Source organism: Phaethon lepturus, unplaced genomic scaffold (genome assembly GCF_000687285.1).
Source record: "Phaethon lepturus isolate BGI_N335 unplaced genomic scaffold, ASM68728v1 scaffold29108, whole genome shotgun sequence".
In the NCBI taxonomy this organism is placed as follows: Eukaryota; Metazoa; Chordata; class Aves; order Phaethontiformes; family Phaethontidae; genus Phaethon; species Phaethon lepturus.
This window is the reverse complement of record NW_010556004.1, coordinates 1-55,568: the sequence shown is the minus strand read 5'-3', so window position 1 is coordinate 55,568 and position 55,568 is coordinate 1. Positions and strand designations below refer to the sequence as shown.

Below are 55,568 nucleotides of genomic sequence, written 5' to 3'. Positions count from 1 at the left end.
CCTCAGCCCATCAATCCAGCCTGGCAGAGCCCTCCTGCCCTCGAGCAGATCAAGACTCCCGCCCAACTTGGTGTCATCTGCAAACTTACTGAGGGAGCACTGGATCCCCTCATCCAGGTCATCAATAAAGATAATGAACAAGACCGGTATGATTTTGAGCATTTTTTTCGTCCCTGTTCTTACACAGCATTTGGGCATCTGTCAGTCGAAAATGTTGTGCAAGCGTTTGGCAACGCTGTGTTAACCGTCCTCTCATGCAGTAAGAGCTATTGGCATCCTCTGTTGTAGACTTTGTTTGTTTAACGTAGTGATCAAAAGGCACATTGTATTGCCACCAAACCCTGAGTCACCCTCCCCAAGGAATAATCACCCTTTCTTTCCATCTGGGTGGAGATGGTACACTTCTTACTAAGGGAGTGGTGATCTCAGTCCAAAATTTCTTGATAATATTTGTTAAGCTGAAGTGGGCTATTTTGTACTGAGGAGACGGGGAAAAGGCGGCTTATTGCAGACATGCCGGCAAGCTTTTGTCATCGCGCTGCTAAGATCACAGCAGCAGCCGAGCGTCTCTTTTCCCTCGCGCAGAGGCACAGGGGAGGGGGCAGGAGCGTGGGCAGAGGTGGTGCTGTGAACTTCGCAAAAACATCTGGCGGATCCTGGCTGTGGCAAAGGGACAGAAACACCTCTCCGTCTTTTCCAGGCACGCTGCCTGTGCAGTGCCTCACTTTCTAACGGGGACGTTCTTCTGCAGAACCTCTGGCTTTGGCTTTTTTACAGTTAGATAAAGAAACAGCAACATCAGGGCACAGCAACAGCCGCCCTGACGGTGACTTTCCCTGCTGTGGGCGGCAGCACACCGTGGCGGAGGGAAATGGTGGGAGGTGGAGGGTGAGGAAGCTGCAGGGCAGGGTTCAGAGCCAGGGTTGCGCCAAAACCCACCGGGGGTGAGCTCCCCGTTTCTCTCCCATCAGCTGGGACAATCCTTCCAGCAGCCTGGGCAGGCGGAGGGGGGAAGAGAAGAGCAACAGAAGGAAAGCACGGGGGCCGGAGGGTGGCATATTAGAAATTTTCTGGAATTGGTATGTTGGGCTGGAATGGGATGGGGCTCTGGAGAGTTACTCATAATACAAAGTTTCGAAATATGTACAACTCACGCTCAAAAAATGGCTTGTGTCTGAGGGTGGGGAATGTTTTCCTCAGCCCCTGCTTGCAAGACAAATAGGAAAACAGGGGGGGGAATTACTACAGTAAACTGTTTAAAGGAAGATAATTGCACTGAAGTTTCCTCAGGTAGTACTTATTCTTGCTTCCTAGAGCCCGTCCAGGGCAGGCTCCCGATAGCACAGCTGGGTCCTAGTGGGGCACGGAAGTGGAAAAGGAGTGTGCCTGGAAGCTTGAGTCTGGGCTCAGGAAAGCCTTTGGGGATTTTAAGTAGGCTTTGTTATGAATCAGGAAAAGTGATACTGAGTGCCTAGGTTTTTTAAAAGACTGTCTGCAATCAGAAAGATTATTTCTTTTAGCTGCATGGAGACAGTAGCTGGTAGCTGACAGCTGCCTTTAGCATATTCTTTTTTTTTTTTTAATGGGAGTTTTTGCTCTTGCTTCCCATATGTATAAGAGTATGAATCTCCTTATACACGGCCACACTTCTGTATTCTCTATGGCAAAAAATCATTACTCAGCTCAATGGCAGTAAATTCTTCTGATGTGTGGTATCAAATTTCTTTTAAAAAATTGTTGAATCTTATGGCTGGTCCAAATTTCTGCCCAGGCTAAATTGAAACTGGGTACCTGGTGTCAGCGCTTTACCATCACCGACCTGGAGTGATCCTCTCCAAGGCCCCGAGCACTGCAAATAATTCAACTGTGACAGCCCTTGAGCTTGTGGTAATTGTGGTGTGACTGACAGCGACCAGGTACCTGGGTTTCTCATAGTTGTGGGAGACAAGTGACAGAACCATGTGTGAGTCTGACAGGAGGAAAGACTTCTTTCCAGCCTGTCTGACTTCAAAAAGATCTTTGCTTGCCTCAGCCGTGTATCAAGTCACTCTGACCTGCTACAGTTAGATTTCCATAAATACAATCTACAAAAGGAAATACTTGCTCTAGCTAATGCTGCGGGAAATTACAGGTCAATTCATTTATCACGCTCATCAGAATAATATACCACTCAGTGCACACACTATGCCCTTGATTATTCAGAGCATTGCTCTAAATCACTTAGCGCTCTGGACGTGTTCCTGCCGACGGCAAGAACCAGCAAGTTCGGGCTAAACCGGGGAGTCATAATTTACAACTAGGTGGGAGCCTGCGCTGTGGTGCAACGGGCTGTTGTAGTAGTGCTCTCATCGGTGTAAAACTAACTGTCGGGTAATGTCCAGGTTAGATGTACGCCGGGAGCCAGTGAAGACTAATCTCATCTGAAGTGGGGATGCAAACTGGTGGGTGTTTCCCCCACTTTGTCTCTGCCTCTCCCCCTTCCATTTCCTTCTGTCTTCATCTGAAACCGCTGATAAGGTATGTGGTACCTGTCTTGCCTTTTCTGTAGGTGCCACTCTGGGGAGACGGGGACAAGAAGCAGTCATAAACTAGCAATACATATGAGGAGTTTGCCTACATAGTAGAGTGACAATATTGCTCTTTGCTTTGAGGCTCTTTTGATTTGGGGGATTGCAAAGCACTTCACGCCAGGGTGAAATGGAACAACTGGGACAACTGGGGCCCAGAGATCTACTGGAACAGGTTCTAAGTTACCCAGTGAGACACGGAGGACTTCTGAGCCAGGACTCAGCGCACCTGACACTCCAAAGAACGCTTGTTTTTTCTATTAATTAAAATAACATGGGGTGGGTAACTCAAGCCTCGAGATACATTCAAGGAAGCAAACGTAGTCTTTGCAAGGGTCACATATGCAGTAGGAAGGACTCTGTATGAGCTGGCATCTCCTTCCAAGCTCCGTTAGAGTCTCTCCCAGTATTTCTGCCTGTTGCACTCTCTTCCTGCAGATGAAACATATTTTCAAAAATTCCAGATGAGTGCCTTCATGATGGATGCTCAGCAGTTCTTTAATGAGCCTCAAAGCTCATTCTGAAAGTCTGTTTCAGACCTGAAATTCTATGTTGGAATAAGGGCCTGTCACAACCAAAGACATCTATCCCCATGGGAGCATATGCCAGACTGATCCAGTGTGGGCTAACACTCAGATTACCTTTGTGCTAAGCATTCCTATGAATCTGCTCCTCCAGAAGCAGAAGAAGCCTCTAAGTGTCACTTGAAGGTATTGGGAGTTGTTGGAAAAACAGCAGGTTCCCTTAAGTGGCTCGTTCCACGATGCTGGTGTTCCCTTCTCCCCAAAGTACTTCCAAGTATTTTCATTTGTTTTGTGTTTTAGAGTCAAAGACACTGTTGAATAATAGCATAGCCAGACACATCTTTAAACACTTTTTTGTGTTTGCGGAGGTTTACAGAGTGAACATATTGGTGGAGAGAAGAAGTTTGCAGTGTTTTTAAAATGTTTCACTGCAGAGCTTTACAGGTTTCCTTACAATATAAGCACTGGGTGAGGTAAAAAAAATAGTAGGTTTCACTTATTTGCCAGTGAAAATCAGTTTTTGTTTCTCACACTGAGGCCTCAGAGAGTTGTAGTCCTTGTCACATGCTCTTTATGACAGGGAAATGATGTTCCATAACCAAAAGTCTTCAGAACAAAGATCCTGGCAGTGCAGTCATGCTGTGTATTTACTTAGATCAGCTATTTTTTAGCAAATTAGACCAATTTTATCAGCAAGGTGTTTAGATTTGAGGGCATACCAAATTGCAAGAGAGAAAATTCAACTGTTCAACTGGTCAATTAAATGCATATATATTTACTGAAGTAAGCATACATTGGAGAAGGCTGGTAAAACAATATTTCTATGCATAAGTGAAATTTGGTTTATAAATCCTCCACACTTTCAAAATTTCAGTGTGCTGCAAAACTAGGTTGAAAACATATGACAATATTGCAGAAATATCAAAAGGAGATAAGAGCTGGAATGAGGACAGCTGCTTACTTAAGCAGCTATGAAAGAATGAGAAGCAGCGTGGGATGGGTATGATAAACAAGTTAGTTGGTTTTTCTTCCTAAAATCCACCGATATTTCATTTTCATCACAAGGCAGTAACACTCGTATACCCGCTAAGGTGAGCAGAGTACCTTAGTGTGCTTTTTTTCAGGTAGTAAATACTGCTACATCAGCTTGTGTTCAGGTTTCCTTGCAATCAGTGGCTGGAAGCTAACTTTTTAATAAACGAAGGCTAATTTCTGAACAGATTTTACACTGAGGGTGAATGCCGTATTGCGGGATCACAGAAGTCAAGCAGCGTGCACAGGTCTGACACAAGAAGCCTGGTTGATTCCTCTCCTGGCTTTTTGGGAATTACAGCCTTCCCCTTGGGAAAGGTGAGCACAGTGTCTGGGAGGAGAGATGGGTCACCAGAGCAGCAGACCCCGGCACAGTGTCCGGCCATCGGTGGCACAAGCTACCACAGGGAAAGCAGTTCTTCTCACCCCTCCGCTGGCAGCATCCTTATTTATAGGGTGTCTTCAGAGCCTCTTAGGAGAGACATTTTAGATGTGCAGAGCCTTTCTGGGCCTGCCTTGGGAGCTCAGCCTGTGTCCCCAGCTCCTGCTGTAGTCCCAAGTACGGTTACTCTGTTTTAGGACTTTTCTCCAGACTTGGGGTGTTGTCAGCAACCTGCACTCACTAGAGAAGGCACAACACTGCGGTTCTTTGCTAACATAGCTCCAGTCAATCCCCCATGCAATGTAAGCTGTGCCAGACAAAAAAGACACTTTTTTACTATTACTTCAGCTGCATCGAGAGTTTTGCAGCTGTAGTTACTGTGGTTTTCCCTCCTGCATTCCTAATTGAGACATGAAATAAATTTTTTGCGGAGGAAATCAAGTCTTGCCTTTAATCTCTCTTCCTTCTGCATCTTGTGGGGCTGTTCCCTGGAATCTGCAGTGTTCAGCTTTGTTCCCTTAGAGAAGTTCGGGAAAGTTCAGCTAGACTCTCAGTTAGAGCTGACCTAAAATGTGATGTCAGGTCCCATAGGCTGAAGTGTGTTAAAAATACAGCATGAATCATTAAGTAGCAAGTGACTGTGGTTCCAGGATTATGGTTCTAGCTGGAAAAAATGAGACCCAGTAAATTAAGGCCTCAACATGATACTTCAGCCTTGATGCATTTTCAGGGTACCTGGGGAGAAGAAAGAACTAAATGCATCAGCTGATTTCAGTATGAACAGGAGATACAGTATAGTTTATTGCTATTCATAAAATAGCAATAGTATCAATAGCAATATTACCAAGAGTTTATTTGCTTGTTGAATTTCTCAGAGTGAAAAACGTCTTTATTTGATGAGCTTTAATCTGTAAAAATACCTGTACACACTGGAGTGGAAGAGAGAAAGACAAATATGCTAGTTAAGGAGAAGATGAAGGACATCAGCTTGTTTAGTCTAGCAAAATAAGGACAAATTAGTGGAGTGGGGATACAGTTACTGTAAGTAAATACACTGGGACATAACACTGGGAAAGGAAGAGACTACTTAAGCTAAAGGACAACGTTTGCTTATTAAAAATAGGTGAGAACTGGTCAAGAATACATCTGTGCTGGAAATCAGGTTTCCAAACCCCAGAGGAATGAGAATTTGCAACAGTTGCCTTCTAGGGCCAAAATCCCTCTCTAGTTTTAAAAGGAAGCTGGATGTATTTGTGAAAACAATACCTGTGATGTCCATGGAATATGCCGGATCGCACAGGAGAGATTCTCTGCTCTGACATTTTTATTTTCAGCCCTTCCTTTTGCACGCAACACGAAAAAGTCTCGGAAAGTGTGCGGGTCAGACGTACACCTGGGGCTGTCGTTGCCGTACAATTGCAGGGCAGCAGCGAGCACCTCGCGCACAGCTGTCGGTGGGAGTAGGAGAACATGGCCTTACTCAAGTTCAGAGTCGTTATCAGTCGAACTACGCAAAACCAAATCTTCAACACGTGAAAAATGTTACTTGTTTCTCCCCACGTTGTATTTTAGTTACTTGTTTCTCTCCATGCTCTATTTTGTCCCCAAAAGAAAGAAGCCAGGAATGTACTCCCTTGGTAGGAGGGATGAAAGGGAGAAACTTTATCGCCTTGGAAATGACCTTGCTGAGCTCCTGCAAGACAGCATTGTTTTACATCTATCCGTTGCAAAGATTAAGTTATTAATACATGTTTATAGGAGCGTAAGCAATCCTCCCTAGTATGCCTAGGCAGCAACAAGAGAGGAAACAAAACACCTAATTTAATGGGAGCCGGTGACTCTGAAGGGCAGAAGAGTCAATGGGGAATCAGGCCTGCCAAATGTTCGCTACATCAGACCATTGAGGTAAAACGCCTCTTGTGTTTTTCTGCTGCCAGCACGATTCCTCAGGCATCAGCTCCGGTGAGATCATTAGCCTGAGCAAGGTATTCCTCTCAACAGAATTAAGTCACAATCTCCAAACATTCAGACATTATGACTCAGTCCTCTTAGAGGCACAAGATTTATCTTGAAAAGGCCTTAGATTTGTTAAGTACGTGTGTGTCTAATCTGATAAAATTTTAAATGCTGTTTTACTAGTCTTTGGCATAAAAGATCAGGATAGATTAGGATATGCCTAACCCTTAGTGTGAAATTCTGACAGTGCTGCAGGCAGTGGGAGTTCTGCTAGTGACTTCAATAGACCAGTTGCCTCTTTCGCTTTTATCTTGGCAACTCTTGCTACTGGTGATAAAAACCTCGTTTGTGAGGAAAAATAGTTCTCTTCCTTTCCAGTTGAAGAAATCGGTGACCAAAGGGTCAATCTGCAAGACATTGTTACCCTATACAAAAAAAAAAAAAGGGGGGGGGGGGGGCAGGGAATGCTGTTTTCTCAGCTGTTATTAGAATTAAATTAAATTACCTAAGACGTCATTTCTTAGATCCTGTGGAAGGAGTGTACATTTGGAGCTTATTACAGACAAGCAAACAAGCAATCCAGGAGATGTTTCTTTGATAAATAAGATGATATTGTGACTCATTTTTTATACATCTATTGGACTACCTCTCTATGTAATTCGTTGGCCAGTGGGCTGCCTCTCCCATGAAAGCTCTGGTAATTAATGCAAGCTCACCAAAAGCCTTAGATCTTTTCTGTGGTGAAGCTTGGTGCTGACGTGAACATTCATATCCCAAAACAGAGCTCCTTCACTGCTTCTTCGATGCTGCAAAGAAGCCAGGAGCAAAGAAACAGCCCAGTGCAGCAGGATCCCGAGAGAAGGATCTCTAGGTTGAAAAGGATGGGAAACCAACAGCTGGAGATAAGGATCAGGTGATATAAATAGCTGAGCACCTACATCCATTCATTAGTTGTAGTATGGGGCATTTCTGAAGATCTGCATAAGAGGAAGACATAGCCTTTAAAGTAACTGGATGGTGTATCTCTCATACTTATACTTGTATTTTTAGTTCAGAGGAACAATCACTTCTACAGGGCAGAAAGGCTGCAATGCTTTTATTTTTGGTGGTAAATCAGTGCCACAAATTCTTTATGATCTGGAGATGGAAAACCAATGGCAGAAAAAGCAGCTTTTGAAGCTTATGCTAAGGCCTAAACTCTTGAGGTATATGGTCTTCCTGTGAGCCACCAGAACGTTAGAGAGTCCAAGGGCTCACATGGAAATGATGTCTGGGATGCAGAGTTAAACATCCTGGCTGTTGAAGCCAAAACATGCTCCAAAGACCAGTATCTGTTACTGTAAAGACTGATGCAGTTTCAAAAGAGGATGGGGAATGCAGACTATTTGCACTAGGTACTGGTAGGACCTGGTGAAGTTCTGGTCACATCTGTCTCAGACACAAATTTTGGTGGCAAGATGATGGGACAGGTTGGAGAATCCAGTGCTACTGCAGTCAGGTGTTGATAGATCAGGTAGTTTCAAGGTAAATGCTTGTACTGTAGTTAAGTCAGTGTGGACCTAAGCAGGACAAAGACATCCTCCCAGAGAAAAAAAAAAACAAGTTGATTTAGTGCCGGGGCAGGATCCAAAGGCACCTTTGAGCTTCTCTCTCTCTTTGGCTCAGGGTGATACAGCGCCACAATGGCAGCTTCTGCTGGCAAAGGCCAAAGTGGAAAAGCTCCTCATGAACATCTTGCTGCCCCTGTGGTGTTGGGATTGTTCAGTTGTTTGTGAGCTTTTGAGGTAAACCGTGGTTGCAAAAAGCAGAAGCAGAGGAAAAAGCTGGAGGGGAAGTCCACCGTAAGTGTGGAGGCTGAAGACTGATGAAAACGAGTTGCAGAAAAGCATACTAGGAGCTGCCCGAGAGAAATTGAGGAATGGAGAGTTTGCACTACCCTTCCCGTCTAAGGAAGGGGTAAGGAGGATATAGCACCAATGGCACTGCTATTCAGGTTTTCGTAAGGCAGAACGTCTGAGCTTGGCTCATGGTATGCACATATATCCACAATAATGTGCACATTGACAGTGTCTCAAAGAATAATCCAGGTTTTCTAATTGCTGTTTTAAGCCATGAATAAAATAAGTTATTTTGGTAGCTGTGTTATATACAGCTAAAGAGTACAAATAGCATCACAAGTTTTGAATTAGAGCTGCCATTTGAACATTTCTTCTCCAGGAAAACAATTGCTGTTCCTTGTTTAGGCTATTTGTGTTACTGATGGAGGTGTCCCTTGCTAGTTCTTATTGACGTATAAATTGAGGGAAGAGAACATATCGGTAGTTTCATATTTATTTCTGATACATGGAATTTTAAAAATAAAAAAGAATGATAGTGACTAACAGTGGCTTATTCAGCATTTGCTACCTAACCATTGCAAGCAATTTGATATTAACAAGCTTTCCTGTGAGTCTTTTCATAGTGTATTTCATCAGGAACTTGATTCTGTTGTTTTTTATAGCTAGGGCTGATATGAAAGATCCCTCCACAATTTGCAAGACAGGAATAGGTGAGCTTGAACCCTGAAACTGTGGTCTAGATTTTCAGAAGTGTTGGTGTGTTGAGTCGATTTATCCAGTAATCTGCTGCCAAGCTTAAGTGTCCACATATTTTCAAGTGAATAAAAAGACGTTTTCCCAAAGACGTTGTCCCAAACGTCTACATACTGTCGAGCAGCCACTGCACCCCAGCCCGAAGGTGGCTTTGCAGCAAGTTTCAGAGCAATGTTTCAAGCCTATACTATGCTCAAGCACTGTGTGATCCTTCAGGATGAAAAGTGCCATCTGCGATTACCAGCTTGCTCTCACATCATGGCAGCCATCCAAGTTGTTTTTTTAGACCACTTTTGTTCCCATTCCCCGAGTTTGCAAACCAGCCAGAGTGCATTATACCTAGAATTGAAGGAAAGAAACACTATGAGCAGCAACTGGTGGAGCCACTTTTCGTTTTCTAAACTGGCTTGTTCATGAATAACCTGAAATCAGATTTTAAAGTGACAGATTTTTCCCTTGCAAACATCTGGACAGAGTGAGGGGAAGAGGTTGCCGTGCCCTTTCTCACCAGAACATTGGTGCTAGAGGAGCTGTAGGAAGCTGCTCACGGAGCTTTCACGCAGGTTTGGTTCCCCACCTCAAGAGCATGGCCCCACCACTGACTGCATGTAGTCTCTGTGTACCCTTTCCTCCTGGCTGGTGATTTTGAATGGCTGAAATGATGGAGCTGTTGCCTGATGTGCTCCTGTATTTCTACAGGATGCCAGTAGAGGGCAAAGATGACTTTAGGCTTGATGTGAGAAATCACGCGGGTTGCCCTGCAGAGCAGGAAAATTGCGTGAGTTGGGGAAAAAGCGAAAATGAGTGGGTATTTGGGACCAAGAGGTGTCCCAGGACTGCTTTCTTTGTTCTTTCTCCTGTTTGGCGAGCACAAGTTTCCGTGCGACACAGCAAAGCTCCGTGAATCATGGCGGTGAGCCCCACGCTGCCATGAGAGCGCTGCAGGACCCAAGGGGCCCGTCTGTCCTCAGCGGACAGATGTGTCCCCGTCCGGCTGAGGTGCTGCCGGTCCCCGCCAGGCCTGGCTGCCGCATCTGTTGTGAACAGAGGCTGCTCTGGTCCCGACCCTCACTTCGTCGTCAGCTTTCCTTCCGTCTGTCCCGGACAGACAGCCTAACACGGGCTGCGGGGGACTTCCGTTGATATCATGTGGGACCTTGTGGCAGCTGAATGTTTCCCGTTTCTTCACCAGCGAAACTTAAATACAAGAGTAAATAAGGTTTTTGGTTCTAGTCTGAGGAAATGTAAATAGCTGTAATATAAACAATCTTTAAAGGCCTTGTTATCCAAATAGCCCAAGAAATTAAGACTCAGAAATGCAGATCTTACTTAGATCCTTTCCCTGGGCTGAAGATAACATGATTTACGTCAGTAAGTATTTCAGATGGTCTCTCACATAAATTAGTAGAGCAACTCTCTTTACTGCAATTTTGAGTCACATGTCCAATTGATTTATCAGTTCATTATAATATGCTTCTCCTATATACAAGCAAACCCTAGGTGTCAGAGAAGAATGTTTATTCCTCTACTCTAGAAAGGGAAATAGCTTAACGTTTTGTAAAATTGTAGGAGTCCGTGTCAGGAGCTTTCCTAAGGTTTCATAAAACCTTTCACATACAGACACACACAAAAAAACCCATCATGGAAAAAATTGGAAGTGAATTGTAAATAAGCTTCTTGTTCTTTTTCCTGAGAAAGTTGTTTTTATAAAACTTCCCAACAGTCAGAGGTTTTGCCAGTTCTCTCACCCATGAAGGGAATGACGTTCTTCTGAGGTACCAGTTGCTACTTTTCAGCTGTGGCTGTGCAAAGCATCTGTGCTACTCTGGAAGTCAAAGCCTTCCACAGTATTTCTCACCTCTTTTCCATCCCTTCTATTAAACAGTGGGGTAAATGAGCAGGGACCTGCTACACAGCAGTGAAAGGCCACCAAATTCAGAATCCAGTGGACTATAATCAAGAGACTTGCGTAACTTCAGAGGCATGATAACTGATGTACAGTAAAACCATTTCAGCCAAGTCACAAGAATCCATACATGTGGTTGAAAAGCAATGGAAGGTGAATAAGGAGTGGGAGGAAAAGCCAGGCAAGGAGGACATACTGTTCAAGGATAAGCTGCTTGAAAAGAAAAAAATCCTTGTTTCTTTTCAAGAAAAACAGCTGTAATACAGTGGCCTAGGCATAGCAAACTTTGTCTTAGCACTGCCATATCCAGCCATTGGCAAGGCGGGCTAGACAATGAACTAGAAAATCCCATACAACATCATTTTCCAATGGCCTCAACCACAAAGGAAGCTCAGGAAAAGAACTGTAACAATATGAAGTCTCCTCATCTTTTTGTTATTTGCATAATATTATTCTTTTTTAGAAGAATTAGCACATTTGAACCTAACAGGACAGCCAGTGAATCTTGGTAAATGGAAGAGAACAGTTTATTTCTAAGATGTGTATGAAATAGTGCATCTGATTTCTAGCTGACACTCAGTATGTAAGCAACCCTAATTATATAGTATAGGCATAACGTTATGGAGCAATAAAAATACATCAGACCTCTTAGAAACGGACACAAACCACAGAAATGTAAAGCTGAAAGGGACCTCAAGAGTTTACTGCATCTGCCCTTGTGTATTGAGGGACAGTAAATGTAGAAAGACCATCTCTGACAGCTGTTTGCCTAACTTGCTCTCAAAGCCTCCGGTAGTTTGAAGTCTATGTCCATCTAGGAGATTTTATTGCTCTTACAGTTGTAAAGCATTTTGTAGCATCAGGCTGTCTTGTTTATTGCAATGTGGACAGATTTCTTTTTTTTCTTCCTCGAGGGTCTACAGGAAACAGTCTAGCACTCCTTAGCACTCTTCAGTAGCCTCTGACCTGTCAGAAATCTTATGTGTACTAGCCGTTTTGTTTTATTTTCTAGTCTGAATGAACCAAATTTTTCAGCCTTTTCTAATAGTTTTCTCAAAAGTCATGCTTTCTTAAAACATTGTTCTTGTTGCGTGATACAGACTACTCTCAGGTTTTCTACATCTCCCTTAAAATCTGATGATCTCAGCCCACACTAGAGCCCATACTAGCCCCACTGTCCTAGAGAATGGAATAATACCTCCCATCTCTCACACATGCTACTTTTGCTCATACATTCCAGGATAACCCTCATCCTTTTGGAAGCCATCACACTTGTTTGGTGGGGGAGCTTTTATATCTCCCAGATCCTTTTATCAGTAGTAATTCTGACACTATTATAGATCTTTTATTTTATTTTATCTTTAAAGTGTTTGGGATGACTTTCTTGAGGTGGGAGGATGGGATTTTAAGAACTTCCTGATATGGGCTTTATACTGACGCATGCTGATTTTTTTCTAATGAATTCTGGTTTTAGTTTCTTCCTATTTTGCTGCCCAGAGGCCTCTGCCCTCAGGGCAGCCAAAAATAAGAATTAAGATGAGAACAGGAACTAATTATTTGTACTTGTTAATGAGAACAGGAAATGATCATGAAACTAAACTTCAGAGAGTTGCATATTACGCATAAGAATAATTATGCTACCTGAAAAAAAAAAAAATGTGCCAAGGGAGGTGGTGGAAACACCACCAGTAGATCTCACCAAGGCTACAACTAGCTGGCTACTCATTGTCAGCACACAGTTGTCTACTGCAAAGAATCATAAGTTAGGGAGGAAAGAGGTCTGCTCACACTCTTTAGCCTTCCAAGGCTGTAAACAGCTTTGAACAGCTGAGGGAAAACTAAGCTTGCGTTAAGGACTCTGTGAAGGAGACCTGCCTAGGTTCTGGTCTGATCCTGAGAGAACCAGTAGCATTGCCTCACCTGAGAGAAGATGGGTGAATGAAGAAGCAGCAAGAAGACGTGAGACACTTCAGAGTTTGGAGCAACAGGGAACGAGGATATCTCCTCAGTAATTGTCAGTTGCCATCCTGCAGAAAGTCTCCTCCACGAGAGGTTTTACACTTCTCATGAAGCACAGGGACATCAGTTTTTGTTTAAATTTCACATAGTGAAAACCTTCAGTATGAAGATGTAGGTTTAGCTCCTTTTAACCCTTGAAGATCATTGTGCTGACTCAGTGGAGGGGAAATGCCTCTCTAATGTTTGCTCCTTGTGAGTAGCCAAAGCAAAGGCCTGTTTAGCAGGACATGGGTATGTAGAAGAATCTTCTTCATCCATAGTTAAAAAGGCATCTTATTCCTCCTTGTGTAGAGCAACCCCCATGCACAGAGTGAGGGTCACCCCACTGTCCATCTCCGTCCCAAAGCTCTAGATGATGACTGTGCCCATCTTGCCCTGTTTCTCCTTCTCAGGGTTATATTTTTTTGTACAAATACAAATGCCATTGATGGTGCTAGGTATCCCTGGTACTTGAAAAAGACTCCTCTACCTCAGTTTGCATACCTCAGAGCTGGCTAGTCCCAAACTATGTGAATACCACCGATAGCTCCACCTGGGGCCAGTGGCACCTGCTATTCATGGTCTGTTCTCCTGTGTCTGTAATCAGCTGATTGTCCCTGTTTAAAATGTTCCCTTTACACTCCCTGGCACCACAATACATTTGAATTCAACTATGGCACAAGGTACCAGCTACACCCATGCTGTGAGGTTGTGCTCTCATGCATTACTAGCTTTCTATAGACTCCTTCGTAACACAGCCAGCAAATCTCTCTACAGGGGCTTCTGCATGGATGTGGTGTGAGACCCCATTCCCGCTCCCACCTTCTCACCAGCATTCTAGGGCCACTTGCATTTAAGTGTTATGAAATACACAAATGCTTCCTGATATCGATCTATGATATTTTTAAAGTCACAGTTGTGGCATTTATTGGGAATAGCTGTAATTGGAAAAGTAGCACATACGGATTTCTCTATTATTTAAAAAAATTCCACCGTGGGAGTTTTCTGTACCCTAAAGACTCAACACGTAGGCTGTCTAGGTTATATTGGTTGCCATCTGGCTCTCAGTCCCACTCTTTGTTTTCAGTCTCCAGCCCATTATGTCTTTAGTAAATAATCAAACATATTTTGTTCTATTCAATTTCTTTTCTTCTGTTGAATTGTTGATTAGGAGCCAAAGGTTTATTTAAACAGGTGATAACTGTGCTGCTTACTTGGTGCAACTGGAACATAGTTTTAGGTCACATCTACAAGACAAATGTAGTCATGTCAAGCAGTCTGAACACAGAGCAGCAAGCTAAAGTGTTTCTAAGGCATTGGAAACCTTACAGAGAGTTCCAGACTAAAAAAGAGCTAAGCTTTAATCCTTCCAGTTCAGGGGCTGGAGCGGTAGGGACAACTGTGGTCATAAAGAGGTATTGGCGAGTGTTGAAGTGGTGGTAAAAAAGGAAACTGGGGTCAGAAGAAGGTGAGGAGGAATATGGAGCAGGAAAGGGCACTCACAGTAGGCACAGTCTCTTTTAAAAACTATTTTGAACCCCAGCCTCACTAACAAGTCTCTACAAGTATTTAGATAGATTTGCCTAGTCCACCTCATGGCCCACTCGCGGCCCCGTAGTTCACCGTGTGAGGGCTCTACCCTTGCCCTTACTGAACCACACCCCTGCAAGACTAAATCCACAGCAGATATAAATAGCATGGCTGAAAATGTGCAAAAGCTTGAACTTTTTCACTGAAGGAAGCCATGACCACTCAGCTGGGTGCCTTGTTTGTTCAACCTCTGCCTCCTTTAGCTGAAGCAGTTCAGGTTGGCACTCTTTGAGCTTGTACTCTTTTGGGAAGCCAAATCTATCTTCTGGCTCTCAGCCTGAAATGCCAAGTGGCCGTTGTGTCCTGATGCAGGCAGCCGTGACGTTCCTAGGAGGCCACAGGAATTGTAACAGGACAGATGCAACACAGCAGAGGAAAGGCAAAATTAAGACATATAAGCAAGGAGAAAAGTGGTGGGAACCAGAAGAGACAGACAAAAGGGGTGGAAGCGGTATCCTTCCGTGAAAAATTGGTTGGGTCATTACTGTGTAGGTCTGAGTAAAATAGTGTTTGAAACCAGTCACTGCTCTCTTCATCCTGAATCTTGTTGTTATTGTTTTAAGGAATGGTCATTTTACAGTAAATAAACTGTGATAACGCCAAAGCTTTTTCCTCTCTCTTTGTGCCAGAGGAAGCTAAATTTATCCCAAGCATCTCCAAAACCACATAGCATTTGAAGGCACACTAATATATGGGGTCAGAAACTTTTAAATTAAAGCCAGTTGAGAGATTCGATCCATTTCCACCTTATTTTTATTTTGATTGCATTCTCCGAAAGAAGTCTGTCTCAAGCCTACACATTTTAACAGGCTGCCAATTCTTTTCTACAGATTTTTCAGCTTCTGCCTATTCATGCCCCCATAAGGTTACACTTTTTAGTTACTGATAAACATCATAGAATTAAACTCCCTCAGAAAAGTCAGTATCACTTGGCCAGACATCATCTTCAGAAAACTGCTTTGTATTATTTGCTAGAAAACTTATTTCCTAGTGTTTTAGAGCAAATGCCCCAACAAAGAACAGACTCCTCAGCTACTATAGTTTTGGGTCTGTGATTTCTTCCTGTCCTGGATACAAATTGTGTCTCTTGCCCTAAAAAAATTGGTCTCAATTCAACAACTCATCCCTTTAACTTTGCTTGAGTGACATGCTGGGGTTATCAGAGTGGGTGCTAAGTGGCAAGTTCTCTCCTCGATTTAAGCAGCTGTAAAGGATGGAGAGCTTGCACCACAGAACTACAGAGAACTTGGAGGTTAAAGTTTAAAAATAAGTATTCACTTTACCTTCTTGCCTTCATCTGATCTCTGTTGTACATCTCAGAGTGTAGGCTGATATTTTAAAGAGCTTCCGTTTCTAAAGAAATGCAGCACACAACAAAATCTTAAAACCTGGGCCTTCTTCCTTAAATAAAATCTTCCCTTGCAAGCCTTTCTCACTTTGAGTTAAGCCTCCAATTCTCTATCATTTATTAAAAAAATGACAGCCGCAAAACCAGCCAAAAAGGGCCGCATCCCCCTCAGATGTCCAAGGCATGTTGCTTATTCCTGCTCTTGTATTCATTTCCCATTCTAATCAGCAATTAAAAAGCAGGCCAATTAGCTTACTATTTTTCCTTCCTTTCCAGCCGTGCCAGAGATGGAGTTGGCAAAAGTCCCAGGCTGAGAGGAATAGAAAATATCAGAAGACATTGTCTGTGTCTCAAGTCTTGATTTGTTCCTTTGCTTTTCACCAACCGCCAATGTACGATAGATAAGCAGCAAACATGAAGGTTGTTGGAGAAGGACAACACAGCTTTATGAATAAACACTTATCCTCTAGCTTCAGAAGCTTATGACTTCTATTTCAACATGAACATAGATTTATTTCACATTCACTTGCACATATTTTGCAGTTCTGCCCAGCAACCAGGTGTACGTAAGAATGAGTGCTCCTCTGCACCGAGTTTATTTTGATAGTATGGATAGGGCCCAACCCACAAATAAGCACACGAGAGGTTTTTGTCTCTGATGTTGATGGCATTAGGAATTATGATACTTCCTTATACACCCAGAAACTATATAAGCAAAAACATGATCAACAAGTGCCCAAAGCCATAAGTCCACAGATCAGTGCAAAGCTGGTTTTGGTGCCTGAGTGGGACTATGGTCATCCATACTGTCTTCAGTCTCCTTACAGTCAAAAGGCATATCATGGTGCCACATGCTACTCTTATATTCAAACAAGATTAAAAGTGTGTCAAAGTACTTGTTTTTTTCCAGAATAAATAATGGATAGATCTAATTTGAAAACACAAGTACTTTCATCTGGCATATTTAGGAAAGTATCATTAAAAATATTTATATTAAAGGTTAGCATGGGAAATGTCAAAGAATGTCTATGGGAAGAATAGTTAATTTTGACTTCAGATATTCTGTGTTTTAAACCCCTTACCCCAGTTTCAGAATTCTTATTTTCAGGTTTTTTATTCTGCTTTCTCTTTCACTCACAGCCCCACCCTAGTAAAGAGGAAGGGGTGGGAGGGCACCCAGGGCGTATTTTCCACAACTTCCTCCATGTAGAAAACAACACAACCATCAAAATATGAAGAGTGAGTTATCACCATCTCTACTCTTTCCTATGAGCAACAAGGAGAAACAAGAGAGAGGCAACTTCTGGCACCTCAAAAAAAAAATCCTAAAAATAAAAAATTAAGATTCTCTTACAGTTGTTCCAGTTCAACTTAAAAATTCAAAGTGATTTTTAAAATATTTCCATCCGAATATTTGTCATATGTCAATATATTTCTCATATTTTATTTATTTTTTAGCCAGGAGTAGTTCTGGCTACAGGCTGTACTTGGAAACACAGCTGTCAGAGGAAGCCCTCTTCAACTAGAGCATGTTACCTGGCTTTCACAGAGCCTCTGTGCAAGATAACACCTCCAGCATCCTATTCCACCTCCACTCTCCCTTTCCAGCTAAGCTCTCTGATGTGAAATAGCAAATTTTCTTGGTCAGCAAGCTGAATCTTTGTGGGTGTTTCATTTATGGACCTCTGTGCACCTATCAGTCCCGGTACCACTCCCTGTGCTAGGGTAGCTGTGTAGTCCATGATAACCACTGCTTGAATTTGTTTTCACCTCAAGACACAAAACACCTCCTTGGACACCTATCTGTGCTTCCACAAAACATCACCCCCCAAAAAAACCCACCCCTTACGAGTCTGGTTTTCTTGGGAGCTGGGGTGGACATCAAGGCAGTAAAGGTCAGCAGGGCACCCCTTTTCCCTGAGGCTTTGCCCGTGTGCTGTGAGTCAGAAGGAGTCACGTTAGCTGCACTGCAGAAGAAGGTATCTGCCAACATGAAAGTGAAAAGCAATCCTTCAGCAAGCCCTTCAAGTATCCCAGGCTGCACAAGACCTGTCGGTGACGAGCAGACTTGAGCAGAGAGGTAAAGGCAGCAAGGTCCTGCCAGGAAAAGGCAATGCCGTGGATTTTCTCTCGGCGAGACGCCTGGCCCCTGGCAGGGCTAGGTTTGCTCCCACCCATCACTCTCCCTTGATTATGGGGCATAGAGTCAAAATCAAGCCACAGTCCACAATCACGCTGTGAAGCCAGGCAGGATGTGCGGAGGAGGCCCACGGTCTGCGTGCAGGTCAGGGGAGATCTGAGGGGTTTTTGGAACCAAAAGAAGCTCAAGTCTAATGGGTGCTGTGCTCAGCCTAATCTCTTATTCCCCGATATTACAGTATTAGTTATCTTACCAGGGGAAAGTTGAGGCTATAAATATTAAAAAAAAAAACAAACAAAAACACAGTGAAAACCACCCAACCCTTCCTGAAAGGCACAAGGTACAATAATGAATTTGAAAAGAAAACTCTTCCTGTTCAAACTGTAGAGCAAGAGCTCCCCTCCCCCACCTTCCCACAGGTCCTCGCATAGGAAGAGTTGAAAGAGAGATTTTTATGGGTTCTTCAGGACTTAAGCCCAGCTACAGGAAATTGCCCTGAAGGGACTGAAATAGCATTTTCCTGTGCAAAAATGGTCCTGAACAGCAACTCTACCTGCCATGTCACTGTCTTCATCTCCTGGTACTAAAGGTTTGAGTTCTTCATTTCCATGAACTGAAGGTCTCTGGTATCATGTTGCACCACACATTGTAAAGACCTATGATAAGCGTTCAGTGAAAAGATTTCAGTTTTTTAAGTGTCAGCTGGTCTGCGATATTATCTATTAAGCTATTGTGTTCAGAGAAACCCACAGCCAGGCATGGACCGTAAGAACAGGCACTTAACAGATACAGGTTTGTCCTGTTTTCCTACTTCTTGCTACCCTACCCCATACAAATTACTAACACTCTACTAAAATACTGGGGGCAGAAAGCGAACTACAGTCTGTGGGCTCCAACCTGCTGGGAGCAGATAGAAATGTTATCAAGTGCTTACCAGACTCATATCATGTCCTGACCTCAGCTCCATGAGGGGACCCCATCTCCCTCTTTGGCCGTTTTTGGCATCAGACACCCATCAGTCACCTCTTCTTCCTCCACTACTCCTCTGTTTTGGGGCTGGGGAAAAATGAAGAGACTGTCTACCCTTACTGAAACCACGACAGCATCCACCCTTCCCTCCTGGGCCTATGCATCTCCCCACTTTCCTAGCTCACACCTCAGCAATTTCCCTCAGTTGCCCATAAGGTTCAGTCTCTTCGCCCTCAAGCTGAGGTTGCCCCAATTTCTGCACATGGCTCTGTCTCTATCATGGCTATCCATTAAGGTAGGTAGGTACCTATTTTCCAAGGTGTTTTAAGGAAACTGCTGGAGTTGAAGTACTGCAAATACTTCGACTGCAAAATGGTGAGCACTGATGCCAGAAATGCTGTGAAAATTCATAAACGGCTACTCAGATATCTTAATAGCTGTGGCATAAGATTCCAATGGCAGTCATAAACACCCCTTTTTTTGTAGTACCGATCAATTCTAGCACTTCCTGTCTCAGTGCAACTTCTTTAAAAACAGCCCCCTGAAAAAACACAGCCCCTAGAATAAACTTTTGATTATCTTTCAATGGCTGTCCAAAATCCTTATTGAATAATACTTTGCTATGCTGTATCTAGCTGAAGACCAGATGCCGTTGAACTGAAGTCATCAATAGTCCATACAAGTACAGGCATCTGCTTGCATAAAACAACTTGCTTTATCAGCTCCTTACCTTCGAGCTCTTTGGACCAGGACCAGTCTCATCTGTGAGGTACATTGTAAGTGTAGCAGTTGTAAAAAAAAGAAATCTCATATCCTGATTGCCATTCTCCTCATGACAGAGAGGATAAATTGTAAAATTTTTATTGCAAAATATTAAAATAAATTACATTTTACAAAGACTTAGCAAATATTTACATACAGTGTGATTCCAGTGACAATCAGCAACAAAGAACAGACAGACAGGCATATTATGGAGTGGTAAGTCAGAACTGTACAAACTTCAAAAAGCCATATGAAAGACAAGCTAGTTTTTTTAAAAAGGTAAATCCATCACAAACGGAACAAATCCCACGAGGCACAAAAATTACAAGTCTACAACAGAATTCTTGGGGGTTTTTTTGTTTAGGTCAATAGACTTGTATATTGCTTTTTGCTCTCCTCATCAGTGACGCTTGTCTGTCTCTACCCATGCTCTCCCAGATCAACTGGAAAAAAAATAAATCTCAACATATACAACTGTGTCACCATGGACCTGTTATCAGTCTATGGTTTTTATTTCTGCATGTTTTGTGACATCCATTGCCAGCAACAGATTCACAAATCATTAGTTCAGAAAAATTCAACACATCACTTTTTGTTTTTCCTCAGTGATTTCGTACCAGTGTATCAGATGTGTTAGACTGCCTGCTGTGAGATATGTATCTGAAAATGATGCTCTTTTGGTCAAAATAGGTTTCAATAGCACAAGACAAAACTAAGAAGTGTCACAATGATGTCATGAAGGATGGGGTCACATAGTCTGTAGCACTTAAAAGGCCTTTTGTAGGAACAGACTTTTGTTGTCACATTTCAGGTTTTTTTTGTTGTTTTTTTTTTTTTTTTAATTTTTTAAAGTATTGGCTCATCTTGGCAAAATCAGTAAGTTTACATTGTAAAAGTGGACCCACGCTTCACATGATGTGACTGGAAATACAATCTACTTGTAGGTAATAGCTAGAAAGAAGAGTTTCCACTTCTATTCCATCCCTTATATGTGCTTTTAAGTTTTTCTTTTTTTAAAAACCTCCTTTTCTCTCTTTCCAGGAAGAGATCTGTCTCACCTATAACTAATTCCATAGCATTAAAAGAGCTATTAATATTATTGGTTAGCCAAATGAAACCTTACATGGCATCCAAAGAAAACTGGATTCCAGATTTCCAGATTGACCAGATAATTGAAATAACTACAAGACCTTACCAAGTAGCACTGGGGAATTCAATCAGAGGCACTTTTGGGGCTGAATAGCTTAAAAACTAGCCTGGACACCCCTCTAACTCATTACATGTAAATCTGAAGGCAGAAAGACATTAATTTAGCTTCCTCAGGCAGCTGCTTTTCTCAAGATGTGGAAGACAGGCAGGCAAAAAGCTGTCTTGCTTAGCACTTTGGCAGTTCTGAGATGGCACCGTAATTTAAAAAACCCTGGGAAATGGTTCAACTTTTTGGAGAGAGCCAGTATGAAAGCTGTGCGCTAACTGCACCCCTCCAAAACACTGAAAACAAGTAGGGCTTAACGAGACCAATTGTGTTGGCCCCTGTGTAAAGAGGAATTTTTTCCCAGTGTTAGGATTACATTAAGGCACATGGTGGGATGTCTTGAGAACAGTTTTGTGAGGTGTGATCATGTTTCCCAAAAAAAGCGGGAATATTGTACTTCATTTTAATAAATTTAAACTATTACTTTAAATCCCATGGTACTTATTATGCAGACTTATAGTTTATGCTGACTCCACTGGGAAAGGCCAGAGAGCTACATCTAACTTGATAATATGAAACAGATCCCATCCATTCTCGGCTCTGGCGTACAAGTGCATTTTGCTACGGAGAACGGAGAGTCTAGGTTCCAGTGTGCAACTTCCCCTCCCAATCAAAGCAGCCCAGCCAAGTGTCTGGGTTGTATTATTTCTGTATTAAAGAGAATTTTTTTTCTTTTTTTAAATGAAGATTGGGCTATGCTTTTCTATTTCATGCACTTTCAGCAGGCCTTTCTCTCCTCACTGTCCTGCAGCTTTCTAACTGTCACTAAAACTTTGATCTTTGCATTAATAATGGAAGACAAGTTGAAGGACAACAAAAGCTCCATATATGGAGTGCTTCCTCATTTTCTTTTAAGCTAATGTGCACTTTTTTTAAGCAAAAAAAGAGAAGACTAAACTTGCTACACAAGCATCCTGTATATCATGCACATAGTCTTATAGTCTTACCCACCATTTCTTACAGTTCCAAGGTATAGCTGTCAAGCACAACCCCTCAGATATATAGAAATACTTGGAAGGGCTTGGAGTCATTTTAAAATGACAGGGGTGTCTACTAGAAGTAAATCAGAATCTTTGACAGGGCCTCTGCCTCTTTCCTGTCAGATACAAGTCAAATTCATCCAGCCACCCCTGCTCCAAATAACAGTAATATAATGAAATTTGATTCAAAATTAGAATCTCTCTTCAGCAATATTATCACAAAATACAGATTAACTACCCAATCCAATGATGTCAATTCCACATTTTTGCCAGTATAACAGAGGTGCCCCTACCCTTGTGTTCACTTTCTATTTAAAAAAATCATATACATGGAAAATTCTGGGGGAAAAAAAAGACTAGTAAAGACAGTCCCTTGTCTCACAGTAGATGACTTCAAAAACTTCCCATCAACAGGCCACCCAACAAGAGTGCCCGTTTCCCATATGTTGTTCTTCTGTAGAAGAGGCCAGCAACTGAAGCTGCAGTCAATACCTGCAGTTATTAGAAATATCTAGTAATTCAAGATCAACATTGCAAGATTCCATAAGCTCTTCCTACAGACCTAGTGAGTCTGCCAGCATTAGACTGAAAACAATGACTTTTAACTGTTCACTGAACTTTGGAAACTTTTGGACATACTGGAATGACTTAAATACTGTAAAACTAAACAGAATGACAGAACTTGACGTGTTAAGGTTCAAAGGTCTTGGCTATTTTCCATTTCAGGTATATTGGATACAACTGAAGTCAGTACCTTTTGACAACATGTAATCAAGAGCCTCGTTTGACAGAGTGTCAGGGTAGTGTCAGGGTTAACACATAGATATGGAAAAAGAAAAAAATAAAACTATGGTATAATTTTCTTTGTAGCCAAACCAATTTGGGCATAAATGTTTTGAAGAGACATACTTCCTTCTCAATCAGAAGCCCATCTCCAAGCCAAAAGAATACTTTCAGGACCTTAGAGCCAAAGTTCCTTTTTAAAAGTGCCTTATGGTCTTAAGTCACTTGATCACATCTCAGCTTGCCCAAGATTTGACATTGCCCAGACTTCTTGAAAGTGGGATAGAATAACCATTGTATATGCACATAGGTCAAACTTTAAAACAAAAGAAATAAAGAAAATGAAATCAACTGTTTAAAAAAAAAAAATCGTCTCTCATTCAAGTCTAAGTACCAAGGCAGGGAGGAACATAAGACAACAATACTGATTAACACACTGCACAGATCAGCAGCAGTGCTACAGGTCCCTTCTGACAGGCATTAGGGCATTTGGAGAATATCTGTGCCTCCCAAGGTGATTTTTTCCTCAGAAGACAGTGTCAATAAAACTTCACCTGTACATAGATACTGTATAAGGTTCATTCAAGTATTTCCTCTAGGAAATGGACAGTGGAAGGACACTTTCAACATTAAAAATTTCATTGCATCCTGCTTGTGCTCATACATGCTTTGATCAATAGGTCTTCCAGTCACTTTACTCTTTAACAGTTGTGGGGCTGATGTGCAGTTTAGCAGCCCAATTGGTGAGCTTCATCCCAGATGATTCTTCCTTGTCAGAGGGCTCCTTCTCAATCCATTCCTTTGGAATTTTTAATGTTAATATTTTATTTATGAAACTACAATTCACTATAGTTTGACAAGCACTGACATAATTTAGACAGAAGTTTCAGAAGCTTCCTCCTCAATCTGCCAGCGCACCTCAGCTCAGATTGTCCTGGTATTCCATCTAAAGTTTTCTCATGAAGTACAACTAGTGGCTGCCCAATTTTTTTTGTGGTAACAACTTAACAATAGTCAACTTATAAAAGCAAACCCCTTGCTTTCATTTGTGATCAAAGGAGGATTGAAATCCAGGTTTTCAGAGGTGAAAGGCTAATAGAGTAACCGAACACATTTGATGCCCAAAACAGTCTCTTTGCAACAGTATAGTTACACTCCCAAACTAAATCCTCAATGAAATGCATAACTGCAGAGCAGGTCCAGTGTATTAACTAGTCTTTTCTACTTTGTTCAAGAACCATAAAATCCCAAGAAGGAGCAGTACTCCAAATTCAACTGTTATTTTACAAGTTTTTCAGATAAGCAAAGCTAATGGGCTCAGAAACCAACTTAGGATGGGAAAAGGACACTGGAGTTTTTTAGTTTGGGACTTGCTTTTGTTTTCAAAGAGACAGGAGAAGTTGCAAAAACATACTTTTCTCCTTGCTCTGTTAATTTCTTCAATATGCACTGACGACTTTCAGAAAACCATTGTCAAACATGCTTCACGTTGCAGCCTTCACATTGCTTACTGTGTTATACTCATTCATCAGTTGTTCATAAGGCACAGAAAGTTCTAGCTCGTTATTGGTAAAGGTAGATTCATCAGAGGATGGGAATTTTACCAGCTTTTTTGCAGTTTCAGATTCCTCTGCAAGATTGTCATCCATGGAGGATTTTGATGTTTCCTCATCATCTGAGATATCCTCCTCTTCATCATCCTCTTCATTTACAAATGTTATATTGGCATTCTCAAATATTAAGGGTCGATAGTCTCTGGAATCCCACACTTCACCTTCTTCTTCACTAATCCTGTCTAGCTGGTTTACAAACATGGTTCCTTCTAGAGGGCTGTCTCCAAGACGTTTATCATGCAGAGGTCTCAGTACGTGACCATTCTGAATGTCCAGGGAAGCCTCATCATACTCAAATGACTCTGTCTTTGTGTAAGTCACCTGGGCATCTATACTGGCATTCTGCATATTTTGTTTAGTATTTTCTACTTTAATAATTTTGTCACTGTTTGTCTTCAGGGCCTTTTTCCCAATTTGCTTAATAAGATCATTGTAGGTCTCTTCCTTCTTTGAAAGGAAGCTGAAAATGTTGACATCCTTTGAGGTACCCATTTGAAGGGGTTTTTTAGATCGAGGATGGTTGTCAAATGACTCTTTTCTTTTTTTCCTCCGTTTCTTGATCGCTTTGTGGACTTCCACAAACATACTGACCTTCCAGTTAACAAAGAGTGAAAGCCAAGCTAGTCCCAGATAGATCCACAACTCCACAAAATATCTGTAAAGGGCATGATAGTTTGCATCTGGATTTACCCCTACAAAGAATTAAAGACAAGAACATTACTGAAAGAGGACTTGCAGCTGATAAATCTTTGAAAGTATGACCCTGAGAACTATTCCCTTCCACACTAACAGAGCCTAGTTGTTTGAACTCTGCTCTGAGGGGTGGTAAGTGGGGATCTGAAACCCTTATGACAGAAAAAGTTTATTCCAGGTCTTCCACTTCTTGGCTGTAGACCACTGGGCTTACAACATAAAATGGCAGCATATTTAGCCTCTCCTCCTAAGCTATAAAAGTGAACTTTTTTCCTGTTTGAAGATTATAAGCCTTCTCTCTGCCATTGAGGTATGGATATAAATACTGTCCTTGAAAGTGGAATTCTGAATCCTTATCTCAAGGACCATGTCCAAAGCCCTGAATAAGGCAGTGAATTTTGGAGAAAGGCAAGATTTAGGAGGGAGGCACCAGTATGCTCAGCGTTTCCTGACTAGCTCTAGACAGCTGCACAGAGAGCACTGCTCAGTACTTATGCACCCTTGCTTAGGATACTGGATCCCATTCAAAGGTGCTTAACTATCACGGTGGATAGGATAGCTCCTTGCCTGAAATAGGAACCTAGGGCACCTGAAAGTGTTATAAACTCCAGACGTAGTCCAATAAAGGCCTTAGGTATCTAAACCAAGGCTGAAGAGCCAGATCTAGCCCATTGGATCAGTACCCAGTTTTAACTGAACCTTTTATTAAGCAAAACGTTTTGGAAAAGCTTAGAAATCACCTTTTCGAATTAGAGTTTGGAAACAGAATTGTCACAGTATGCATGTAGTGAAATAATACATAAAATACAATTCCTCACCAGCAACAAAATCTCCAAATCCTATGGTGGTGATAGTGATGAATGAGAAATAGAGGCCTTCAATGTAATCCCATCCTTCAGTCACCATAAAGACAAAGGGAGGAATAACCAGATGGACCAAGACACCCCAAACAATGAAAATAGCTGTGCATGTAATTTGTGCTTTCCTCTGTGAAGAAAGAAGACAAAAAGAAAGAGTTCCAAATTTTCTTTTCCCATCCATGGCATCAAGCATCATCTGACAGTGTCAGACATTTTAGAGTTTTGTGCAACCAGTTTATCAGCCATAACTAAAAGACACTGGCTGAAGCAAACACACAACTATTTTTTTCCTTTATGCTCACTATTCTTACAAGTAGTTGCTCAAAACAGGATTATTTCCTCATAATTTTCTTTCATACTCTTGAAAAGTTTGAGGTGTTCCTGATATTTTAGAAATAAGCATGGGATGCAGATATAGCACTCTAGTCTAAAAAGCAGTCAGTACCTCTGATTTTCCTTTTATTCCTTTGAGTATAGGGGATCAGAAGTGTTTAAGGTGCCCTCCTACCTTTGCCACTCACGTAACCCCTGCACAGAGCTGCACACATACATGCATTTTACCATAATTTTCTGTACTTTCTTCTCACATGCTGAACCATGAAAGTTCTTGCTCTGTTTCTGAAACCAGGACCTAAATTAGTCCCATTGTCCTTCAAGCACTATGGCCCTGTATTGCCTCCCATCTCTGTGCAGAGTTAGAACTGAGATCGAACTCACTCAAGGGCGAGTGGGACACGTGACAGACCCACCACCAAAAAAATTACAAAAAGCCAGAACCAAAAAACCCACAAGCCAGTAACTCAGAACAAAACGTTACTTTCCAGTTGGTTCACTGCACGGCAGGGTCTATTCATACTAGCACAGAAGCAGGTGGGAACAAAGCAGGACAGCTTATTTCCGTGCCAGAGGAGCTTGCACAGAATGCCTGTGAAATGGAGCCTCACCTACATTTGTCCCACAGGTTTCTAATGTAAGGAGATACGTATGTCTCCATCAAAGCAGCAAGATCTGTATTTAGTATCAAAGATTTCTACAAGATCTTATTTTGCTAAAACTTCCTGCAGAACTAACATGTCAGACCCAATCCCCCTTTCACTTATCTCTGTGCAACATCATTTGGGAAAATTCCTATTTGTGCAAGTGTTCATTTACTAGCAAGATTAGCAGGTAAGTTAAGAAGTGTAAGTTTAATTCATACATCAAAAATGCACAGCACGAGGGTAAACAAGAGAAGGCCTTACCAGGCTTACTCCTCTTTTTGTCAGAAACTGGCCCAGCCTCTTGGCACGTCCTCCAAAGAACTTCCCCAGAGCACTGATCCACGTCAAGCAGAGAGGAACTCCAAAGAGCCCATAAAATATGCAGAAGAGACGCCCAGAGGGTGTCTTTGGAGAAACATTTCCGTAACCTAAAAGAGGTAAGTATGTGCACAGTCTGTTGTTGTTGCAGAGAATTCAAGGCAATTTTACCTATGCACAAAACAACACTGCGTGGGATTCTGCTGTATCAGATGCTCCTTACTTCACCATCTATAAGCGCTTGAGTCTACTCCAGCTGCTGATCTTCTGAATCTGGATGCCTTCCAATTCTACTCTAGCAAATGTGTATTCCATTAATGCAGGCTGAGAGGATTACTGCATTTTAAGTGTTTCCTAGATTTTATGCATCATTTTCTTGACAAGATGTGACAAATATGAAATAAAGCTCATCTCAAAACTTCTAATATGATTGCCCAACCTTAAGAAGCACTGTTAAAAACTTGACTGAATCACTTTTATAGAATGAAAGCTTAAAATTTATCCTGAAGCTAGCTTCCACGTGAAAGATCCACTATACACATTTAACTTGTGACCTGGTACCTTTCCAGGATAAGGGTTTGTGAGTTAAGTGCAAGGTGACTTGTGATATAGCAAGGTATTTCAGCTGAATTTAGTTCTTTGCTGTTCACAGAACCCAGCAGGGCATTACAAACTCAGCCTCTAAAATCAGCAGCCTATTTCCTGAACTTCTGCCAGAGCTTTCTTATTTAGGTGTGTTCCTGACTTCAAGATTTTGTCATCAGTTATAATATAAGGTGGGTATTGGGAGTTTCAAATAAGGAAAACCACAGTACTGCATATGGTTTAACAGTAAGACTTCCATTTCCATATACCTCCAGCCTTCTCTGGTTATTTTGCATTCCTGTTTTTTTGCATTGTAAGGTGTAGCAAAGATTTTTCTATAAAAGCAGAAGGCAGATGATGTTGAGCTCTGAAAATCTGTATATCAAAGGAGGAGGAAGTCTTTCAATGCAGAGGGTTTTACAAGCACAAATCAGTAGTGAGTTTTAGAAGATAACAACTTGTTCTACTTTGCCTTCTTTAAGAGATATATAAAAAGTCTAGATTGTTCTGCAAGCCAAGAACACTCATAATTCAGTAGCTTAAGAGGATGCACGTGAGTAACAGGACAGCTATACAAAACCCACATATGCACATGCTTTAAGAATTAGTTTAGTGGAATGTTTTGTAACGCTTTTGATTCGGGATCTTATGATTTGGAAATCTAAGTGCATGAATTAATGGAACTGGAATGACACCAGTCATCCCCAACAGCACCTTGAATCTGTTATGTATTGGAAAGGCACACATTTCTCTTCTGTATACCCATGGAGAGGGCCAAAAATCTGGGGTTTTTTTCTTCTATGAACCCATGGGTAAACACATACTCTAGGTAACTTCAGCCATGGGGACTTTATTCAGTGGCTAGCTTGACACATAAATGGAAGAATACAACTAAACTAGAGCATACAGAAAACTACAGTTAGGAAAGTTGACCTAATAAATACTTACCGATTGTAGTGATCACAGTAGCAGCAAAGATCACAGCGTTAGGCCAATTCCAGTTGTTGAAAGTGTTGTTCCCAGTGATGGCAACCCCCTGTCCAGCCGCATTTGACACAACCTGTAAGAAAACAGTTTACAGCCATTCTTGGAAAATCCTGGCAGCCTGAAAGAGAAATATGTCTGTCCCTCTCAGATTTTCCCCCTTTGTTCATACTTTCAAAATAAACACTCAAGTTTTTTGTGAAGGCTAGCCTGGTATATTAGCTAGCAATAATTTTATGGAGTACTAAAAACTTGCTTCACCTAAGAAAAAGTAGTGCAGGTGCTCTGACATTTAAATAGGGGGTTTTAATTAGATAAGCTTTTACTTGATTTACCAGTTCAACCCAAATGGATCTCTTCCAGAGACCACACTCCTCCAGACTGAACTAGCATTTAACCTCCAATGCAGTTTTGAATTTGGTTTAATATTAGGGACATCTTCAGAACTACTATCCATTTCAAAACACTGTTACATGCCTCAGCTTGACTTGGGTATGAGCAGGACGTCATAGAACCCTTGGCAAAGCTAGTGCGATTAACGTTAATTCACCTGCTGTCCCTGGCAAAGTCAAACCATCTACAAGCCAATGTAAAACTACTTTTCAGCAAAGACAGACAAATCAATACTTTTCCAAAGTATTTCATGCAACAAGACTCTAATCATCATCCTTGAATCTGGCCCCTTTCGTATCCCATCTTTGAATCTGGTGCGCAACGATGAATGCAAAGCACTAGTTTATAATATTTTAGGGAAGCAAGTGTAGTTGCTGACATTTCCACAGATTCAGCAAGCCAATTTTTTAACATCTGTTCAGGTCTTCAGGTACTCAAGAATTATTAGTCATCTTCATCTTTTGTGCTAAGGGACTTTGACAACCCAGCCTCCCCTGCCCTTCCAAAACTAGACCATTGAAAACACATTGATGAAAAACATAATGACTATTTAGTGAAGTCAAAGTTTCAGATCAAAATCATGTATCTTGCCAATCCTAACATGTATTTCTACCTCCCCAAAGTAAAAGAAAAAAACAATTGATCATATTCTCTCCTAGACATCCCTAGTTATTTAAATCTTTGCTCTGTCACATCGTGCTGCAGCTAAAGCCATCTCAGGTTACTCTGCTTTTTTCCCTCTGGTGTAAACCAAGGTCGTCTGAACAAAACTCTGAGGCTATGTCCATATAAAGGAGAGGTGAAGGTACCTCCAAAAGTTGACTCATGCCATTATCCCACTTTCTGTGTTTCTCCCTCAGTAAGTGTTGAACACAAAAATTATCTTGAGCTAAACAGCTAAAATTGAAGGCAATATACTTTTTTTTTTTTTTTTAAATAAACATGACAGGTGAGGTTTATCTTAAACTGGTAAGAAATTACAGAGGTACCTACACCCAACTCTTCCTTCCCTCGTCACCCCGTCCTTCCTACTTGATTAAGATCTGATCTTGGACCCAGCAGAGACTCAACACAAAGTTCAATCGCTACTGAAAACAGACACAAGTTAACACAGGTTTTAATTATTCTTGAGACTTATTACATATCACCACCCTCCTACTGTAATAAAAAGGCCCTCAAAGTGAATGTATTGTGCATATACAAGATGCAAACAATTTAATTAAAAATGCACTTTCAACACACAAGCTATTACAGAAGATAAAAGGGGAAGCACTGAAAGTGAATGAAGGTACAGGACTAGATTTTTCTCCTGGTAAACTCAATGTGTGTGCAAAACTGCATGCAGTGTCTTTCCATAGCCTTCCTTTTCTGGATAGAAAAGGATATAGAAAGAGTTTTCTCACCAAGGCAGTCATTTGTCATAAGAAAGTAGTGCTGAAATTACAAGTAGCCCTAAAATGGGCAGGTCCAGAGCAGGCAAATAAACACACAATGCCACCCCCTTCCAAAATACAACAACAACAACAACAACACCCCAAACCAAACAAAAAAAAAAACCAAACACACACATTGAGGCAGCTACAGTGGATTATAAGAATTCATCTGAGTAGATACCAGTCAAAGTAACTTCATCTCTGATACCGTCTGGAGATGAACTTCCTAAAAGTCCCAAAGGATGTCCAAAGTACCCAACAGACACAATCTGTGACCCATTATCTCTGAAAAGATGCTTTGACTTCTTCCACTGCTCAGCAATACCACACTAAATGTTCTATCAAACACCAGTTCTCTAGTCATTTTCCATGCTATACATGCGCTTGGATTTTTTTTTTTTTTAAATTGTTATTCTTCACAGAGCAACTGATCTCATAAGAGCAGCAGTGAAGTATCTGTTTCCATTGTCGCTGGGCCATTATCTCATTGCATTACTCCACCTTCAGCCTGAGCTAATGAGCTCAGCTTCCCAGTACATACAGTTACATTAAGGTCTGCCAGCATTTGAAGTCTAGAGGTGTGAAGGGGCCCAGACCAAAGGGGAAAAAGCTGCTGGGCTGAGTAGTACACAGCTGCCCTTCACACCCAGGCAGTTATTCTGGGGGAGAGATGGCCAGCTCTCCGAGTTATATAAAGACTTTGTATAGAGAATCATAGATACTCTCCAGCCAAAGCTGTCACCTTCTTCCTGTCCCTATCTGCACCCAGCTATCTGCTATTAGCACACAATTACCTATGACCTACAGTCTAGTCTTTTAAGTTACTTTATGCCTGCAATAAGCCTGAATGTACTATATGCATCCCAGCTGGAGGAACAAAGATGGTCGCAAAACATGCTTAGATAGCTTTGGTGCAGTGGGAAACACGTAGCTGTTTTCCAGGCAGCATAACTTTTGCCCATACTGAAATAATTAAATATTTTGGCTTCAAACCATGTGAGTGGACACTATACAACTGAAGACCAAATATGTTTTTTTCAATTGGTAAAGCTGTTAGGCAATGTCAGAGGTACCTTTATTTTCATATGCTAGGATACAAATGCCCCAGGTTGCTTTTGCTGGATTTCTTAAACTACAGAAAATTTGCTCTCACAAGCCTTTGGATGCGAAAATAGGAGGCAAGGAGGGAGAGGAAGAAGAAGATAATGGTGCAAGTGTTTTTAAAGTCTTGAAAGATGTCATTTAGAAAATACCTTTTCAAGTATTCACAAATTCAAAAGCTGAAACTAAGTTAACTAACTCAGAATTTACACATCGCCTTAAATCCCACTTCATGACAGTTTGTACTGATAAAGACAGGACTTGATTTTCAGTCAAATGATTTTTGCCTCACAGGAATCAAACCTTCTCTTCCCCCTCACTCCCTACCAGCGCAAGTCTGCACTTTGTCAAATGAAAAAGGAAAAGAAGATCTAGAGTCCCTGGAGGTTTGCTAGGGCAAGTCTCTACAGTGGCTTAAAAGCTTGCGATAATCAGCAGACCCGCCTTAGCTGTCCTTGTCTTTGTATTAGCAGGATGGATGGTTAGGTTTGAATTTCATCAATACCACTGCAAGGTAAAATGGATCACAACAGAATGACATTTCGTCCCTGTAGAAGTAACGCAAGGGTATAAAACTAAGGGAACAAGCACACTGGAGACTGCCTACATAACAAGTGGGTTTTGTCATAACTAGGTATGTGGAATATGCAATTTTACTTTGGCTTCTTGGCCTGAAGAAGGAAAAACAGGACAGACCTTCTGTCTTTGTAAGCGCGAACAAGTGCGCAAGTCTTTATTTTCTTTCTAGGAACAGCAGAAAATATTCTTTTACACGCTCCCTTCAGGTGTTTATATACATTTATGAGATGCACCTGAGCCTTCTCTTCTCCAGACTGAAGAGTCTCAGCTCCCTCAGCCTTTCTTCATAGGAGGACTAGAGCATCCTCCAGTCCCTTGATCATCTCAGTGACTCTTTGCTGGACTCTCTCCAGCATGTCTCTTGTATTGGGGAGCCCAGAACTGAACACAGTACTCCAGGTGTGGCCTCACCAGTACAGAGTAGAGGGGAAGGATCACCTCCCTCGACCCGCTGGCAATGCTTTGCCTAATGCAGCCCAGGATACCTTTAGCTACGTTTGCTGCAAGGGCACATTGTTGGCTCCATGTTCAACCTGATGTCCACCAGGACCCCCAGGTCTTCTGAAAAGCTGCTTTCCAGCTGGGTGGCCCCCAGCATAATGGTGCATGGATCCACATGTGGTTAGCGATGTTATTCTAACAGTTAAGGACGGCAATAAAGCTGTGATACAGGTTTTGTGTATGAAGTATTAATGATTTCATATTTAATAAGGATTAGCTGGATCTGATAATAATGAGCAATAGGAAAGAAAAAGGACTTCTGAGGTACTTATGGCCAGATAGACAGATAGGCCAGACTAAAGACACAAGGCAATAAACAGACTATATAAAACTAGAGCAACAGATCCTGCCCCACTGCCACCCTATTACATATAAAAAGAACAGCCAAATACTGCTCAGCGCCAATGTCCAGGTCTCTTTTGAAGAGGCTGAAACCTCCCATACTATTCAAAGCATTCCCTGGAGATCTGACACTTAAGTCTAATGGCAGTTTTAAGCTTCTCCCAATGGTATGAACAATTCCTTTTTGCAAATGCTAAGTGTTTCTCCATAAGAAAAGAGATGTAATTGAACTATTAAGCCTGAAATCAGAACCAGTGGCTTTCATTCCACTCTCAGAGTATTACCATGTACATAAAGAAGAATCACAGCTGTCCACTTCATCCAAAAGTGGAGTCCATTAAAGCACTAACTGATGCATCCTTTCAGGACTCCCAGGCTTTGTCCTCCCATCTGACTCTGAAGGAACATAGATTTAATTTTGCTTCTTTCTCAAGTTCTTTTATTGTGAATGTAAGCATTTAATGCACAGAAAAACACTGAGAACTACAAATCCACCAAGTACTTTACAGACCTTTCTGCAAGGAATAAAGCTTCAACAGCAATCTCTTTTCACATTGACATCCAAATCTTTTATACATTTGAAGAAACCAGAAAACTGTGGAGTAGTTATTTAATCATGGGTACATACGATACTGACAATTTAACCAATCATAATAAAATTGTCCAGGGTAATAAAGGTTTAAATTTATAATTATCAGATGAAACTCTATACCGCTGTTCATCTTTAAACAGATTTTAATTTTAAACAAATCCAGCAGCAACAGGAAAAAACAAAAAATCATGCCATGCAAATTGTATACCCTTCTACTTGTTCCCCATGGTTTTTGCAGTTACTTGGGTTTTCTGGCTCCAGCTATAAAGTTACAGTAGCAGTCTGCTGTTTTTAAAAATCTGATTTTTAAATGCAATCAAAACATATTTTGTTGTTAATGTTTATCTTCCCAATAATAAAAAAATTGAGTCACATGTTAAGACTCCCAAGTCAGGTACACATTGCAAAGCTCTGCTGACCTGGATAATATTGTCTCAGGATTACATGTAAAGAGAAAAGAAACCCTGTCAGTCAGCATCCCTTTTGAAGGAAAGAAGTCTGTGGGTGATCACACCTAGATTGACAAAACAACTTCCTCAGACTCATCAGACAGGCACCACAGTTGCCATGGCCAGAAACTTCCTGCCCTGTTGGCATATTACACTTTGACATCTGCTTGCATATTAAAAGCAGCAGAAGCTATTTCACAGGCACAGTCTGAATTTGCACTTTCTAGCTAGATCAAGTGTAGTAGATTCATGGTCAAACTAGGAATATATTAATCCTGTCTGGCAGCTGTCATAGCTCAACTATTAGGTAAGTTTTTCTGTCTAGTTGTTAAGCAACAAATATATATTTAATACAATAATAAATGCCTTAATCTATTGTTTTGAGTTATAGTAGTTTAAGAGAGAGAAAAGAAATAAAAAATTTTTTACAAGAGATTTAAAGCTAACTGCCTCCTCCCCACCCCCCCCGATGTGTCCTGAGTGAATGGAGGATACTGTGCATCAGAAAATATTTTCCTCCCTAAAGTATCTTGGCAGCTTGAGGTTTGGGTAAGGAAAGGGAAACAGAAGCCAACTATAGAATTAATGGTTTTACCAATGAGTAAAACTCCCCCCGCCCCCAATTACTTTTCACATCTAGATATAGAAGGTGTATACATGTAATGATTTATTAACATTTTCTGAGTTCTCCAAAACCCTTAATATTAACCTGTATATTCTCCAGACTAAAATATCTCACTTCTCTTCCCAGCCTTCACTTCCAAAGACAGCTGCACTGCTAAGACAATCTTGCTACACCACAATGCTCACTTTGGTAGCCAGAGACACAATGTGGCAGAGCTGCAGAAAGATAAGAGACACAAGATTAAATGATTTCATCCAGGCAGCAGAAAGAGCAGCTATTCCAGTGTCATGTTTAGGAGGGCTGCTATACATGTGTCTGTGCACAGAGAAATCAAAGGTCGTCGTTTCTTGCAGGGAAAAAAAGCCTCTGAGGATGAGAATACAAAAAACCCCACAGCCTAGAATACAAGACACGGCACCCTGTTTGGACACACGTATTTCTGCAGCCACTTGGCACATTCTGTACGTAACTAGCTCAGGGCAAGAGTTCTCAGGAAAGGAGAGTAGTAACTATCCACACATCCAAAGCAGCTCAAAGTCAGCAGAAAAGCACAGTCCTCTTGTTCCTGCCATCTTTTTTTTCACTCCCTTCTCTAGTGTAATGACAGGCTTACCCTGATTGCTCAGCTTGAGCTCCAAGTTTCAGCTGACTGAAACATGCTGGTGGATGACCAGAGCCAGCACACGGGGCCAAGCAAGCCAGCCTTTCAGGCTGCCTTAGCCACTTGACAGTCTCTGCAGGACTATGCTAACCAGCAGGACTTCGGATAGGTGACCTTTCATTTCCCTCTCAGCTTTATCTGTGTTCGCAATACGAATTTCATGTTTGTCAGGACAAGAACCATGCCAGATGTAAAAAGAAGTCTTTTAGCAGAGTCCTGGATTTCCTACTTCGCTTCTGTGGGGAATGGTTTGCGACCTTTTTTGTAGAAAGAAAAATAAGACAAGTGAACCATATTGTCTCAGTCTAACAGGCAACACCCTTGTATCTTGCTAACCTGTGAAAGTTTTGCTGTCCTTTACTGACCTATGCAGAGAGTAGAGTGGGAAGGTGGTTGGGGCAAGAGGTGCAGGATATGAGTCAGCAGCACCTGTATTACAGAAGGATAGTGGGATTTAATAAATTCCACATTATTAAAGGGGACAGCAGTTAGTTATACAAGTCTGATTTTGGATCAACAAGAGCTTATAGGAGTGAATCCACAGTTAATTCAACTGCTGTGCAGGGCATTTCTTCCCAGCTGGCCTATACCAAGAGCTGCAAGGCTCTCCAAGACTCTTGCTAACCGTAGAACTTGTACAGTCTATTTTAACAAATGTAAAATCCAAGGCAGAAGCAGCTTGTTGCTAATAGCACAGTGGGGTTATGGCCAGTAGCCACCTTTCACAAGGCCAACATTGAAACTCAGGAAAAAAATAGGAAGTAGTCCTTGAGTAGTCTAACTTTTACTTCTAAAATAATAAAAACCCCACAACCCTCACACTTGGTGTTGACAGATGTAAATAATAAACCTAACCAAAAGCATACATGATCTCTCTAGCTTTTTGGGAAATGTTCAACATGGGTATACAGAATTCCTTCCTCCTTATCTCTGAATTGAACTAGAACAAAAATAAAATAGAACAAAACCCTGGAAAGCAAGTGTTAGTCCCAGTGTTTACATTCCTACATAGATCAACTACAAATAGCAGGGGAAAATTTTTCCCCTTGCTGTCATACATTGCCTTTATAAAATGGTTGATTAAGTGTTATTCCAAGTAAAAACATATTTTGCATTTTTCAATCTACAGTATAATCTTAAAATACAGTTCCTATCAAAGGGCAAGCTTTTGAAAATTCCCACTTGGGAAAAAATAATCCTGGCAAAATATAGGTTTACATACATCAGGGGATGATTTTCTTTCCAGCAATAGCAAGATTTAATCCAGAATGAGATGGTATTTTCATTTTCACACTCCTACCAGTACAGCAGATAGAATGTTATCTTGTCAGTTGTCCACAGTCTTCAGAGAAGGGAGAACTTCTTTAAGATCTCAACTCTTCCTTTTAACTGCTTCAACATATCAGTGTTTTTGTGTGTTTGTTGGTTATTTAGATTTGCTAAAAAGTGACATTAAATGACCCACTAGTATCTTAGCATACAAAATAGAAAGTACATATATAGGTCAAATGCACTGTAGATACAACATTTTGTCCCAAAAGTTTATAAAACAGGATTGAACTTGCTCTGCAGAGAAAGTTTAGCTAACCTTGTTGATTCTTCATTTACCCAGGCAACTTCTCAGTGTTTCATTCTATTCTACAACAGTGCTTCTCAATGCATAAATGAATTGCAGAACCAAGACACTCTATTGCTTTCCCTTCATTACACTTAACTTTGGTCTGTCAGCAACTTGGACTTCCATCTAAGCATACCTTTTCTTACCTAATAGAGCCTCCAGCGCATGCCACTTCATACAGAGCTGTCCCTACATCTAAGCCTGATATTTAAAGAATGCACGTAAATACTTGCCTGGTTTTCACTTTGCATAGTTTTGTTATATAACAGGACAGCAAACCAGACATCGTTTGTGTCTGTTAATTTAGAATACAGCACACCCAGAGGGCTTTTTACATGTGTCTCGGTCTTGATTTTGTCATTTTGTCACAATTCTTTAATGGTTTGTTTGTTTTTTTTTTTTTTTGTTTTTTTTTTTTTTTTTTTTTTTTTTTTTTTTTTAAGTATTGGAGAAACTCCTGTTCCTAGACTTCAATGTGCCTAGCACTTTTTTGAAAGCAGCCTCGCTAGTTTTAGTAGATGGAGAGAGCACAGAGTGGGATATATTGTCTTGTAGTGGACTTTGAAACCAGATTCCAGTGAAAGTAATTAAGTACATGCTATGTAGAAAGTCATGGATTAGAGTTGCAGATTCCTTTAAATTTACTGGTTAGCTAGGAAAGCAGAACAGGCTCTCTAGTAAGAACACCTGAAGTTCACAGCACTAAACACAGTCAAGCATACAAGATACTACAAAACAGAGAAACACAGAAATGGTCTTCAGCAGAGGGAAAATACTCTTGACTAAATAACTACATCACTCTGCTGTAAAGAAAACCTGCATATGTCCTTCGAAGAACATGACTGAGCTTGAAGAGGGACTAGAAAGCACTCACATCTTAACCCTACACACATACTTTTATGCTGTAAAACATTTGCTATTTAGTGTAGTTCTGAGGCAGCTTCGTCTGAGGTTTATTTAGGTGCTCAGAACCGAGGAAGAACACAGAAATATCCTAAAGCAATCTGGAACTGCTCAATAGTGAGCTCTAAGCTATCTCTGTGAAAAAGACAATTTCTTGGATAAGCCAATGAATTCCTATTTGCACCTGAAGTTATATCAGGTTAGCTGTTCTTTTTAAAATTCACACTACCCAATCCCAGAATACCCTGTATGTACAGAGAGGATTTAAACAAAAGCGTCCTTGCTATGGGTTAGTGTACTACTGCATACAGATTCCAGGACTTTCCAAAAATGTTGTGAGCAAAGTTTTTCAAAAGCACTTGGGTTTGGATGTAATGCCATCATAAATCAAACTGAAGAGATAATACTGTCACAGGTCCCTACCTTTTTTAGGCTAATGGCCTAAAAATCCATACTGACCTTGCAGAAGAGACCTTCTTTCTAACAATTCTGTCAAGGAGAAAAGAGTTTCCCCCACGTTCTCCCAAGCACTGATGACAGCACCTTCCCCACCCCGTTCTGACATAATTATTTAACAGACCACCAATTATGCCTGTTAAACAACACAGAAACTTCTTCAGTGCACTGAGTCTCAAAAGGAACAGAGTGAAAACTTAAATAACTCTGGGCACTTCAGTTTTTTTTCTCCTAGGTTTTGTTTTACCTTTTTGCAAGTGCAAAATGTGTGTGGGAACAACATTAAAAAGCTAAAATTTGTAACAGGGACCAAGGATCAAGCTTTCAATCCGTAACTGCTGATGCTGGCAACCCAGCAAAGAGAAAAATAATTTTGTTTAACCTGCAAAGAGTAGTACTGTCTTTAGTTAAGAATACAGGCACAGGCATCTCTTCTTGCCACTGTGTTCTTTTACTCTACATGCTTCCTAGTTGGCAAAAAGAACCAGGGTAAAGAACGCACATTTCTCACAGATAGGAACACTTGTTATTTCATTCTTTTAAGTGCTCATTTGTTTTCTTGGTTTTTTTATTACAATTTAACCAGACTAAGTGATCCTTTAGAAAGGCAATCTGTTATTTAACCCATATTGGGCAGAACAAATCATGATCTTCAAGCACAATGTCAATTTATTAACCAGAAGTAGCTCTAATCAGTCAGAGACAAGAAAGGAGGAAAAGGGTTTTGTATGCAAAATTAGAAGGTACATGCTCTACCCCGATTTTAGCTTGTTATCTGAAGGCCATGCAATAAATCATGAATTTAGAGGAGACTTAAAGAACCATCTTTGTACTTGCTTAAACCTGAAAGACTCATAAAAATTTAATTGTGGCTAATATTTATGAGTCTGGAGACCTCAGGACACAGTCCAGTGGAAACAATTTGTGAGCCTACCGTCAAATTAATTCCATATTATTGCTTGGAAATAGAGAAGGTAAATAATTGTGCCAGCTACTCCCTGCTTGGAAAGATGGTCAAAATTAGACAAAGCATGGGCGGGATGAAACAAGATACAGAAGAAGTGAGGATAAATATCTTGGGCACTTCTGTAGTGCCAGCATTAGATATACTGAATATTCTCCTCTTCTCCTTCCCTCTGCCGCCGCCCCAGTTAAAACCAGGCATTCATGTGCTGACCATTTTAGTACTTCATATAGATGTAAATGCTGATCACTGCAATGAATTCTACTCTAGCTACAGCAAGTCCTTAAGGTTGCTTCTACTTGGAGAAACAGAGTCTTAGTATTGCTGTAACATACTAAGATTACCTGCTCAATTAGCACTGGTAACTAGCACCATCACTTCTTCATTCCCACTAGGGTGGGAAGCCTCACAAAACATATTGATATTTTTGAGTTTCACATGGAAATTTACAGCTGAATAATAAACCTAATCAAGACAGCTTGTCTGAGGACACGATGGTTCCCAAGATGCAAGTGCACTCTTTTTTTGTTTGGTGTTTTTGGAGTTTTTTGTCCCTTGGCATGAAGAACAAGGACTGAAAGTTTTGAAGTTAATGGAAAATATCCTGGGAAATAATCACCATTGACATGACGAGAGAATTATCTCCTGTGGGAAAAACAAGTGGGCGGGGAACAAATGTACCACTTAACCCTCCTAGCTTTCCAACTTCTGCAGTATCTGAAAGTTAATAGAAAAACAGTAGTTCCAGGAAAGGGTGTTGATTTCTGAAAGCAACAGAAAATGCTCGCCTGTAGAAGAGAACCACCGGAAAACCATCTGACTTAGTAGAATTACATCCTTCCACATGAGAGAGCAGACCTGCAAAATACAACTTAAAATTGATCTAGTTACTGCAACTTCCTCCTTCAGTCTCTGCTATGAACTGAATCTCTCCTTCAATTAGCCTGAAGTAAGAGGAGAGTTCCAGAACTTCTGTATCTTGAAACTGGACCTTATTGCCCTTGAAAGCAATATAGGTTTTGTCGACAATTTTATTTAGAGAAGATAAGGTCTTACATGGGTTGTGATAAACCCCAGCAGTGCTATGAGCTTAAAAAAAAAAAGTAATGACAGAGTAATCAGCTGGCACACTGGCTGTAGAGTCATCTACTGGCATTATTTCAGTCATTAGCAAGGATGGCAACAGACCTTTCATTCATATTACCCATGTACTTCAGCACCCTGTAAATCTGGTGACATTATAGACTTTGACGTGCCTTCAACATATAAACATCTTTTTCAAACATTTATTGCTCAGCTGATTTGAGAAGCCTGCAAACAGTCCTGGCCAACTGTATACCAAATCATTACTGCTTTAGTTTCAAGGATAAAATATCTTAATGAAGAACCATGTTTTAAAATTTGGGTATTTTTAAAGTCAGCTTTAAGATGTCCTAGTCACATTCAAAGGCAATTTACTCTGTCTCTCCTTTCTCATTCTCCGACATGAAAGTGCTGTCGTAACCTACAGCAGTAAATGCAAGGGGAATACATTTTTTTCGTTACATCTCATCAGCCCAGTCATACAGTTCAGGCATCACAGCAGTCAAAAAGCACATCAATAAAACAAAAGGGGAAGAACTTCAAGGGACAGCTAGATGCTCGAAATCCCTTTCCTGATGTCTTGCTGTCATTCTGCAAAGCACTGGTGAAACTCAGCTGGTGTGATTTCTACCATTCTGGCCATCTGTCTTTTAGAAATGGGAACAGAGGCAGACATGGGCTAGTAGAATGAGGAGACTATTATGGGTCAGCCAAAGCACTTTGTACTGCAAAAATAAAGGCTGAAAGGGACTAGCATTGCTTTCTTTTGTACTACATCAGAAACTGCAACACCAGACCACAAACAGAAACCTTATAAACCAAACCTCAGTGTTGGTATAAGAACAAAATAAACAAACAAAAAACTGTGCATGAGTGAAATTAAGCTGTAAATTAAAACAGGTTCTCAGCCTATGCAATAGTTTTTAATGAAAGCATTCAGCATGGTAGTGTAGATCCCTGTCTAAACCAAGATCCAGCTTAACAGTGATTGGTTTAGTTTAATGCAAATATTTCTACAGTGTAGTATTACAAGTGAGATTTTGGATCTGAAAATTATAACGCATCAGGGAGCATATTATTGTCCTACAGTAAAATCCTCTTAGTAAAAGAGGAAGAGTTCTTCAGACAGAAGCTGTGAGAAAGAGTAAACAATTTCACCATTTTCTGTGGCACCATACAAAAGGCATGCAGTTCTTCAAGGACTGACACGATGCAGAGTAGGGGAGAGAGAAATGCTAGAGAGTAAAACAAAAGGACTCAAAAAGAAACAACTGTACTGATAAATAGAACACCAAAACTTTTGCAGGAGCAGCTTGATTTATATTTTTTCCTGGCAGACTTCTAACAAGAGTTTAAAAAAGTCTTTCAATAAGGCTTGCACATCATAAAAAGACATGTCATTTCCTTTACTGAGTACACTAGTGGTTCTACAAAGTGGACGCATAGCCCTATTGACTTTGTGAAGCCTCATTTTAAGGCCACATTTAAGACTGGTGATTTTGTAATGATAATTTACACTTGTTAGTCGTATAAAGTGCTGTTCTGCTGCAGGTTTACAGATAGCTGTTACATCTACAGCTACAGACAAAACACAAGAGCTATCCTCTTCAGATTAGGCAAATTTTGTATGAAAATATTCCAGCTGATAATGGTAATAGAACACTGATCAAGGATTGCAGTAGAAACACTACACAACTGGGAGGGTGAGGGAAGCAGTGCGTGTGAAGAAGGGTAGGGCTTTGTTCTTTTGTTTTGTAAAAAGCAAAGGAAGAGTTACATTTATCCTTGCTGCTATCTGTCATAAACCTCTGTTTTACAAGATAGTATTTTAAAAATAGGCAGTTTGAGAAATTTTCAGTCAAAAGACACATAAGCGTTTTCTAAAAAGTCCTCACTTTGTGTACATGTGTGTTCGTGGAAACCTGTCGTACTCCGCCCAGACAGGATTTGGGTAATGCTTGATTTCACGGTCTGCAACAAGTTCTGTGTTTTGCCTTTTTCTCCATCCTCACAGAAACTCCCCATTTCTTTCCCAAACTACCTCTGCTGAAAGGAATGCCTCAAGTCTGAGGCTTCAGTTTTCATGCCGTAATTTCAAGAATAAGGCCACAAAATGATCTTCAGCCCAAACAAGGTTGGACCTAAGCCCATGCCCCTTTTTCTTTACCAAGGCAAGTTGAGGCCAAGCCAGCTTTGCTCACATGACTCGACAGAAAAGCTGTGAGTAGTCAGGTCCTTGGAAATATTTATTGCTGTTTCTGTACCTTGAGTGTGTACTAATGAACTCTCTTGTGGCTACATTGGCAGTTTTCATTCTTAGAAATTAAATCAAGCATGCAATCAAGCCCGTAAGAGAAAGAACAGAAGAACTTAAAGCCACTGTTTGATCAGAAATCGGGCAGTTGTAAGCTGCTACACAGTGAATTTTGAGGTTCTTTGGCAAATTGAACCATTACAGTTGAATGCTTAAATTTCCTCTCACTACCAACCCTTGCTGTCCCGCTGCTAACTTTCTCTTTGCCATAACAATTAGCTAACAGCATGCTCTATTAGTGACCTTCCAGTCCAGATGTGTGAAAAAGACGACTAAGGGTAAACTACTGTGATGAGAGAATGAATTTTGCAATAAACCCCCAAGTTTTAAAATAGTTGCTATTTTAGGATGAAATGTGAAGTCAAGTGAGACTTAGGTGGTAAGAGCCCATTAAAAAAAACAACAAAAACCTTTTGAACAAATGCAGCTCTACTTCCATTCTGCAGTACAAATAGGTGTTACTATTTCCTCTGGAAAAAAATTCTAGTTTGTAGGGATATTAACCTCTTGGAGGCATGTCAATATTTTTACAGCACACACTGTTTAAGACTTGCTTGTGTATGATGTATAGCATGGACAGTTAATTTTCCTATAAGTCATAATTCATAGGACAAACAATGTGAGGGATATTAATGGAAAGAGATCAACAAGGTTATTTCCTTTTTGTGGCTTTCTGCAGAGTTAAATAATAAGTGAAACTCATAATTCAGCAAATTAGTTAACTGGAACTATTTTGTCATTGCAGAATTAAACTCTGAAGCTTACCTATTTGTGATAATTGCAGATATTATGCTTGGATGAACTAATGCTGTTTAACTTTATTTCCCCTTTCCACTTATGTGCAATGGACATAAACACCAATAGTTTTGAAGAGGCATCTGGCTTCTTTGACAGATCATGGCTACAGAATTTAACAGTTGATATGGATTTTTTCCCCTATTAATTTCAAGACTACATTCCAGTTTAATGAACTAGTCAATAAACTATTTTGATGAAAAGCATGTTCAGTGCTTTACCAGCATTCCCTTGCTCTTGTGATTAATGCAATTATAAAACTGTTTCTTTTTCACTTTCCCAAGTTCCACATAGACATGTTTTGAAGACAAATTAACTAAAGGTTACTGCTGCATGAGAACTGCAGCTGTTCTGCAGATGTGAGTGCCCCAACTTTTCTTTGGCCTCCAATTACTCTCATTGAGAAATAAAACCTATCAGACAATTTCATAGCTTTCATTAATACAGCTTAATTTTGAGGGCTTCTGTGCCAATATGCTTATAATACACTTTTCCTCAGTTGGAAAAAAAAAAAAGTATTTCAACAACTTTTACATTGCATCAGCTGAAATTAAGAAGTTGGAATAATCTATAGTACCAGATTAGGCTTCCTTCCTATCTGAATACATACATGGTGACTAATGTAGCCAACTCCCCTTTAAAACAGCTTTGGAAAATGCTGTTGTCCCCATTTTAGAGATAAGAAAGTGGAAGCAGAAGAGTCAAGAGTTTAATCAAGCCCTCACACCAGTTGGTGACCTATGTTAGGCAGGGTTAGAACCAGACTGTTTACATGAGACTATTGCAACAGAGTTGGTTACCGATTGCATAAGCAGATGCCAAGCATGCAGCAGTCTTAGTTTCCAAAATAATGTATTTCAGTTTAGCTGCAATTGATTTAGGTAGATTTAAATTAAACCAAAACAATCCTAGTGTCAATAAAAACAGTTTACTGAGATTAATTCACTAGATGGGGAGGGGTTGGACCATACCTTTGAAGTGTTGCAATTTTTTTTCCCCTTATTCAAACAAGACCTCAAGACCTGGAGCAGCAATCCAGCAATCTAGTTAATCTTTGCAGATTTTCACCCACCCATAAAATGGTATAAACTGGAATATTTGGACAGAAAAGCCTTGATGCTACACAGGAAAAGTAAAAGGGGAAGCTGAGTTTTAAAATGAAGCAACCCCCTCCCCCCCATGCTTTCGGTGTATAAGAATAGTTCATTAGCACAAGTCAAAACACAGGTGATCCAAGCTTGACAACTTTGCTTACAGAGGCCTCAATAAGCTTTTCAACTCAGGGAATGAGTTGCAGCATAAAGTAACATTGCATTAAGCAGCATATTATGCTGTCTCCCATTTATAGCCATGCATAAAAGCATGCTTCAGATTAAGAAATTTACAGCAAGTCGTTTTGTTAGAACACCCTAAAAAACTGTTTGGAGTTGGTTTCTTAGTAGCTAGGACCAAAACGTTATAGGCTTTTCATTTTCACTTCATCCCCAAATTTCAATACAACCTTAAAGCTCTTGCTTCTCTGAAGACAAACTAGAAGCTGCTGCCAAAGTGTACTAGTAGCATCGTACATCTCATTTCTTATTTAACAACCTATCATCAGGAGAAACAAATTAAAGAAAAAAAAGCAGGTCCTGGTAAAATGTTACTTGTCTGACAGTTCAGTGAGCTTACACATGCTAGAATAAAAATCTTATTTTTCCCCAACAGCATCAAATCAATGAAACAAAACTAAAAGTGATCAGACTTGGGTGGAGCAGAGTACTAAGGGAAACAACATTTTTAATCAATTAGACTTTCGAACTACAGAACAGGAGCAGGAGTCATACTGTTGCCTATTAACTCTTTGGGGTAGAACCTTTACTAATTCACCTTGTTAAGCCAAACAACTACGTTTCCAGGGGCAACTGAAAACTTCACATAACCTCAACCACGCTAGTCTCTCTCCCTGTATCGGTCCATCAGACAACAGGAGGAGGAGGCAAGGCAAGGCAGACTTCCAACATCAACATGAACGGGATGCTTTATATGAATGGGATGCTTTATATGAATAGCAAGGTGATGGGTTTATGGTAAGAAGAGTAACAAGGGGGAAAAACCTGCCACAGAAACACTATTTGCTTTGAGATTTTTGTTACTATGTATTTAGCTTTATTCCAGGGCTTAAGTTGAAATACAATTTTATTATGTTACTTACTACAAATCCCTTCAACACTAGGTTAGCTCACGACTGATCTTTGAGGAGGATTAGGGAAGAAGAGGAGGCTGCTCTGGACAAATCTTTTCAAATATAGATACAGAGATCTGCCAGCACAGTTATGGCATGATATGAAGAAGTGCAATCAGTAACTGAGATAAACACACTGGGAAACAGCCTGATCTAGACACTCTCAGACCTGTAATAGCATAACTTGCCTAGTCTATCTTGTTTCTTCTACTGGGCGAGTGAACTAGACTGGTAATCGCATCAGTTTGCTGGTAAGAGCTAGCTATGCATTAGAATATTTCTTGAACACTGTTGCGTCAGCATGCACACAAACCCCATTTTTGCAAGAATAGTATAGTATTAAAAACTGCACACACACACACACACAACATTTACACTGGAACAGAGTCTTCTGCTATTATATTCAGCATTATATTACTAAGTACACAGAGGGGACTTTTTTCCCCCCAAGAGAGCTTACAATCAACAGCTTTAACAAAAAGCTGAGCAGATACTGCTTCAGTAGATCTTCAATAGGCTTTTCAGTACTGTATCGCATTTAGTTCCTGGGCAAAAACCAGGAGACTGTAAACAAGTCATTGCATACATCCTGTAGAAAGCATTTTCAGTAAGTGAAAAAGCAAATTTAGTCAACTGAAAAATCTTTCAACTTTAAGACTACAAAACTCTGTACACTTCCAGCATCATAAATTTTCCCATATATTTGCAGGTCACTCCTAAACATCTAACACGAGACAACCTGAAGGCAAAGAGTAATGTACAGCATTGACATGTGGCAGGTAATTACCAGACTCTGTGCCCTGCCTCTTCTCAACTGTCCCACCCCTGAGGATGTATGAAAGTCAAACCACTCTGCTATCTTCTTGCTATTGTATTAAAGGCAAGAGGGATCAGCAGGCAGAAGAACTATAGTTGCTGCCTTCTGGTTGTTACACTCTTTTCCTTCTTACCTTGGATTTCCAGCAACCAACATCTCTAACTGTTCAGCAGGCACCGATTACCTTCTTAAAAGCAGAGACAGAGGAAGCACTTGCACATTGCTAAGTAGAGAACCTTCTAGCTTAAAAGCTGCTTGGCATACAAGACGCTCAGAAAGTCATCAAAACCACAGAAAAGCTGCAGTTACCTCAAATAAGTGAGACTGTTTTCCTAAGATGCACAGAACTCAGCTGAAAGCACCTAGTCAATGCCTAGTACGAAACTACTTTTATTGCAGTGTTTCTCTGCTAGGAAACAACTACAAGCAGCCAGCTGTGAGGACATCTGTCCAAATCACCAACTGTCTAATTGTAGCAGAGCTGAGCAAGCATTCTTAAAAACACATGCAAATAAAGCCAAGGGACTGTCAGAGTGTGAACTATATTTTACTTCTCTTAAATATAAGACAGACATCTATGCTCATTTCATTAATCAAGTTGACAGCTTTAGGGCCTTGCAGAGACTATGTAGCAAGTCCATGAAAAAGCACAGTTATCCTACAGTCACAATCCAGCTAAGATACTAGATTTTCAAGGTAGTATTACCGTAACAAATCACGTAGAGACACAAAGTTAGCTACTGGTTTTGCTACTACAAGAGAAGCAACTTCAAAGTTTTTCATTATTCTTCTCCCTTCTCTCATATTCCACGCCAAAAGCCATAAAAAAAAAAAAGTTGGAAACATGCAGGTATTATTTTAAAAGGGCAAATTGATAGTGACACAGGTGAAAAGCTGTCAGAGTGCACCAATACCAATAAGAAAGAGTGATTTTCTAAGGATAAATTGCAGTGCCCTTCAAAAACCCTTGTGCCAACAAGGCAAGCGTTGATTACAGAACTGCCTTCGGCCATTCTGTAGTCACGTACACACCACTTACACAGGCCTGAAGGTTGAAATTCTGACTTCACTGGCAAGTTATCATAATTCAACTATTTAACTTGATTTTAACATGTTTGCATTACAGTCTGTGAAGCTGGTTAGCAGCAACTGTAACAGCTGAGCATGTAGCAGGGTGAGGGTTCCAGCAAGGCTGCTGCAAGAGAAGCCATGGGAGAAGTCAGTACCACCAGTGAGTTTGATTAGACCCCTTCTCTTTATACAGATGTTGCTTGGCCCCACCACCTCCCCTGTTTCTTTGGTACCCAGAGGAGACTCATCAGCCTCACTTCCCTCCTAGGCCAGAACACACACACTTACAGCTACCATTTCTCTAACAAGGGACCACACATGATTCCTGAGCTACTTTCCTCCAAAGTGTTTTACTCCCTTGAGAGAAGCAGCAATATGAGCACTTGGAGGTCACACACAAAGTCACCACTGATGAATTTGATATTTTAGTCAACCAAAAATACTGTATCATATCTGACTGCTTTCTACCTCAGGACCTTCACAACCCCTTGCAGAATAATTTTCAAGTTTCATTAGCTATCACTCCTTAGCTGCCATTATCCAACAATCTTACCATCTACTTTGGAGTCCAAATTAATGTTAAATAACCGACATCTGTGTTGTTGAGAAAGATCAGAGTTCAGAGACCTGTGATAGGTCTACCTGGGACTTTTTTGCACCTGTTGCAACCTCGAAGAGACCCACAGGTCTCTGTTTTGTTTCGCAGCAGTTGGAATCTGCTTACACAATATTTGTAAGGTGCCAGCACAGAACAAAGTCAATTTAGTATTTGCCAGTTTGCTCAATCACAATCCACATCTTCCTTTACATTAAGACAGAAATACAGTCCTACAGATGGGCTGATCTGTAGCAACTGATCCCACAACAGGGGTTAAAAACCAGGTCCACCACAAGAAACAATACAGATACACATATTGTTAGAAAAGGTACTTGATTTCAAGATTTAACAGAGGCTATGACATACAAGCTATTATTAGTTTCCTACTCCCTTTTCATCACTGATGTTTCTTTGTTAAGAAAACAATGTACAAGGTTTGAGTTTAAAACATTTCAGAAGCTACTTTGCACCTAACAGTGCCTTTGATCCACTAGAGTTCACACAACAGGATAAAAAAAAAAAAAAGAAATAAACTTCCTTACTGATTTGACTGTAGATAGAACTGTGAGGGCAAGGCATGCCTACAAGAGATGTCTCCTGCCTACAATTAAAATGTTGATAAGTACATAATTAATACAGTAATATCTATAACTTCTAATATAAAGACATGATAAAATAAGCTAGATGGACACAGAAAACAAACTGCCAGTCTGAGGTTCCCTGCTAAAGAACTTGGTGTTTTAAAGAAAAGATCTAGTAACACTAGAACCAGCAATACTGTTGGGGCACCTAAATCAGAACAAAGAAAAGAAATAAAGGAAGACAAGGTTATACCTTCAAGCCTAAGCTGTGCCTAAACCATCCCTTCAATAAATAGGGCTGGTAAAAATGCAGAGAGTGTGTATTGCATGCCGTATTTTAGGGGTTCAATATGCCTCTAAGTGTGGCTCTCCTGAGAATGTCTATAGCACCATAAAGAGCTTCATGTGTGACCACAGTGGTATTTTAATTTAGATGAAGAGTGCAACTCTTCCAGTTGTCCCCTATTATCATGTCTTATTTCATACTACAGAACAGACTAGAGCTTATGAGCTGAACTCATTTTGGACTAAACAAAAAGCCAAAGACATACTCCATTGAAGAAATTTAACTACTTGCTCATAGGCATTCAACCTATAGGATCATACAGAGTCAGCACAAAATAAAAACCGTGCAAATACAGGCACTGTGATCAGCAGGTCCATAGCAAAGCGCAAAAGCATTCTCACTTGCTCCCCTGCTAATCGGACTATTGACTGCCACTTGCAATCCAGCTTGTTTCTAGTTGTGTGTTACTATGTTGACATCTACTTGCAGTACCAGAATGAAATGTGATTGTTCTGAAGGTCAACAGCCTTCAGAGAAAAGCAAAACAATTAATTTTGTTTAATTAGTATTAATAGCAGAAGCAACAATTTGTTTTAAAAAAGGAAATCTGTACAAAGCCATCATTACACTGTATCTTCACTGGCTACAGAAGGTATCTTGCAATAGCCACGTATACAGTATGAACCAAAGCTGGGGTTCCAAGATCTTTTAGGACAACAAGCTGTTGACAGCCTGCAAATCTTGTTGCATGCCATAGCCTCTAGAGCAGAGCTTGCCAGAAAACACACTTAGTAGCAGAAGGTAACATGTCAGGTAATATTCTGTCCAAAAATAACAGAAGGACAACATACTACAAGCACTCAATAATTAAATTCATAGCAGGAAAAAAGAAAAGCCTACAGCAGGAAAATTATAACTTCTGATCGATTGCTATTGCTCCATCAGCAGACATAGTTGCAGTGTATGCACTATCAGCTTTGTTTAACTATGTTCCAAGAAAGTTTAAACAATGTAATGGTTAAACAGGGGAGGGAAAAAAAGGAAAAAAAAAGAAAAACACAACAGAAAAGCATGCCTGCTTACCTATGATTTTGCATGTAGAAACACAGAGAAAAAAGCTGTGGAGTACAGTAGTACTGCCTGTCCTCAGTTTTCCTCTCCTAAAGCTGCAGTGGCAATATCTGTAACTCAGTCTAAGATGCCACAGAGCACTGTGGACAGTGGTCCTACATTTTCATCTCTGTTCATCCCTGCTGAATTTAGACTGTGCATAACAAAAGACAGACATTTGAAAAATCTAGCAATACCTATTTCTTGGGCATAAACCTTAATTTGCACTGTGAAGTTTTTATACAACAGGTATTAGATGTAGTCATTAATTTTGCAGGTAAAGATTTTCTATTGGCAGTCACTTGTCCTTGTCCCATAACTGCTCAGCTTCACTTTCTTGGGCCCATGCAAAAGTCTTGGTCTTGAAAGGGACAGCTCATCTGGCATTCCAACTAAGGAATTCAATCTCCTATTTGTCTCCCCCACCTTCAACACCTTAGATGGAAGGGATCAGGAAGTTAAAGACCAACCAACCAAACTCCAGGAGTCTAGAACCTCATTTATGCAGGTTCATTATGCACCTCCTGAAAGACACAGGGGAAGGGAAAGATTATGAAAAATAGGTCCCTATTAACTTTACATTGGAAAACAAATCACTCTACAAAGCATAACCAAAAGCCATATCTCTTTACTGAATGTTGAACTAATGAAAAGCATTTAAAACCTAGCTCAAGTTCTTAAGAAAACTATAGTTTGCAGACTCTCTCAAGGGTATTGCACCTAGATTTAAACCTTAAGGTACTAGCTTGGAAGTAAAGCTTTGTGGGAAACAGTGCTCAGAATCAAAGAATATTTTTAAAGTTTTATTATGAAACTGACAAACTCCAAGAATAAACAAATCTAGAAGCACACTTCAGCATCCTCAAACACCAACCACAATCCTGTAAATGCACCTGTCAGTATTTGAGTGGAGAAGACATCCTGGCTTTAAAAGACAAGAGGGGAGAAACTACTATTAAGCCACTTAACTGATATTTCCTTTAGCATAATCCTCCTGTGTGCTGTCTATATCCTAGCTGAAGCTCTCCTTAAAAAGTCTTCTAAATGTTTGCTCACAGCACTGGGCTTTAAGTCTAAACATTTAGGTTTCTAAAGTTATCTCTCTGGCCTGTTTAGTCTTGTATGCTTTTCAAATAAAGACCTCAATTATTTGTTCTCATACTCAGTATGTTTGTCTGCTTCTCCTAAATGGAGCCAGCAGTTTCTCTCTTCAATTTATTGCTCTGTTTTAAAAGTAACCATTTTCACTCATCTTCACATTCTCGCCTTTCTTTTTACCTGTCTTGATGTTTATCAATGGAAACCATTTAGTTTTTTGATGACTGTGGTGGGCCAACAAAAAGAGATTTCCCAGTAAATAAGATGCAGCCCAGTGTTGCAAACCTTTGCTCATGTGAATAGTGACATGAGGGTCAAGAGGGCTCCTCCTTGCATGAATAGCTCCTTTATCATTAAGCTGGTGTTTCACAATCAGGATGGAGCAATAAAAAAATAAAAGTAAGGAACTGGAGAAGAGGGAAATGACTGAATTGCCTTACATTTTCTTCTGTTGCCAAAACTCATTCCTACTGCAGGGTAGGTGAAAGTGTCATCACTGTGGATCTCAGCCTTCTCCCTCTTCTTACAGAGTCTTAGGACTTCAGGCCACAGCAGCAAGTGGCAAGGACAAACCATAGACTTTTATCAACATGACAGTGGTGTTACACTACTTGTAAGATTCTCCAATGCCAATGAATATGGCACAGTTACATCACTTTTAGATATGTTTATTTTTGCAGATATTCCACAGTGTTATGAGACATTTCTATTTCAAGGTAACTGTACATAGTGAGGAGACATTATACAGTTCCTTGTGTCAATACATCGTTGTGGTTGAGTGTCTTTGGAGGCCTACATAAATTGTCATGTGAAGCATCTCAGCCACATTTTCATTTGAGCAATCAGCTTTACCCAGAAGAGGATGGGCCAGCAGCAACCAGCCTATACACTGTCCAGAGTGAGTCACCTTTGACATCAAGGTCAAAGTAGCATTACTCCAAGAAGAGTTTAAGTACTTTCTTCACACTTTATAGTTATGATAAGTAACATGGTACTTAGAATAATCAAAAGGAAATGGATTCTTCACATAAGAGACTTCTAAAAGCTGTTTTTAAACAAGTTTATTTTTAGGCATTTCTCAGTTAGGACTGGGGGAAAAGGCTTTCTTTTTGGCATATCCTACAATACTCAGCTTGTGAGCTTTCTGACAGTTTGTTAAATACATTTAGATAAACATTTATTGCAGTGTATTTCTACTGTAATGTGTGGTGAAGTCTTCATTACAGAATATAAACTTTAGACAGTATATGACCTAATACAGCCCACTTAATAATCACTTAAACCGTTGGTACAGAGATACCAGTCTGTATGTGAATTGAGACTCTATGCTGATAACCTACTTGTCTTTTTAAGTAGTTAAGATCTCACTACAGATCTAGCTTTGTAGCCATTCCACACAGAGTTTTCATTGCATTTACAGCTAACATGAGGCTCAGATGAACACAGGAGCTAACCTGGATGGGGAACAAGGGCAGCAGAGATCGGTCTCTGAATAAGTCAGTCCTTGTCACCTTTCAGGCTGCTTCTGGAAACAAAAACGGTATCGTTAGTTCAACTTTAACATTTCTTGGCATCCTTGCATTTTACGAACAATCATTTAAAATTCTACAGTTGGTGATATTTGTTGAAGAACTTTATCCAGTGTGTTTTAAATGGAGATATCGAAAAGTATATCAGTGAAGTAATAGCAAAGTTCAATGCGCCTCTGTAGAGTCACATGAGTGGGGACCACAAGCAGAGTGAGAGAAAAGGCTCTAAGATGAAGACTGAAGGCCATTAAAAAAAGACAAGAGCAGAGAAACTAGTCAAATCATGCAAAATCCCAAGAACAAGTTCAGAGAGTCCCTGGAAGAGGCTAAAAGGAACAAAACAGAGGTGGGGATTGTGGCAGGGGGGAATGCACATTTTTGAATTAACAACATTCTGGATGTATTGTAAGAGAATAAATTTGGAGGTTTAATATGAAAACAGGATGATCAGGATTTGCCAAAAGAGAACAGGTGTTAGTAAGGTTTCAAAGATTCAGCAGAACCCAACAGAAGCAGCATGGATAGAAGTCGAGAACGGACAACTACGAAGACTATTTCTGATATGCTTTACAGCTTACTCGGGATGAAATCCTGATGCCCTTATATGATTCCCCCACCTCAGTTAGCTTCAGCGAGGCTAGATTTCACACCACCATCCTGCCCTGAGAAACATCACTGCCCTTCTTCCCATCACTTCTCACAGAGAAGTTGAGTAAGAACAGGAGCAAAACTACAAGTCTGGAAGAAAGCAGGCAGTGAAGTTTCCAGTTAACAGTAAGAATGAAATAAGACCAAGGTAAGACTTACATTTTAGCTAACCTGAGCTTAAGATGACAACAGAGTATCTGTGGGGGAATCATCAGACCAGCAAGATTGGACCTTGCTGGACCTTATTGGAAAATAAGGCATGATTGGAAGCAGTACAGAGGCAAAATTGAAGTTACATGAATACGAGACTATCACCAGGAGTTAACGTGCACCAAAGAGGGAAGGCCCTCCACATTGTGCTCTGGAGAGATACCTAAACCAAGTATTTTGATCTGGCCATAGTTCGCCTTATTCTATTTTCTTTTCTCCTTATTGCTCCTGCACCCATCCCCATTCTACAGTGTACTCTATCATAAAGTCTATTCTAATGAACTGCCCAATAACCTTTTTGTTGTCATTTTGTATTTTAAGAAGAATCTTTCTGCCACTTCAGGATTAATGGTGATAAGGATCATGAAAAAAACAAAGCAAAACAAACCCAAACCCTAATGATTCTCTCATACCAACATGAATTTCATCCTAAATTGAGCCAGAATCTAGATTCTGCATTATGTCTGCAGCAAGTGAAGCATGTCAGGCTTAACGCACATCCCACCCTAAATAAGGGTTTTTCCTGAGGATGTTAAAACAGGTTTGGGACATAACCTAGAGTAGATTTCAGTAAGATTCCAGAACAGCAAAAGCATACTCAAAAAACATAGCCTATCTTTCACTTTCCAACATCCCTTTACAATCTCAAGCCTCCATCCACCCGTTCCACTGTATACCACAAAAACACATTTAATAGTGTACTAAGATGGTAACAGTAAGGACACTACCACCAGAAAGCTCTGCTATCTGAAGCAGACAGAAAGCAGCCACCAACTTCAGAAAGAGAATTTAAACTACAAACTTTTAGGATCAAGGACCATGCCCTCTTCTAAACTTGCACAGTATTGATTACACCAATAAAACTGAGACAGTTCCCCAGTCTTCTGTATTTTAGCATTTTAGTAGCAAATTTAAAAATAAAAAACAAAATGAAACACAATAACCAGAAGATCTAGTCAATATAAACATTTCTGAAATAAAGTCCCAAATGACTCACTCTCACCACTGGAGCCCCATACATCTGGGCAGCCTATTTTTCCTGGTTCACCATTGCTTGCCACCACGTTTTAATGGATACCACGTCCATGAAAAGGCACTAACCAAGTTTATACTGCTCAATGTTTTAATACATGCTATTGATTAATAATTAGTTTTGCAGAGGCGTTCTGCCAGATGAGCAAGATAGGACGATTATCAACTCCTTATGGCTTGGAAAGAAGTCATTCTCCTAAAGTAAAAATAACAGCGCAAGAGTTGCAAGCATCCCTCCGCGCAAGGCATACAGCCTTTCCCTCGGTTACCCCGACTGACCTCCGGGACCCGCACTCGGACGCCCAGACACGTCTTCCTCATCAACGCGAGTATTCAGTGCAAAAATAAATTTAAAAAATTAAGGGGGAAAAAAAAAAGGAAGAGGAGGATAAGGAAATCAGACCAAAGAGAAGAGGATCAAGACGCTTGGCTTCACCACCTTCCCTAGCTCATAACACAACATCCATTGAGGCAGAAGAAACCACCCTGGGAGCTAACACAGGGGCGGCATTCACGGCCACGGGGCTGAGCAGCACGCTCCGCGCGTGAACCCCTCCAGCCCCCAGGACCAGCCAGCTAACACCCGAAATCAACCCCGAGCTCCTTCATCACTCGAGGGGGGGAAGAAAAGGAGACGCAGACCCATTTAACCACTCTATCATTAAGTAGTTACGAACGATTAAGAGATTTCCCCGCGCTCCCGCTCCGAGGGACGGTTTTAGGCACCGGGCTTTGTGAG

The 55,568-nt window shown here is 40.6% G+C and overlaps 1 protein-coding gene across 1 annotated transcript; it reads right to left on the bottom strand.

Annotated features, from left to right (window-relative positions):
* Positions 1–24,267: 24,267 nt before the first annotated feature.
* KCNK5 (potassium channel, subfamily K, member 5) lies at positions 24,268–55,150 on the bottom strand. The gene is made up of 5 exons (XM_010292349.1): positions 55,109–55,150; positions 28,781–28,892; positions 27,191–27,357; positions 25,908–26,076; positions 24,268–25,088 (listed from the first exon to the last, which is right to left on the bottom strand). Exons 1-5 carry the CDS (start codon positions 55,148–55,150, stop codon positions 24,268–24,270), a joined length of 1,311 nt encoding a protein of 436 aa, XP_010290651.1.
* Positions 55,151–55,568: the final 418 nt, after the last annotated feature.

Excerpts from the sequence above, each read along its gene's own strand:
- KCNK5 (XM_010292349.1), bottom strand. The coding sequence starts at position 55,150 with ATGAGGAAGACGTGTCTGGGCGTCCGAGTGCGGGTCCCGGAG. Across the intron at positions 28,893-55,108 it reads TCCGAGTGCGGGTCCCGGAG|GTTGTGTCAAATGCGGCTGG; the intron begins GTCAGTCGGGGT and ends GTTTTCTTACAG. Across the intron at positions 26,077-27,190 it reads CAAAAAGAGGAGTAAGCCTG|AGGAAAGCACAAATTACATG; the intron begins GTAAGGCCTTCT and ends CTTTCTTCACAG.